General features: G+C 46.4%; 1 long non-coding RNA gene across 1 annotated transcript; it reads right to left on the bottom strand.

The window, feature by feature from the left end:
• Window positions 1-4504: 4504 nt before the first annotated feature.
• Window positions 4505-35901, bottom strand: LOC132208708 (uncharacterized). Its single transcript, XR_009444830.1, has 3 exons — window positions 35706-35901; window positions 21766-21946; window positions 4505-5785 (listed from the first exon to the last, which is right to left on the bottom strand). It is a non-coding gene; the product is annotated as an uncharacterized LOC132208708 (long non-coding RNA).
• Window positions 35902-56591: the final 20690 nt, after the last annotated feature.

Genomic DNA, 56591 nt, shown 5'->3' with positions numbered 1-56591 from the left:
CTGAGTGTCTGATTAGTGTAGTTTGACCCCAGAAGGCTCTCACATTACTCACTGAGCCTGTGTCCTCAGACACGAACAGCCACTTACTCTGCCCACTCCAAGTTTGGTAGAAACTGTTTCCTCAATTGCAGTTTGAGCCATATCTCAGCCCTTTAATCAAGATGATTCTCCCAAACCTTCATTCCATTTTGTTTCTTGTGATACTGTCGACCCTATCAGTTCTGAGCTTCCACACATTCCCACCCAGTTCTTTCTGTATGCTCCATATTGAAGTGGTGAACTGTTCTCTAAGTGAACCAGGGATGTGCCAGGAGATGATGGGAGGCTCGTGCATTTCCAATGTCAACCTCAGAAGAAGGAAGATGCAGGAAATCACTGCACATGGAGCATGAACCCTGAAATGTTGGGGAACGCTGCCGAGATGGAGGATGCAGAAGCAGGCAAGAGTGACTGATTACCTGGTCAGACTTCCATGCTGGAAATCATCAGCACCAAGTTTCTCACTGCCACACGGGAGAATATCAAATTGCAAATAAATCAGGTGGGAATAGATAATAATGAGGTGTAAGTGCATGCAAACAGGAGTCTCACTACTTACCACCAAGCTCTTTGTCTCTGTTAAAATCTTGGGTGGAAAATTTGACTTTTCAGTCTTTGACATTGAGAATTTCATTTTTGAAGTCGCACCATATTTTCCCAACAGCTTTACATAATGTTTGCTGAGGGACACATATTAGATCTTGATGCTGAAAGTGACAGAAAGATTGGGTTTTGTTTTTAAGTGATCACAGGACCTTTGCTGGATACCAAGATGAAGGGAGACACTCTCTTGTCCATAGGAGTAACCGAAGTTTGGGAACAGAAAGAATCCCGAGTTAGAAAAGAGAAGGGCCCTAAACATGCAGCAGTCATCAACAGGACATCACTTATTCTCATCGTATCTTCCAGAAACTGAGGATACACTGTTTCAAATTACATTCATACATTTTGATTCAATAGAGTACGTAAGTTCCAGTCCAGATTTGGGATTAACAACATCAACAGAAATAAAACACAACTTTCAGCATGAACTCTGTTGTAATTAACAGCAGCAACAACACAATCCATCCCCTAAGGTCGCTTGTGAACTCACTGATATGTCTATAAGTGACATGACTGAGTGAGTTGCTTCCCACTCATGAAGCAAATGAACACTCTCTTCCCCGATGTGTCTTCACTGGTGTCTCAGCAGTGTCCTCTGCTTTTACATTCAGAATATATTCAGAACATTCAAAATGGCTGTTAGCCATATGAACAGGCTGATAGGAATTTAGGTCAGATTGGCGAGTGAATGCTTTCGTACGCAGGGAGCATGGAAGCGGCCTCTCCCCGGTGTGAATCTAATGATATTTAATGAGGATCCATGAGTGTCTAAATGACCTTTAGCAGTGAGAGCATGAAGCTGTTCCTCAGTGTGAACAAGCTGGTGTTTGACCCAGCTTATCTTTTAAAGCTGTTCTCACAATCAGAGCAGTTAAACAGCCTCTCGTCTATGTGAGACCTAAACCCCATCTCTTCTTCCGCGACATTGATGACTGTAACGGCACTGCCTTGTGCTCCCACGAGGAGCTCAAACAGTTCATCCACTTCACCAGCACCTTACACCCCAAACTTAAGCTCATCTGGACCATCTCTGACACCTTTCTCTCCTTCCTGGACCTCTTTGTTTTCATCTCTGGCAACCACCTGGAAACTGATTTCCATTTCAAGCCCACTGACTCCCACAGCTACCTAGAATATTCCTCCTCCCACCCACCCTCCCACAAAAACACCATCCCTAATTCCCAATTCCTTCGGCTCCAATGCTTCTGCTCCCAGGATGAGGCATTCCAGTCCCATACATCTCAGATGTCCTTGTTTTTCAAAGACCTCAACTTCCATCCTTCAGGGGTGGAGAATGCCCTCGACCGTGTCGCCCTCATTTCCCACAACTCATTCCTCACATCCCCTCCTGGCAATAGCAATCAAAAAAGAATCCCCCTCGTCCTCATGTACCACCCCACCAACCTCCAATCCAACGCATTATCCTCCGACACTTCTGCCATCTGCAATCTAACCCCACCACCGAAGACATATTTCCCTCCTCACCCTAATCTGCTTTCCGGAGGCACCACTCACTCCAGGACCCCCCTGTCCACTCCACACTACCCTCCAGCCCCACCACACCCAGCACTTTTCCCTGCAACAGCAGGAAGTGCTACCCCTGTCCTTACACTTCCCCCATCACCTCCATCCCAGGCCCAAAGAAGACTTTCCACCTCAGTCAGATGTTCACCTGCACATCTGCTAATGTGGTATACTGTATTCGCTGTTCCCGTTGTGGCCTCCTCTGCATCGGGGAAACCAAGCGGAGGCTTGGGGACCGCTTTGCAGAACACCTATGCTCGGTTCACACTAAACAACTGCACCTCCCAGTCGCGAACCATTTCAACTCCCCCTCCCGTTCCTCAGATGACACGTCCATCCTGGGCCTCCTGCAGTGCCAGAACGATGCCACTTGAAGGTTGCAGGAACAGCACTTCATATTCTGCTTGGGAACCCAGCAACCCAATGGTATTAATTTGGATTTCACAAGCTTCAAAACCTCCCTTCCCCCTACTGCATCCCAAAACCAGCCCAGCTCTCTAACCTGTCCTTCCTCCCACCTGTCCCCTCCTCCCACCTCAAGCCGCACCTCCATTTCCTACCTACTAACCTCATCCTGCCCCCTTGACCTGTCTGTCCTCCCCGGACTGACCTATCTCCTCCCTACCTCCCCACCTACATTCACCGGCTCCATCCCGGCCTCTTTAACTATTTATTTCAGATCCCCCTTCCCCTCTTCCATTTCTGAAGAAGGGTCTAGGCCTGAAACATTAACCTTCCTGCTCCTCTGATGCTGCTTGGCCTGCTGTGTTCATCCAGCTCTTTGCCTTGTTATCTCTCATCAATGTGAACCAGCTCGTGCCCCAGCAGCTGAGACAGAGAATTAATCCCTTTCCCACTCACAGAGCAGGGTAATGGCATCACTCAGGGTTGAGGGAGGGCGAGTGGGGGCATTCGAATGGCAGCGGCAGAACTTCAGCCAGGACACATCCTTCAGGGTCTCACTGAGGGGGTCAGATGGCACCTTACTCTTTCACGTCTCTCTTCACTGACAGCCAAGCCACGGTATGGGTTAATCCTGCTGTGTCTAAGAAATGTGTCCCAGCTACTGTCTTCCATGGCTCACAGCTCCCAGACACGGAACAGAATTTCATTCGAACTGGGTTTAGAGTCAGAGGAAGAGTAAGGCCTTTGATGGGAATGTAACGTTGAATGTAATGTAAATCCCTTCCCAAACATGGGGCAGTGGAACAGCTTCTCCCTGGTGTGACTGAATGAGTGAATCTCCAATTGAGATGGGTAATTAAGTCCCTTCCCACATTTCCCACAATTCCAATGTTTCTCCAAGGTGACCATGTCCTTGTCTTTCTCCACGTTGAGCAATCACTTTACACCTTGTCTACACACAGAACACATCTGAGTTCACCGACTGCAGCACTGTCATTCAGGCACAGTGACTGCATAAAGCTCTTTTCATCATCAGTTTACTGTCTCCCATTCATGTTGCATCTGTCCTAGTGCTTTCTCAGTTATTTCGTTTTCCACATTCCACAGCTGATACGCAGGCCCTGATAAATTGAGAAATCCTTTCAGATTTTGAAGCGATGATTGGCTTGATTTGCCATTCAGAAATTTTCCTCAAAAAGTCTTCTTCAGAAAGAAAAGCCTTCCTGCAGCCAGCATAAACTCCTGTTACACCCCTTCCTGACCAATAAATGTTGCACATGGTTATTGAAAATGAAAATTAACATTTTTGAACCCTTCCTGTATACTCACTGTCGGTGAAGTATAATTTCTAACCCAGGCCCTTCTCTCACGTCACCCTGGCGCATTCTGTGTGGTTACAACAGAGGCAGTGACAGGCTGCTCATACCCCTGCTCCCATTGCTCATGTACTTTTGATCTCCATGTTATACATTTACCAAATACTGTTTTATCTTTACCAGTGCAGCAGAATTACAAACCTGCAGATTCACTTCCAGTCAGGAACAGGTCATTGATTTACGCTAACCTCTGATTTGAAGCACATTTCCAGCATTCACCGTTGTTCTTCCTCTGACTCTAAACCCAGTTGGAATGAAATTCTGTTCCGTGACTGGGAGCTGTGAGCCATGGAAGACAGTAGCTGGGACACATTTCTTAGACACAGCAGGATTAACCCATACCGTGGCTTGGCTGTCAGTGAATAGAGACGTGAAAGAGTAAAGTGCCATCTGACCCCCTCAGTGAGACCCTGAAGGATGTGTCCTGGCTGAAGTTCTGTCGCTGCCATTCGAATGCCCCCACTCGCCACCCACCTCCCCCCCAACCCTGAGATTGTCCTTTCTGAGCTCCGGGTGCTGTTCAACCCTCAGGACAAATACAACAAGCTACAGTGATGTGTTTGAAACAAAGCTGATTTATTTTACATTTCCCTAGAATGTTAAACTTTAGCCCAATTTGAGAGGTTATAAACATCGTCAGAAACAAACTCCAAATTTCAAAACAAAAGTATCAGAACATTCCAGCACAGACCAAGACCATTTTTAAAAATTTATTTGTGAGATGTGGGTGTCGCTGGCTGGCCAGTATTATTTGGCCCATCATGTTTGTGTTGGTTGAGATTGAAACACACAGGTTTGCAGCTTTCTGGATTCACCATTGAGAAGAGCAATTTCAGGCTGTGAACTCTGCCCCTATTTGTTTGCATTTCTCGTTTCAATTTGTTTCTGTGTCTTCTACACACCCAGCACAGGCACATCTTTTGTTGTTTTTTTTTGAGGCCTAACTCCAATCTTTGTGGCCATGAAAAACTAATAACATTTCTGCAATTTAATCTCTCCTGCCTTCCCCCGTGACAGACTGCCTTTTTGCCCCTCTCTCACCCCTACCTTGCTCAATACCTTTTACATTTCTGATGGGTGCCAGCCCTCTGTGACCTCACTGTGCCCCCGCGTCAGTGGCACGAGTTTTGAATTCTCTTCCTCCGGAGAAAATCTGAAATCTTTGTGGCGCAGCTTTCCCTAGATTTTATTTTTAAAACAAAAACTGTGAAATTGTTTCAACATTGAGTTTTTTTTATTCTTCATTCAAAAATTTGCGTCATTATAGCTAAGCTGTGATCCTTTCAGAGTCCAAAAATGTGCAGGTTAGGTGGACAAGCCATGCTAGGTTGCCCCCTAGTGTGCAGGTTAAGTGGTTGGGTTAACCCTGGTAAATGCTGAGTTATGGGAGTAGAGGGTCAGTATAGTGATGGGCCGAATGACCTCTTTCTGCACTGTAGGGATGTGATTCTAACCAGTTGTGCTCATGGTCATGTTTTCCTCATGACAGCTCACACATCACCAGGTTCATTCAGCTCAGGCTGTCATGCTGCCTTCGTGTTTTTGTGGGTTTGTGCTCAGACCTTTTATGGTTTACACAGTCTATTTGAGGATAAGAGTGAATTTGTAAATAGAGATTTCCCAACCAAAATCACTTGCAGATTAGGAAATATTTCTGCTGCTGGCATCACTCACAAGGATTGGGAAAATAAAGGGTCATTCACAAATCTTACACAATGCAGGTTGTAATTGCCAGTAAAGACTGAATAGCATCAAACTCTTTTCTAAAGAAAAGAGTAGGCCAGAGTTAACCTGGTACAAATTGGAAGCTTTGTCCCTGTGGAATGAAGTCATTGGATCTGAAACAAAAAATGGGAATCAGTCCTGAGGAAGAGCAACATGACCTGAAACATTAAACATTAATTAATGTGCTGAAATATCCCTTTACCCAAATTCAATCAAATTCACTCATTAATCAATCCATCCAGGATTTTCCCATTTCAGCAAATTTACAGAAATGTGAACCTTAGGTCAGTAGTTGGGAAATTATTGGAGAATGTTCTTTGGGACAGAATTTACTTATTTTTGGAAAACATATTCTGTAATTGTTGGACTAAAAAAGAACAAAACGTGAACAGTTTTTGGTATCACTTATGAATTACTTGACATTCATTTTACATATGTATAGAGCTAAAAAGTGTAATGTAATTACATCAGTGAAATTAATGTGATCATACAGTGAAAAAAAACATTAGAAACTAACTACAATTAATGAGCTGAATAATATGCGATTATTTGTACCAGTTTTTGCATTGACAATTCAATCTTAATTGATGCCTGTAATATTTTATGCTATTAAGCGTAACTCAACAACAAAGTAATGAAAGGATATCAGAAAAAGAGCTTTAGTTTCAGCTTTATGGACCTAAGGGATACTTGTACACAGAGTTGGATGATGGCACTGGAAACTGTTAAATACACAATGTCAGTGCGGACATGAAAAATAATTTCCTTTGCAAGGTGTTCCTCGCTCAGAATAATTAGAAATTTATTGTGATTATGAATCTACCATTTAAAAGATAGTTACTGTGATTGACTGAAAAAGGTTATATTTTACTTAGAAAATTAGACTAAGCAATATCCAGGTTGTAAATGTGTTTATTCAACAGAATATCTAGATTGTCCCAGGAGCTAATTATACATACACAACTCATAATAGCTTGAAAAATACATAGAAACAGTGATTATTGAATTGAGAAAGACATGACAGTTGTATTGGGCAGTTCAAATGTCTCACTACATTGGCAACATGTTTATGTTGTTCAAACAGGCAGCATGCTTGTCAAAGCAGCAGATTTTCATTTTGGTATGTACATCTGTTTAACTAGAATCCGTTCTGTTCTCAGTGTAAGAAACTCTTGTTGTTGTGTGCGATGGACTGTCACTAACAGTGTAATTTACCCGATCAGCTTTCCTTTGTCTGTCAATCAGGTGGCCAGTAAACTATACACCTGCTTTTCATAGATGATGCACAGAATCATTTCTGAGCAAATAAGTGGCAGATCACGAAGTTATTTCACTGAGAAAAATTTCTAGCACACATCGTCATCAGCATGTTCTGGTAAGATTTTCTGTACAATTCTGATCTCTACCTGTAAAGCTGATAATACCTGTGTTGCTTGTCAGTGAGGATTCAGTGCCTTTGTCATGAGCTGTTTTTATTCAGGCGGTTGTTTCAATATGAATCTGCCAAGTTCACAATCTCCTTTGACTGTAATTCTGTGAGATTACTGATTCACAGAATATTTTAATCTGCAGAAAGTAATGTTCAGTCACATGCCTCTCCATAATCCCGAAATGCAATTGTGAATCTTTCTCGATCTCACTTGAAATGTGTGATGATCTCTCTCTATTCTTGTCTATCTGTGACTCTGTCTCTGTCACTGTGTCTATCTGTCTCTCTTTGTCTGTCTGTCCCTGTGACGATCTGCATCTCTCTCTTTCTCTGTCACAGAGTCACAGATAGACAAGGACAGAGAGAGAGATCATCACATATGTAAAGTGAGATCGAGAAAGATTCACAACTGCATTTAGGGATTATGGAGACGCATACACAGGAACACACGGCGACAGAGAGCACGGGCGGGTGCACAGAGAATACAGAAGGACAGCGCAAGAACAAGAGATAGAGACAGTGTCACAAATGTAGGATGAACACAATGACAGCCTTAGACAGGGAGAAATGGAGAATAAGACTAACACTGTGTGTAACACCTTTATAACTCCACCCCTCCACCATCTGTTCAGAGGGACAGAGCCGTGCATTGTTTCCAATATTCCCATCAGAGATCACTCAGCACTGTTTTCATAGAATTCAGAGTATTCCTACAGTATGGAAACAGGGCCTTCGGCCCAAGAACGCCACTCCGACCCTCAGAGCACCTCACCCAGACACATCTCCCTGCAACCCACCTAATCTACACATCCCTGAACACTATGGGCAACTTATCTTGTCCCATCCACCCAGCCAGCACATGGGAGGAAACAAGAGCACCCGGAGGAAACCCACGCAGCCACAGGGAGAACATGCCAACTCCACACAGACAGTGTCTGTCTCTTTCTCTCTCTGTCTCTATGTGTATCTGTCTCTATCTTGATTGTTGTGTCCATCTGAGACTCTATCTCTCTCTGTTTCTGTACCTGTGTTTATCTGTCACTCTTTGCCTGTCTCCATGTGACGATATCTCCCCCCACACTCCCGGCCCTGTGTCTGTGTTGGTCCTGATGTTAATCTGTGACTGTCTGTCTCTGTCCCTGTGCCTATGTGTGTCTCTGTCTCTCTTTGTCTACTTGTGATTCTGCATGTGTCTGTCTGTCTGACTATCTGCCTCTCTCTCTCTCTGTGTTTCTCCCATTTGCTATGTGTGTATCTCTATCTCTATCCCTGGGTCTGAGTCTTCCTCTCACCCTGTGACTATCTGTGTGTGTCTCTCCCTCCGTCACTACATAAACGGCCTCATTGATGTGACATTTACAAGTGTAATCATCCTCTCTTTCTCTCTCTCTTCCTTCAGAGCAGAGGGTCAGACATGTGTCCCACAGCAACAACAATGGAAGCCACTCTACAAAACTCATTCCCAGCAACAATGTGACCCTGCCCTGCCCGCCCTACACACCCCGAGAATGACCAGGGCAACAGGAGCGCAGAGATCGGACCCACCTCACAACTAAATGTGCCCCGCAAGAGGCACAACATGCTACCTGTGAGCAAGATGGATCGCTCCTTTCCTGGCACTGTGACCCTTCCAGGAACTACCTCCTAAATCACACTGTGGCATTCCCTCAAATAGATGGACTGCACTGGCTCAGCAAAGCAGAGTGTCATCACCTTCTCGAGGGCAGGTGGGAAAGGGAAATGATAGCTGGCTCATCGAGTGTCTCTTAGATCCCATGGAGCAACTTCAGACCCATTCTGTCCTTCGCTCCCTCGCTCGCGCTCTCCGTCTCTGTGTGTATCTTTGAACCTCCCCTTGACTTTGTGTATTTGTCTCTCCCTCTCTATGTCTCTCTCCCCCTCTTCCAGTGTCTAATATTCTTCCAGTTCCTTCATGGGATGTGAGTGGCCATAAGCCAGTGATTGAACCCTTTGCAGCCCATGCAGTGTAGCTCACCCACAGCATTTAGAGGGTGGCACTTCCTGGACTCAGACAAGTGACAGTGTCAGAATGGGAATATTATTCGGGCCAGTGTGCACTGTGTCTGGGAGCAGAGATTGGAGATGGTCATGTTCCAGGCATGGACTGCTCTTGTCCACTCAGGAATAGTGGGTGCTGTTTTGGAGGACCATTTCTGGAAGGGGATGCTGAATAATCCAAAGTGATCTCTGTAGGTCCTTGGAAATGAAGCACAGCTCTGTCCCTCTGTATTGATGGTGAAGGGTATTGCTCTCATTCTCCATTTGTCCCTGTGTAAATCTGTCATTCTCTTCATCTTACATTTGTGACTCTTGCTTTCTACCTTGTGCTCTCTTTCTCTGTCCCTCTGTGTTCTCTGTGAATCTTTTTGGTCTCTCTCTGTCCCTGTGTGTTCCTGTACATTTCTCTCCATATCCCTGAATGCAGCTGTGAATCTGTCTCTGTCTCAGTTCATGTGTGATGATCTCTCTCTGTCACTGTGTCTATCAATATCTCTCTGTCTCTCACTCAATCGTTTTGCATATGTGTGTGTGTGTGTGTGTGTGTGTGTGTGTGTGTGTGTGTTTCTCTCTTTCTGTCCCTATCTCTCTCTCTCACCACACCCCCCCCCCCCAAACATCTACAACTATCTCTCCCTCCTTCACTACATAAACTCTCTAACTGATGTGACATTTACAAGTATATTCATCCTCTCTCTCTCTCCTTCAATGCAGAGGGTCAGGCATGTGTCCCACAGCAACAACAATGGAAGCAACATTCCAACACTCGTTCACAGCAACTATATGACCCCTCACCACTGAGAATGACCAGGGTGACAGAAGCACTTGGAGTTCATCTGCCACCCACCTGCATGTGTCCCTGCAAGAGGCACAATGTCCTGGCTGTGATCAAGATGGTTGCTCCTTCCCTGGCACTGTGTCTCACCCAGGAACTCCCTCCTAAATCACACTCTGGCCTTCCCTAAACCAGATGGATTGCTTTGGGTCAGCGAAACCAATCACCATCACCTTTGTGAGGGCAGGTAGTGAAGGGGAATTACAGCTGGCCCATCGAGTATCCCTCAGATCCCACAGAGCAACTTCAGACCAAATCTGTGCTAATTTCCCTGCTCTGTCTCTGGGTGTATCTTTGAGCCTCCCTTTGTTCCTGCATGCTTCTATTTCTCTCCTTCTTCCAGTTTCTTCATAGGATATGAGTGTCTATCGGTCGGTGAGTGATCCCTCTGCAATCCATGCGGTGTAGCTCACACACAGTGTTGTGAAGATGGGATTCGAGCCCAGTGACAGGGTCAGAATGGGGATATCATTTGAGTTCATTGCGCTCTGTGCCTGGAAGCAGAGATTGGACATGGGGATGTTCCAGGCATGGATTGCTGTTGTCCATTTGGGGATAGTGGTTGCTGTTTGGGGAGGTCATTTTTGGAAGGAGGTGCTGAATAACCCTGAATGATACTTGCAGAGGCTGTTGCAAATGATGCATAGGTCTGTCCGTCTGAACTGATGGTAAAGGGCTAGAGTAATTAAGGTTTTACATACTCTCTCTCTTATTCTCCATCTTCCCCTGAGTAGAGCTGTCATTGTCTTCATCTTACGTTTGTGAGCCCCTATTTGTTTCTTGTGCTCTCTCTCTCTGTCACTCCGTGTTCTTTGTGAATCTCTCCGTAACTCTCTGTCCCTGTGTATTCCTGTAAATCTCTCTCTGTGGCCCAGAATGTAGCTGTGTCTCATTTCATATCCGTAATAATTTCTCAGCCCCGTGTCTATCTGTCACACTCTGTCTCCCCCGTGTCTAAATGTGAGTCTCTCTCACTGTGCCAGTCTCTCTCTCCCTCTCTCTCCCTCTCTCTCTCTCTCGCTGTGTGTCATGGTGTCTATCTATGACTATCTCTGTCATCCCTGTGTTGATCTATTTGTGTCTCTTTCTCTCTGCCTGTGTCTACCTCTAGGTCTCTCTCATCCCTGTGTTGATCTCTGTGTGCCTTTCTATGTGTGCATGTCCATCTCTAGCTCTCTCTCTCTCTTCCTAAGTAGAGCTGTGTCTCTCTCTGTCCTTGTGTGCATTTGTGATCCTCAGTTTCTGACATGGCCTGTACTGTGTTTCTCTCTTTCTATCCCCATGTATATATTTCTCTTGTCTCTCTCACTACCGTGTCTCTGATTCTCTCTGCCCCGGTGTTTATTTATTTTAATCACATCTGGGATGGAAACATTTCTGGCCAGGCCTGCATTTCTTGCCCATCACTGACTGTGCAGAGAGCTGTGGGCCTGGACTCCATGACAGGCCAAACCAGACAACGAGCATTACTGAATCAAGTGTTTTCTTTTTCCCAAACAGTGACAATGGGTTCAACATCATTGTTGCATTCTCAGCTCTGAATTCTTTATTGAACTTAAATTCCACCCTCAGTCGTAGCTGGATTTGAACCTGGGTGCCCCTGGACTTGGGCTGAGTTTGTGTGTTAGTGGCATTGATAATACGATGAGGCCTATTTCTCTGTCCTTTCGGATTTCATGGTTTGCCTCTTATGTACCTGTGTGTTTCTGTGACTGTCTCTGTCCCTGTGATTATAATGTTGTGATTGTGTTGAAGGATCTGCTGGAGACTGGGTGCTGAGAGTTCCCCTACGATTATCCAGGATTGCAGTAAATGAGCTCTTTCACTGGAATGAGGCTGCACTTGCTATTCTGACTATTCCCCAGCATTCCTGAAAAGTGGGAACTGGGCACAGTGAGACTGTGGGGGAGATGCACTCAGATGGCGTAGCAGTGAGTCATTGGTAAGGTTTCGGCATCTGTGTCTCCTTGTCTTTGTGTCTAAATAAGGGGTCGGCCATTTAGAACAGAGTTGAGGAGAAACTTCTTCACCCAGAGAGTGGTGGATATATGGAATGGTCTGCCCCAGAAGGCAGTGGAGGCCAACTCTCTGGATACTTTCAAGAAAGAGATGCACAGAGCTCTTAAAGATAGTGGAATCAAAGGTTATGGGGAGAAGGCAGGAACAGGATACTGATTGTGGATGCTCAGCCATGATCATAATGAATGGTGGTGCTGGCTTGAAGGGCCGAATGGCCTACTCCAGCACCTGTTGTCAATTGTCTATTGTCTATTGTCCTTCTCCAGCTTCCAATGTTCTTCTACTTCCTTCATGGGATATGAGTGACAATCAGTCAGGGTGTGAATGCTTCACAGTCCATGAGATGTAGCTCACCCACAGTGTTGTGAGGGTGGCACTTCATGGATTCAGACCCACTGACAGCATTGCAATGGGAATATCGTTCGGAGTCAGTGTGCACTGTGTCTGGGAGCAGAGAATGGGGATGGGGATGTTCCCAAAAGGATGAAAGCAGTCAATCCTGGAATAGTGGGTGCTGTTGTGGAAGATCATTTTTGCTGAATAATCCTGAGTGATCCCTGCAGGGACCTTTAGATGATGTACAACTCTGTGCCACTGTACTCATAGTAAAGGGGAGAGAGTGTCTGTCTCATTCTCCATTTCTCCTTGTGATAACAGTGTCATCGTTTTCATCTTAGCTTTGTCTCTTTCTCTATCTGTCTCATGCCATTTCTTTGTGAATCTGTTTGTCTGTCTCTGTTTCTGTGAATCTCACTCCATGTTGCTGAATGTAGCTGCGATGTCTCTGTGATCAGTTCATAAGTGTGATAATCTCTCTCTGCTCCATGTGTCTATCTGTGGTTCTGTTTGTGTCCCTATATATATCAGCAATCTCTCTATGTCCCTGTGAATATCTGTTTCTTTCATTCATGGATTCCCTACAGTGTGGAAACAGGCCATTCGGCCCAATAAGGCTATACTATCCTTCAGAGCCTCCCACCACAACCCCATAACCCACTTGTTATACACATTGCTGAACAAGTTAGCATGGTCAATCCACTTAGCCTGTACACCTTTGGACCGTGGAAGGAAAACTGAGCACCCGGAGGAAAGTCACACAGACTTGGAGACCATGTGCAAACTTCACACAGTCACTCAAGGATGGGAGACAACTTGGGTCCCTGGTGCTGTGAGGCAGCAGTGCTAGCCACTGAGCCATGGTGCCTATCTATCTATCTCTCTGACCCTGTCTCTATCTGTTTCTCTCGCTCTTTCTGAGTCTGTGTCTGTCGATGGTTCTCCCCCCTCTCTCTCTTTCTCTTTCTGTCTTTCTTTCTCTCTCTCTCTCCCTCTCTCCATGCGTCTATCAGTTATTCTCTCTGCCCTGTCACTGTGTCTATTTGTGATTCTCTCTGTCATTGCACCTATCTGTGTCATCCTCTCTCTCTGTCTCCCTCAAAACCTGTGAAAATCTGTGTCTCTCCCAACCTCACTGTATAAATTGTCGAATTGCTGATACACTTACAAGTGTAATCATTCTCTCTCTCTCCATCTCTGTGTCTTTCTGTGTGTGTCTCTCTCTTTCTTTTTGTCCCTGTGAATAAATGTGAGTGTGTGTATGTACAAGACTGTATGTGAGAGCGTCTGCACACACGAGAGAGTGTGTGATTGAGAGTAAGGGACTGAGTATGTTTGAGACCCTTTACTGGGGCAGGGGAAGAAACACATGATTTATAGACAGCCACATAATGAAATTACAGGATGGAATCATTGACACAAACTTTGCAGTCCAATGGACACACTCACATGCATGGTCTTTCTTTCTGATGCACGCACACACACAGAGCCTCTCTTTGGGTCTCTCTCTCTCTCTCACATGCGCAAACACACGGAGACACGTGCGTGCAGACACACAGATGCACAGAGACACACACGCGCGCAGGTACACAGAGACACACACAGACACACACGCGCAGACACACGCGTGCGCATACACACGGAGACACACATGCACATGCACATGCTCTTTACCTGGATGTTGCTGATTATGGTCGATTTGAGATACAAAGAAAGGCCGGATATATTGGAATATTTTTCACTGAAGCGTAGGAGGTTTAAAGGTGACCTGATAAGGAGTTTATAAAATAATGAGGGGTATAGATAGAGGTAATGGTAGCTGTCATTTCCCTAGGATGGGACATTTCAAGACTAGGGTACACAATTTTAAAGGCGAAAGGAGAAAGATTCAGAGAAGGCATAAGGGGCAAAGTATTTACACAGAGGGTGGTAAGTGTGTGGAATAAATATCCTGAGTAAGAGGTGTGTGTGAGTACAATTACATCACTTAAAATACATTTGGGCCAGGAGCAGGCAGGTCAGACTAGTTTAGTTTGGGATTATGTTCGGCATGCACTAGTTGGACCGAAGAATCTGTTGTTGTGCTGTCGGACTGTATGACATGCAGATACGCACATGCACATGCACACACTCACACACACACACACACACACACACACACACACACACGCTCACACACACACACACGCTCACACACACACACTCACACACACACACACACACACACTCACACATACACACGCTGACACAAACGCACATGCTCACACATGCAAACACTCACACACATGCACATGCACATACTCACATACACACACACACATACATGCACTCACACACACACACATGCACGCGCACTCACACACATATGTGCGCTCACACACACACAAATGTGCATGCTCACACACACACTTACACACACACACACATGTGCTCATACACAAATGCGTGCGCTCTCAAACACATGCACACACACACGCACCCACATGCGCGCTCACACATGCACACAAACACACACATGCACATGCACACAGGTACATGCACATACGTGCACACTCACACAAACACACACTCACACGTACATGCACATACTTGCATGCTCACACACACATACACACACACACACACACACACACACACACACATACACACACACACACACACACGCTGACCCCTTGAGCTCAGAGCCTCACTGATTACAGCCCCTGATAAAACCTGTATAAAGTGCTCCCATGTTCTCCACAGTCCTGTGCTGGGAGCAAAGTGGGAGCGGAGATGGGGAAATGTGGGTGTTTGAGGGGCAGTGATATGATCAATGCTTTAAATTCTCAAACTCTACTGACATTTTCAGGAGGAGGAGAAGAAACAAAGTTTTGAATGTCAAGTTTGAAATGGCTGTATGTTGTGCAGACCAGGTAGAGACAGGGGCAGAAGAGAGAGAGAGAGAGAGTGAGAAAGAGATAACAAAGTGTGAAGCTGGATGAGCACAGCAGGCCAAGCAGCATCTCAGGAGTTTGATTCTGGGAGCCACACTGACAGCAGGAAAATCCCGACAGATCCTCAGCAAATATCCCCATTATCTTTCTATTCCTGTCTCTTGGGGCATCTGCAGTCCGGCTCTTAGGTGCTATTATGAGACCAATGTTAAATATTTTCAAGCTGCACTGACAGAGATAACATGGCTTTAAAAAGGTTTCAAAGAACAAGGAATGGTAAATCTTTGCTGCGAGAGAATTAACATTTCAATGGCCAGGAAAATCCAACAAAAGACTCCAATCCTGGGAATTACCATCTCTATCACACAGAGGCCTCCTTAATGAGCAGACTGAGGGACATTGCAATGTGTCAGAGGTGGAGTCTGCAAACCACTCACTGAGAAATGTGTCAGATTTATCCTGACATAATGCGTAGTGAGCAGCTCTCCCTGTTTGATTGAGATGGTGTGTGAGTATGTGTGTTTATTATTATTTTAAACCTCTGTTATATTGCCAGCTTATGATTTATTTGGTAGTTTGATGTTGCTATGATGTTTTGTAATGCTGTGGAGGTGGTGTAGTGCACATAAGACTGACCTCTTGTTGTGTAATTTTGCTGCAAAATGCTGTAGCTCCCCCTTTCAAGTAATCTTTTCTGTTTTATCCCCTGAAATTTCTGGTTTGGAAAGTGACAATGTGAAGATCCAAAATGTCTGGGGCCAGGAAAGCTTTGAAAAAAAAACTTCCAGAGGGGGACAATATTGGCCTGATGCCTGTTCCCACTGCATACCATGAGGGGCCCATATGAGTCCTCTCTCTTTCTGACCCTGAAGTTTATATGGGTTATGGAGGAGGGCAGTGTGATTAGATGTGACAGTGAGAGAAAGATTTGAAGAACTGAGAGAGCAGGACAAACAGGAGAGCCAGAGAGAGTATTTGAGATTGTGAATTAACTGTAATGTCAGATTCTGGGGTCACAGGAAATAATTAAACTGAGCCAGCATCACAGATGGGGAAAAAAATCAGATTATCTGGCTGCTGGGACACTGCTGCATGTGGGATCTTGCTGTGTATTAATTGTCCCAGTGCCATTGTTACAGGCTGTGACTGTTTTAATCAGCTCACCCATCATTTCAAAGCTTTACGAAGGGACTGGCATGGAAACTAAACGCACCACCCGATATGTTTGTGTTCAGATGTTGCCAAGAGATTGTCCATGTGACAGAGAGGAAATCCCAGGATCTTGCTGCACTGTCTCTGCTTTGCCTTTCAACTAATGCTGTCTCTTTTTTTTCTCCAAAGGGATCAGTTATTTTTTGAAGAACCAAAGGGGAGGTTTTTGGGGCCCACAACGCATAGAACAACGGCTTTCTCCGAAGGGGGATATCATCCTGAGACTTATTGGACAGGCTGCACCCCAGGGTTTGAAGCTTGGGGTTAAAGTAATCGGGGCCATGGGATTTGGCACAAACATGTGTCAGGACTCCCCAAGGAGGAAATCAAAATTGTAAATGTGAAATCTCACAAAAGACATGTTCTGAAGTCAGAGTAATAATGTGAGAATGTGAAGTCGACATTGGGATTGAGAGACAGACTTGCAACATGGAGAGAGGCAGAAGAAAATGGAGAGGGACGGAGTGAGAGGCATTTGAGATTCTTAAGTATCTGTCACGATAGTGCCTGGGGAATACAGAAAATATTTACCATTTAACCAACATTGGGTTTATCTTGTTCCTGACACATTGCTGGCAGTGGGATCTTGCTGTGCCTCATTGTCCTGCAGCAATGCGACTGTCTCGATAATCTCCTCCTTTTAACCTTGCCTGATGGGTCTGGGATTGAAATTTCCCAAAGTTTTCCCCAATTCAATCAGAGCCTGGCATTGATGAGGGATGGCTTGTGTGAAGGGGAGACATCAAACCCTAGCCTCTTGCTGGGCGATTTCTTTAACAATGTCCTTCCTTTCCAGTTCCAATAACTTTCCTCCCTTTCTCTGTCTATTTATTTTGAAACTACAAGGGGATAAGAAATCCTTCCCTTGGACACAAGTTTCCTTCAGAGCGAGGAGGGGTGGGGTTCAGGCATTGGCCTGAGGCCTGTTCAAAAGGCTGCAGACTGCGGGGCCCATGTCAGTTGTATTTGATTATTACCTCAAGATTTGAATTCCTCTGGTGTACCCTGGTTTTCTTTTAGGAGCCTCCAGGTAACTTTTAAGAACAGGTTTGAAGTCTGGGGTTAAAGTAACCAGGGCTTTGGGATTTGACACAAACATGTTAATTCTCCTCCCAGTGAGTGTCTGACAGACAGGACTCCCCACGGAGGAAATTAAAACCATAAATGTGAAACTCTCTTCAAAGACTCATTCTCACTTCAGTGTAATGTGTGACATGTGCAGGCCAGGATGAAAAAAAATTGATAATCACATAAATAAAATATTTTTTGGCCATTTTACTTCAATCCCCTGAGTAACTGCGAGGGCATCTCTGTCTTTCTCACTCTGTCTCCTCTCCTGAACCCTCTCCAGCTTCCTTTCACTTTTTTTTTCAAACAGAAACAGAGGGGGAGTTAGAAATAGTTTGCAATACAAAGTTTTTTTACCAAAAAAAATACAGATGTAGACAAAAAGTGTGAGTGGGAGGGTGTGAGGGATAAAGGGACAAGATATGTCTTTGTATCTGTGCTGGGAAAGGGAGACAGGATCTGGGGGAGGTGGCATATTGTTGGTGAGAGAACTGGGGTCTCCAATATCTCTTCACTGCCCAACTCCAATCACTTTGTTCTAGAAAGTGCCACCCACCAACTCAAATCCTGGGATGGAGGGGGTGTTTTTTGTCCCAAAGAAACTGATAGCCTCTTCCCTGAATGGAAATTGTGATTTCAACACATTTTGGAGCAGGAAGGGGCGACCTGTAGGATCGCAATGTGTATCAATGACCTGCAGCATTACTGGCACAGAATGCTGGGAAACAGTGCCCTGGCTTATCAAACAGAATATCCTCCAACATCAATGTCACAGTCTTTTTAAATGATAACGATTACAATGCACAGGATTTAATCTGGGAGAGAGAGAGAAAAAAAATCAGAAATGGGGAGGTGGGGAGGGAACAAGTGAGAGAGGAAGAAAGATCGAAAGATTAGAGATTTAGAAGGGAAAGAGAGAGAGCCTGGAAAAGAGAGAGTGACATATCAGAGGTGAAGGGGAGAGAAGGAAGTATTTTGAATTTCGCAAGCAGCAGGATTGGTCCCTCTCTGTCAGCCTGGAGCCAGAATTGAGCCCTTAACCAGCATCAGTGAAACCCACAATCTATCTGCAGTCACACTGTTGCTTGTGGGATCTTGCTGTGTGTCAAATTACCTGCAGTGTGGCCTACATTGCAACAAGATGCCCAGTGTCCAAATGTTGTTTACAGAGCCTTTGATATTACATTTTCTTTGTCTCTCTGTCTCACTCTGTCCATCTCCTTCTCCACGCACCTTCCTCAGACTGGGATCTTCCTCACTTTCTCTCTGACCATACTCTGGCTCTTTCTTTCTCTCTTACTTTATCTCTTCCCCATTTCCCTCTCTCCATTGCCATTCCTCAGTTTAGGCCTTCCCCACTCCCACCACTCTCTCCAGACCGTCCCACCGTTTTAGACAGTCAATGCCGCAGTGTGACAGGTCAGGGTTACTAAATGGCAGGGGTGACAACATTTCAGTCACAGAGGTATAATTCAGAGACAGTGTTGGGGGGAAAGGGAGATGGAGACAGAGAGGAAAAGCTTAGAAAGGCGGGGATGGGAGTGAGATCGGAGGGCTGTGGGAGTGGGGAGGTGGGGATGTATGGGAGGCGGGGAATAGATACAAGGGCTGTGGTGGGGGATCAGTAGTCATTGGGATCTTGCTGTGCAGTTGTTTGTTTATTCAAAATTTAGCCCCTTCTGGGTGTTGTATATGGGACGGGGAGAGGGGAGAGTTGGGGGAGATCAGGAATCCTAACCATATGTGAAGCTTTGGAAGTCATATCTGTGTTTCAGATGGGGCCACATGGCAGCAAGCAATCAATGGAAGATGCAGGTGTCAGGTTCGTTTTCGGAGACCCTCATGGACTTGCTGCAATAACAAGACACTGACCTGTTTAGAAAAACACAAATCCTTTTATAACCAAGCAAGTACAAGCTGTGGAGAATTATTGTACTCAACACGGCACAGAGCGCAGAGTCTCACAAGTAATTCTCCCCGAGCAGTGGACAGTCCCCGCTTTTTATACTTTACAAAGACATGATACATAAAACAGATGTAATGGGAGCTGCTTGGCCTGCTGTGTTCATCCAGCTTCACACTTTGTTACCCTGATACATAAAACAGTTTCACATTTTACAATGACATGATGCATGAAACAATTACTACAACAGACAAAAACAGGATACCAAACAATGATTACATCAACAACATAAAAGACCAGGATATAGTATCGATTGCCAGTGAAGTAGCTGCTAATGGCAGGAGGCGATTTCGAGTTGTTGTCCAGGACAGATTCTGATTTCAAGTTGCCAGTGTTTCTGGCTGGAACAAAGTCAGTGCCCTGGCCCCTTTGTCAGCGACAGAAGTTACATGCTTCAGAGGTCTCACACCTTTACAAATGTTCCTTACTTAACCTTATTTGAAACAGTTTGATTCTTGTTTTATTCAGTCAGGAAGCTGAAGACAGTGTTTGCATAATGATGAGTGGGAAGATAAGGAGTTACAAAAGTTTTACACTGAATTCCTAGCTGGGCAGGAAGCTTCAGGGTAGTGCCTGCATACCGATGTGTAGGTAAATAAAAGACTTTAATTTATAGAAGTATAGACATCAATGGGATGTTATCCCAATAACATCTCACAGGCACCACCCGAATGAAGTGTATTGGCGAGCTGAAGGCCATAGGAGATTGGAAGGGAGGGGTGAGCTGGATACTCCTGTCGATCCATCAAACTGTTTTCTCTCCTGCATTTCATCTTGGAATATCTGGGAGAAATTCCGCTGGGACTTATTGTCATTTTAATGGAGAGGTAGGTGGGTAGGATGGGTTGCCAGGATCTGGGAAAGGAAGACTACAATCCCTCCTCCTCCCCCCACCACCCCATGTCCCAATGCCACCTCTTGGCCCCTCTTGGCCTGTCTGTGAGGTTTTGGGGTGAATGGAGGGAATTGTTCCCATTGACTGGGACCTTATTCTGATCTCTGGGAGGGCTGTGGGTGAGGGAGTGGGGGTGTCAGTGCAGGATCTGGAACGGGGAGGGGCTCAGTATTACAAAGGGGCAGAAACTGCAGGGACTGACATCACACCCACCCCCCACTCCCTCTACGCCAGTGTTCAGGATGAGTTAAGATTCTCCATCAACGTGTGGCCATTTTCACATTTTGCTGTTTATGCAACCACACACAGCGCGGAGAGTGGAGGTGGGGTTGGGGTGAAGATGGGAGTGTTGGGGGGAAAAGGAATACAGCTGAAACAGGTAGAGGTGGACACGTTTAGCGAGGCTAGGTACAGAATCTTGGGAGGTGGTGGTGAGAGGCTAACTCACGTGTTCAGTCCGACTCTGCTCAAAAGTTGAAATGGGGGAGTGTAATATTTGCAGGCGGGTTCAGTGGGGGAGAGGCCTGTTTTCACATTGCAGCCTGTAGAGGGGGTGGGCCAGGCTCCGACAAGGTGTTGAGGGAATCCCTCAGCAGTACCGCACACAGCTGCCGGTGGGATCTTACTGTGCACCAATGCAGCCTGCAGGTCACCCTCACGTCGACATGAGGCTGTCTGCAGGGCCCTGGGCTGAGACTGCTGATGGCCTGATAGTGCGTGCACTGAGTTGTATGTCACCCCTTCTTTCCCCAACCCTACCGCAGCCCAGAACCACCCCACATTCCCTCACCCCTGCAACCTCCAAAATGCGACAATGATGTTGCAAATGTCCACGAGACACAGCGGGGAGATGGGAACACATGGCAAACGTGAGGCAGAAGAGGGCATTGCTATTGAAACTTGAAGGAAATGGAGAGAGTGAGGGACATTGATCGATTCTCGAGCAGGAGAAAGTCAACAGAGATCGATCCATGGATAGGGGCAGAGACAGAGATGGGGAGGGAGAGAGACAGGCGACTGGACACTTTGAAAGGTTCATCATTAATATTTCATGTAGAAACAGCACCAATCCCAGGTGGAGTGGGCAAGAGGTTTGTGCCTGGTGAATGGGAGTGGGCAGAGGGGAACATTGGTCATTTCTTTGTGTTTTTTTAACCGCATCGCCAGAGTGACAGAGAACAAGCTGTGGGGGGGACAGGTTAAACACTGAGTGGGGAGATGGAGAGGGACAGAGACACAGGCCCTGTTGGGTGACTCTCCACCACTGAGTCACTGCCCAGCCTCTCAGGAAATAAACCTTTTTTGAGTGCGAGCAGCAGCGGAGGCAAGACGGACCCGGAAGACCGCAGCTAAGGTAAAGCAGTTTATTTTTAAAATTACTTACCAGTAGCGGGCAGCGGTGTTTTTCCTCTTTCAGAGAAGGAGCGGGAGCAGCGGAGGAAGTGACGAGGACCAGAGGGGCAGCCGGGAAGGAAAGCAGTGAGTATAAATACTCACCCTTCGACGCCAACGGCCATTTTGAGTGCGAGCAGCAGCGGAGGCAAGACGGACCCGGAAGACTGCAGCTAAGGTAAAGCAGTTTATTTTTAAAATTACTTACCGGTAGCGGGCAGCAGTGTTTTTCCTCTTTCAGAGAAGGAGCGGGAGCAGCGGAGGAAGTGACGAGGACCAGAGGGGCAGCCGGGAAGGAAAGCAGTGACCATATATATCAGCAAGGCGGCTAAACCCGAGACTCTACAACTGTAGAGTCTCCCACCCGCCCTCCTCCTCTAACCTAGTTAGTAAGGTAAGGTTCATTCTAAACTTTCTCTATTGAATATAAGTTTGTTATTAATTTGTTATTATTATTTGACGTAAGCTTTCTACTTTAGTATTGAGTGGGTGTTCAGATAAGTGGGGTATGGACGCTAGGGCAGTTGCTTGTTCCTCCTGCAGAATGTGGCAGTTGGGAGATGTGGCACACGTCTCCACTGGCTACATCTGCGGGAAGTGCACCCAGCTACAGCTCCTTGAAAACCGTGTTAGGGAAATGGAGCTGGAGCTGGATGAACTACGGATCATTCGGGAGGCAGAGGGGGTAATTGAGAGGAGTTATCGGGAGTTGGTCACTCCTAAGGCTCAGGGCGAGGATAGATGGGTTACAGTTAGGGGGAGGAAAGGGGACAGACAGACAGTGCAGAGATCCCCTGTGGGCATTCCCCTCAGCAATAAGTATACCGTTTTGGATACTGCTGGGGGGGATGACCTACCAGAGGAAAGCCATAGTAGTCAGTTCTCTGGCACTGAGCCTGACACTGTGGCAAAGAAGGGAAGGGGGCAGAATAGAAAAGTACTCGTGGTAGGGGACTCGATAGTTAGGGGAATCGACAGGAGATTTTGTGGGCAAGATCGGGATTCCCGGAAGGTAAGTTGCCTCCCTGGTGCCAAGGTCCGGGACGTCTCCGATCGGGTGTATAAAGTGCTAAAAGGGGAGGGCGACCAGCCAGAAATCGTGTTACATATTGGCACAAATGATATAGCCAGAAATAGGTTTGAGGGTATAAAAAGTGATTTCAGGGAGTTAGGATGGAAGCTGCAGAGCAGGACGAACAGAGTAGTGTTCTCTGGTTTACTACCGGTGCCACGAGATAGCGAGGTGAGGAACAGGGAGCGGGCGCAGCTGAACACGTGGCTACGCAGCTGGTGTAGGAGGGAGGGCTTCAGATATGTTGATAATTGGGATGCCTTCTGGGGAAGGTGGGACCTGTACAAGAAGGACGGGTTGCATCTGAACTGGAAGGGGTCCAATGTCCTGGGTAGAAGGTTTGCTCGAGTAGTTCGAGAGGGTTTAAACTAGTATGGCAGGGGGGTGGGAACCTGAGCTGTATACCAGAGGTGAGCGTTGATGCAGGTGAGGCAGTAGCAAGAGGTAGACCAGCTAGTGGGAAGGATTTTCCTGGGAAGGAACCAAGGGATCGGTTAAAGTGTGTTTGCTTTAATGCAAGGAGTATCAGGAATAAAAGTGATGAACTTCGAGCATGGATCAGTACCTGGTGCTATGATGTTGTGGCCATAACAGAGACATGGGTTTCTCAGGGGCAGGAATGGTTGCTGGATGTTCCAGGGTTTAGAACATTTAAAAAGAATAGGGAAGGGGAAAAAGAGGAGGGGGTGTAGCACTACTAATCAGAGAGAGTATCACAGCTACAGAAGCTTCCATTGTCGAGGAAGATCCGCCTACCGAGTCAGTATGGGTGGGAATTGGGAACAGCAAGGGAGCAGTCACCTTGTTAGGGGTTTACTACAGGCCCCCCAATAGCAGCAGGGAGATTGAAGAAAGCATAGGTCGACAGATTTTGGAAAAGTGTGCACGCAGTAGGGTTGTTGTAATGGGTGACTTTAACTTTCCTAATATTGATTGGAACCTCCTTCGAGCAGAAGATTTGAATGCAGCTGTTTTTGTAAGGTGTGTTCAGGAGGGTTTCCTAACGCAGTACATTGACAGGCCGACGAAGGGAGAGGCCATTCTTGACTTGGTGCTCGGAAACGAGCCGGGGCAGGTATCAGATCTTGTGGTGGGAGAGCATTTTGGTGATAGTGACCATAACTGCCTCACATTCCACATAGCTATGGAGAAGGAGAGGATTAGGCAATATGGGAGGATATTTAATTGGGGAAGAGGAAACTATGATGCGATTAGACATGAGTTAGGAAGCATGGACTGGGAGCAGTTGTTCCATGGTAAGGGAACTATAGACATGTGGAGACGGTTTAAGGAACAGTTGTTGGGAGTGATGAGTAAATATGTCCCTCTGAGACAGGCAAGAAGGGATAAGATTAAGGAACCTTGGATGACGAGAGCGGTGGAGCTTCTTGTGAAAAGGAAGAAGGTAGCTTACATAAGGTGGAGGAAGCTAGGGTCAAGTTCAGCTAGAGAGGATTACATGCAGGCAAGGAAGGAGCTCAAAAATGGTCTGAGGAGAGCCAGGAGGGGGCACGAGAAAGGCTTGGCAGAAGGAAACGGGGAAAACGCAAAGGCATTTTACACTTACGTGAGGAATAAGAGAATGGTCAAAGAAAGAGTAGGGCCGATCAGGGATAGCATAGGGAACTTGTGTGTGGAGCCTGAGGAGGTAGGGGAAGCCCTAAATGAGTTTTTTGCTTCTGTCTTTACGAAAGAAACCAACTTTGTAGTGAATGAAACCTTTGAAGAGCAGGTGTGCATGCTGGAATGGATAGAGATAGACGAAGCTGATGTGCTGAAAATTTTGTCAAACATTAAGATTGACAAGTCGCCAGGCCCGGATCAGATTTGTCCTCGGCTGCTTTGGGAAGCGAGAAATGCAATTGCTTCGCCACTTGCGAAGATCTTTGCATCCTCGCTCTCCACTGGAGTCGTACTTGAGGACTGGAGAGAGGCAAATGTAATTCCTCTCTTCAAGAAAGGAAATAGGGAAATCCCTGGCAATTATAGACCGGTAAGTCTCACGTCTGTCGTCTGCAAGGTGTTAGAAAGGATTCTGAGGGATAAGATTTATGACCATCTGGAAGAGCATGGCTTGATCAAATACAGTCAACACGGCTTTGTGAGGGGTAGGTCATGCCTTACAAACCTTATCGAGTTTTTTGAGGATGTGACTAGAAAAGTTGATGAGGGTCGAGCTGTGGATGTGGTGTATATGGACTTCAGTAAGGCATTTGATAAGGTTCCCCATGGTAGGCTCATTCAGAAGGTCAGGAGGAATGGGATACAGGGGAACTTAGCTGCTTGGATACAGAATTGGCTGGCCAACAGAAGACAGCGAGTGGTAGTAGAAGGAAAATATTCTGCCTGGAAGTCAGTGGTGAGTGGAGTTCCACAGGGCTCTGTCCTTGGGCCTCCACTGTTTGTAATTTTTATTAATGACTTGGACGAGGGAATTGAAAGATGGGTCAGCAAGTTTGCAGACGACACAAAGGTCGGAGGTGTCGTTGACAGTGTAGAGGGCTGTTGTAGGCTGCAGCGGGACATTGACAGGATGCAGAGATGGGCTGAGAGGTGGCAGATGGAGTTCAACCTGGATAAATGCGAGGTGATGCATTTTGGAAGGTCGAATTTGAAAGCTGAGTACAGGATTAAGGATAAGATTCTTGGCAGCGTGGAGGAACAGAGGGATCTTGGTGTGCAGATACATAGATCCCTTAAAATGGCCACCCAAGTGGACAGGGTTGTTAAGAAAGCATATGGTGTTTTGGCTTTCATTAACAGGGGGATTGAGTTGAAGAGTTGTGAGATCTTGTTGCAGCTCTATAAAACTTTGGTTAGACCGCACTTGGAATACTGCGTCCAGTTCTGGGCGCCCTATTATAGGAAAGATGTGGATGCTTTGGAGAGAGTTCAGAGGAGGTTTACCAGGATGCTGCCTGGACTGGAGGGCTTATCTTATGAAGAGAGGTTGACTGAGCTTGGTCTCTTTTCATTGTAGAAAAGGAGGAGGAGAGGGGACCTAATTGAGGTATACAAGATAATGAGAGGCATAGATAGAGTTGATAGCCAGAGACTATTTCCCAGGGCAGAAATGGCTAGCACGAGGGGTCATAGTTTTAAGCTCGTTGGTGGAAAGTATAGAGGGGATGTCAGAGGCAGGTTCTTTACGCAGAGAGTTGTGAGAGCATGGAATGCATTGCCAGCAGCAGTTGTGGAAGCAAGGTCATTGGGGTCATTTAAGAGACTGCTGGACATGTATATGGTCACAGAAATTTGAGGGTGCATACATGAGGATCAATGGTCGGCACAACATTGTGCGCTGAAGGGCCTGTTCTGTGCTGTACTGTTCTATGTTCTATGTTCTAAACCCTGGGGACAGTCAGAAAGCATCTGCCCCTTGATCCCTGTTGAAATCTCTTCCATTTCTCTGGGTTCAAAACCAGGGGAAAGTGCTGATAAAATGGGGAAATGTTGGAGGTCAGTCAGTGGCAGGATTGCCTTTGTTTCTGTTTATTTTTTCTTCAAAATATCCTGGCTTTGATTTGGTCAATTTCTGTCTGTTTATTTTCTCTCTCTTTCTCTCTCTCTCTCTCTCTCTGTTTCCCCCGCTCACCCCTCACCCCACCATCTCATTCTCTGTCTCTCTCTCTCTGTGCTGGGGCAGGGGGGGAGATATCTGACACTGAAGCTTGTAGACAGTGAGACACACAGATTCTGGGAGTGGGGGTGTGGGATGTGTGAGGGGGGTGTGAATCCCAGCTCTGGAGTAAATATCTCTCCTGCCCTTCCCCTCAAACAGAAACACTGGGACAGTGAGGCAGTTTGAGATATCTTCCTGTTCCCCACTCTCTGTGTTTAAAATCAGGAGCTGTGCTGGTGTTTGGGTGGAGGGCGGGGTGGGGTGGGGTGAGGAGAGTGTGAGATTGTGGATACTCAGGCATGTTCAGCAGTGGGATCTTGCTGTGCTGGGTGGGGAATGTCTCAGATTGCTGAAGGCAGCAAGCGGTGAGATTTTGCTGAGCTTTCGGTGCTTTTTAAAAAAAAAATCCATTTTCATTTCTCTCTGTCTTACCTCCACCCCCAAGGAGATTTTATTCGGGAGCTGAAACTCGGGATGATGCAGAGTCAGAGAGAATCAAATCATTCTGCAGTGAGGAATCGTCAGACAGGAGCTGGGACCAGAGAGAGCGAGACAGAGAGAATCACAATAAACCATCCAGTGTCCTTGTCGTTCAATTCCACACTCACATGCTCACAGGAAAAATGAATTATGGGGCTCAGGCAGTCTCTGGAGTTTGGACCACAAGGGCGTGAGACCTGGGCTGGGGCTTGGGGGAGACGAAGGGGAAAAATGGGGCTGCTGCACAGTCTGATCCCACAGATTTCACTGCCTTCCTCTGACTCCATATTCCCAGCTTCTTGTCTCTCTCACAGCTTTCCATAAGTCTCCATCTCCCCCACATCCCCAAATCTCCCCCATCCACTCTCCCCTGATCCTCTGATATCCTTCCTTCGAATCACTTGGCTCCCTTCCTGGGATTTTCAGGAACTGTTCCAGCGTACAATCTTTCTGAAATCTGGCCTTCCCCATTCACCTCTCTCTGCACTTTCACTCTCTCACTGTCCTGTGGGATCTTGCTGTTCCTGCCTGACAGTCATTCTATCTGCATGCTCCCTCACTGTCTCCCTATTCCCTACTCTCGATGGTATCTCTCTGTCTGCTCTTCTTTCACTCGATTTCTCTCTGTCTCTCTCTCTCTCTATCCTTTCCTATTTTCTCCCTGGGATTTCTCTCTCTCTCTCTCTCTGTCCTTTCGTGTTCTCTCCCTCGGATTTCTCCCTCTCTACCTGTCCTTTTCCATTCTATCCCTGGGTTTGCTCTCACTCTAAGTTGCTTTCTGTTTCTCTACCTGAGTTTATAGCGGGTTTTGAGAAAATTTGTAGCTCAGGTTGAGTTTCTGGATGTAAGTTTGCTCGCTGAGCTGGAAGGTTCATTTTCAGACGTTTCATCACCATTCTAGGTAACACCATCAGTGAGCCTCCGACGAAGCGCTGGTGTTATGTCCTGCTGAGTTTACATTAACCTCAGTTTATTTTCCCCCTCTTTCCCACTCTTTCTATCTGCCCTTTTTCTTGTTCTCAATGGGATTTCTCTCTGCCCTGTCTGTCTGCCCTTCTGACTCTCCCAGTGGTACTCTTTTGCTCCGCCTCTGCCCCTGGGTTTCCTCATTATGTCTCTCTTGCTGAGATCATTCTCTCTCCCCTCCCTCTGCCTCTCTCCCTTTCTGTTTCTCTGTCTCTCTCCTCAATCTTTCTCTGTCTATCGTCTGTTTTCCAGCCTCAAGTTTCACACTCTCTCGGTCCGTGTGTCTCTCTCGCTTGTCTATCCTTCTATCGCTCTCTGGGGTCTTTCTGTCCCTTTCTATCTGACCCTCTGTTTCTCTCTCCCTATCTTTTCATCTCCCTCTGTCTCTGTCCTACACCTTTTCACTCCCTGGGATCTTTCTCTGTCTCTCTCTCCTTCCCCCTCTCCCCCCTCTCACTTTCCCTCCCTCCCTGGGATTATCTGCCTGCCTGCCCATTGCTCTCTCTCCCTCCCTGGGGCTGTGTCACTCTGTCTGCCTGTATCTCTCTGTCTCTCTCCCTAGAGTGGGTTTGGGCTTTGTGCCAGAGTGGAGAGGGGTGTATATTTATTGGAGTGAGATCGCCCCTGTTTTCTTCTCTCCCTCTCTTTCTTTGTCTGTCCCTCTCTCTTTATCTGTTCCCCTCTCCACATCACTTCACTATTCTTCTGTCTCTCTATACCTCTTTTCTCCTGTTGGATTTTCTTTCTCTCTCTCTCTCACCCCTCTCCCTCCTTCTGTGTGTTTCCACTTCTTACTCCCCATAGCTTGTCTATCCCTTGGCATGTCTGTGCCTCTTTTCTCCTCGTGGGTTCTCTCCCTCCCTCTCTGTCTATGACTCTCTCTCCCCATTGCTTGCCTCACCCTCCCTGAGCCCCTGCCCCACCTGAGTTTCACCCTTGCCTGCTCTCTCTAAACTGAAAGGGGGGTGGGGGGTTACCTGTCTCATTGAGGGGGGCAGGGTCTGCCTGGGGACCAGGGTCTTGCTGTTATGTCAGGCAGTCAGTGAAAAGGCCTCTGAGTCTCTCGCCCTATGCCCTGTGACCTCTGCCCCCAGGGTGAGGCAATGACTTGGTGAGGTGGAGGGGGGATTGTCCACAGAAGGAAATGCAGAGGGCCATTTATATACAGTGGAGTTGCGGTCACGGAGGAACTGGGAGGGGAGAGGAGCTCTATGTGGGGGGGGTGGTAATTATAAACTGAGAGTTGAAACTTTTTGTGAGGGACAAAATATTTGTGTGGTAAAACTCAAGTTGGGGAATTTTGAAAGGTGTTGCAAACATTTATTGAGGGGGCAATATCAGGGGAAATGCAAAGTGGGGGAGTCCCAAAATGGGGAAGGAGGGCAAGCTTTGGGGGCAATATTGTGGAGAGTAACTGAAATTGGGGAAGCAGCAATATAAGGGAAAAATATTTGACAGGGAGGGTCAAATTACTTATGGGGGGGTGCAATATTGTTTTGGGGAGGCACAGGATTTGGAGATGGGGTACAATATTGTGATGGTCGGGAAAAAGTGGAGGACACATTTCTGGGGAGGTAAAAAGGGGCAAAACGTGGAGACAGTGAAACATGCTGGACAGAAGATTTGGGCAGGAGGCAGAAAATGGCTCAAAATTGCATGCCACAAAATTCTAGGGCTCATTTTGGCAGGGGTCATTTCAGGGGAGCACATTGGGAAGCATACATTTAAGGAAGGCATTTGATAAGGTTCCCCATGGTAGTCTCATGCCGAAAGTAAGGGGACATGGGATGGGGGGAAATGTTGCAGATTGGATTCAGAATTGGCTGACTCTTAGAAGACAAAGGGTGGTAGTGGATGGAAAATATTCAACATGGTGCTCAGTTACAAGTGGTGTACCTCAAGGATCTGTTCTGGGTCCTCTTCTATTTGTGATTGTTGTGAATGGTTTGGATGAAGGAGTGGAAGGGTGGATTATTAAGTTCGCAGGCGATATGAAGGTGGGTCGAGTTGTGGATAGTGTGGAGGGCTGTTCTAGGTTACAAAGGGATGCAGAGCTGGGCAGAGAAATGGCAGATGGAGTATAATCCTGAAAAGTGTGAGGTGATTTATTTTGGAAGGACAAATTTGAAAGCAGAGTACAGGGTTAACGGAAAGATACTTGGCAGTGTGGAGGAGCAGAGGGATCTTGGGGTGCATGTCCACAGTTCCCTGAGAGCTGCCACCCAGGTGGATAGAGTTGTTAAGAAGGCACTTGGTGTGTTAGCTTTCATTAATAGAGGGATTGCGTTCAAGAGCTGTGAATTTATGCTCCAGCTGTACAAAAGCATGGTTCGGCCACATCTGGAGTATTGTGTCCAGTTTTGCTTGCCTCATTACAGGAAAGATGTGGAATCATTGGAAAAGATTTAGAGGAGATTTACCAGGATGTTGCCTGGAACAGAAGGAAGGTCTTGCGAGCAAAGGTTGAGAGAGCCAGGGCTTTTCTCTTTAGAACGAAGGAGAATGAGAGGTGACTTGATAGAGGTGTACAAAATGATGAGCGATATAGATAGAGTGGACAGCCAGAGACTTGTTCCTAGGGAGGAGGTAGCTATTATGACGGGGCATAGTTTTAAAGTGAGTGGCAGTAGATATAGGGGAGACGTCAGAGGTAGGTTCTTTACTCAGAGAGTGGTTGGGGAGTGGAATGCATTGCTGGAGCAGATAGTGGAGTCGGCCTCATTAGGGGCATTTGAGTGGCTATTAGATCGGCATGTGGATGACAATCTCAGGTGGGGGTGGAGGTTAGATAGGCCTTGGATTTAGGGTAAACGTTTGGCACAACATCATGGGCCGAAGGGCCTGGACTGTGCTATGTTCTATGTATATGTGATGGGAGCTACTTGTGGGATCTCACCGAGCTGAGTAGGGTAAGGGGTGGATGGTGATGCAGGAGGGAAAAAGGGAGACAGCTGAAAGAGGGAGAGGTGGGTGTGGTGGGGGGGGGGTGATAGGTACAGGATCTGGGGTGGGGGGGATAGGGGAGAGGAGGTTACTCCAGTGTTCAGGCCGAGCCCAGCTCCAAGTTGAAATGGGAGAGTTCAGTGTTTGCTGGTGGGGAGGCCCCTTTTTGCAATTTGCAGCCTGTGGGATCTTGCTGTGTGGGGACAGCCTGTAGCCGTTCCCTTTACAGTAGCGAGGCTACACTTTCCAAATTCAGATGTGGTGGGGCGGGTGAGGAGGGAGGGCTTCCGAAAGTGGGTGGAAATGATGCAGAAACGTTCAGGCTTCTTCAGTGTGGGGTAAGGGCATTGCAGGGGACAGCAGGTGGGATCCTGCTGTGCAGAATGTCCTTCATTCCTATGTCAGCTCCTCTCCTTGTGGGGGCGCTGTGGGGGTGGGAGGATGGGCTCCAACAGGTCGTTAAGGGAATCCATTGGAGGTCCTGCATACTGTAGTCTGTGGGATCTCGCTGTGTATCCCCTTTGGCAGCATGTCACCCTCAGGCTGTCTGAAGGGACCCAGGCTGAGTTTTCTGACAGTCTGATAGTGGGTGGGGTGTAAAATCCCTCCCTTTTGCTGTGCGCCCCCCCACCCCAGTCAGACACGCCCCTCTCCACCACCTCTCGTCACCCCCTCACCCACCAAAATGTGACAGTGTCATGCCTCCCAGACACAGTGGGGAGAAGGGAACACGTGGCAAATGTGAGGCAGGAGAGGGCACTGCTGTCAAATGGAGAGGGAAGAGAGAGAGAGAGTGAGGCATTGAGCCATTATCGGGCAAGAGAAAGCTCAACAGAGATGAAGACATTGATAGGGACAGAGAGAGAGGGAGAAAGGGGAAGGGGTGGAAAGGAAAGAAAGAGAGAGAGAGGTGACTGCACCAGTGGAAGATCCACGTCTAATATTTAATGTAGAATCAGAACCAATCCCAGACAGAATGGACACGGGGGCTGAGCCCGGTGAATGGGAGTGGACCGGGGGGAGGAGGGCACTGGTTTTGTTTTTCAACATCCCCCACCCCATAATGTCAGAGAACCAGCTTGAGGGGGCAGGTTAAACACGGAGGGAGGGAGAGACACAGGCCCTGTGGTGTCACTCCTACCACTGAGTCATTGCCCAGCCTCTCAGAAAATAAACCCTGGGGGCAGTCAGAAAGCATTTGCCCCTCGAATCCAGATGAAATCTGTTCCCATTCTCTGGATTTAAAAGTCAGGGGAAAGTGCTGAGAAATTGGGTTGATTTTGGAAGTCAGTCAGTGATGGGACCTCGTTTTGATCCTCGTTATTTTGTTTCAAAATATATTGGCTTTGATGTGATCAATTTCCATCTCTCTCTCTCCCTGGGGGATTTCTGAGAGACTGAAACTTGGGCACAGACAGAGGGAGACAAACAGAGTCTGGGAGTGGGGATGGGTGTGTGAATCCCAGCCTCTGGAGTAAACATTTCTCCTGCCCCCCTCCCCTCAAACAGAAACACTGGGACAGGCCTGAGACAGGTTGAGACACCTTCCTGTTTGGCGTTCTCTCAGTTTAACATCAGGGGCTCTGCTGGGGGAATGGGAAGCTGTCAGGTTGTGAAGTCCAAGCAGCAATGGGATCTTGCTGTGCTTTAGGTGCTATAATTTATTTATTCAATTTTCATTTCTCTGTCTTTCCACACCTGCCCCCGAGGAGATTTGACTTGGGAGCTGAAACCCCAGATGATGTGGGGCTGCTGCACAGTCTGATCCCACAGATTTCACTGCCTCCCTCTCTCTCTGCCTCCAAATCTCAGCTTCCTGTACCTCCCACTGCTTTCTATAAATCTCTGTCTCCCCCACATCCTTCACATCTCCCCGTTCACCAATACCCCACCTCAAGTCTCTCCCGCAACTCTCTCACCCCTTTCCCCAGATTTTGCAGGAACTGTTTTAACGTCCAGCTTTTCCCATTTCTGAACTTCCCAGTCCACCTCTCTCGACACCTTTCTCTCCGCCTGATGGTCATCCTATCTGTGACCACCCCACTCTGTATCTCCATCACTCACTCTCCATGGTATCTATTTGCTCTCCTCTCCTTTGATTTCTCTCTGTACCTGTCCTTTCTCGTTCTCTCCCTGGGATTTCTCTCCCTCTCTCTGTCAGTCCTTCTCTCTGTATGCTGGATTTATTCCCCACTCCCACCTCTCTGCCCTTTTCCTTGCTCTGAATGGCATTTCTCTCTCTTCTCTCTCTCACCCCGTGGCTTTATTGTTCTCTCTCTGCTCCTTTCCTTGGGTTTTGTCTTGTCTCTCTCGCTGGTTTCTTTTGCTCTCTACTCCCTCTCTGTCTCTGTCCCAGGCCCGTGCCTCAATCCCTTCTGTCCTCCCAGATCCCAGTTCTTCCAGTCAGTTCCCAGCTCTCCCTACCTGACATACACCTCCCTCAGGTACAGAGCAGAGTAAGAGGCTTCTTTGTGAGATTAAAGCAGGATGTGAGGTGGTGTGAGAAAAAGCAACAACTCAAAAGTTCTGTCCAGTGGCTCCTGTCTGTCTCTCCCTTCTCCCCCTTAAACAGTCACTCCCTTTCTCTCACACTCCTTCACACTCTCTCTCTCTCTCTCTCTCTTTCTCTCTCACACACACACACACACACACACACACACACACACACACACACCAGGCCTGAAATCCACACAGATACAAAACTGCAGTTTAAAACTAGCTACAACACCCTTTCATTCTGAAAAGGGAACAGAGTTTTCTGCAGCCAGGGAACCCACATTTATCCCACAGGGGAACACAATACTTTCACTCAAACACAAGATGTGAGTGGGATTGAACTGAACCAGTACAGTTGGCGAGTTTACTTTTAATGATTTTCTGAGAATGAACATCAATCAGTTTCACAGATGGACATCAAGTGATGCCATGGATCTGTTGCACCATTGGGCGTATGTACATTGCACAAATGATCATGTGTTTCTTAAACACATTCACCTTCTCCCTGACAGTAGCCAAGGGGCATCACAGCACTGTCCCACTTTCTCATCGGCATTTCATTTGTAAAAGCTGGGAATTACCTGATTGACAAGAACTGTCTTAAAGCTGGTTAATGTCAGGGCTGTGCCTGCGACTGCACATGGAATCTGTATGTGTCATTTTGTTTCTTTGTGTCTGTGTTTCTGTGTGTTTGTGGTGTGTGCTTCTGCGTTTGTGTGTGGCTGTGTCTATCTGTGTGCTTCTGTCTTTGCATGACTGGGTCTGCATGTACATATGTGTGTAAAAATGTATCTGTGTGTCTCCATGTCTGTGCCTATATGTGTGTGTGTTTGTGTCTCTGTGTGTGTGTGTGTGTGTGTGTGTGTGTGTGTGTGCCTGTGTGTATTGACGCTGCTGTGTGCTGCTCTCTCTCTCTTTGACTGAGCCCCTGCTGGCTTTCACCATCGATCATCCTTGTGCAGTGGCGTGAGGAGGCCAGCAGAGGGGGATATTGTTTCACTTTAAACACAAGGGAGCAATCGGGATCGGAGATAACAAAGTGTGGAGCTGGATGGACACAGCAGGACAAGCAGCATCTCAGGAGCACAAAAGCTGACGTTTCGGGCCTAGACCCTTCATCAGAAAAGTGGGATGGGGAGAGGGTTCTGGAATAAATAGGGAGAGGGGGGAGGCGGACCGAAGATGGTTTGCAGTGGGAGAGAGATCACCTGAGGTTGGTCCGGAGGGAGGAGGGTAACTTCTTCAGGTTAGAAAAGGCTTCACAGTGAGGTTAACATTGTATCAGAGATCATGGGAACTGCAGATTCTGGAGCAATCGGGAGTGAGACATAGATCCCTCTCTCTCTCTCTCTCTCTCTCTCTATATATATATATATATATATCCCCCACCTCATTCTGTCTTTGCCCCCCCTCTCTCTGCCTCTCCTGCTCTCTCACTCCATCTCTCTCCTCCCTCCCTTTCTCTCTGCCTCTCTCTCTCTCTGTCTGATCCTTCGAGTTTGGCCCACCATGAGGAAAGCTCATGTTTGATGTGATGGTGAGTGAACGGAAGGAAGGTGATAAATCTCATGTGAGAAGCAAAATGGGACGATGGACAAACTAAGACAGCGAACATTAGAAGATATTGAGTGTCTGTGAGCAGCTTATTGTTGAGAATGTGATGCCTGAGAGCCCTGTCCGCTTCCCTTCCATCACTTCACTGAACATTGAAGATAACTCACTCAGAGGCAGTAGGAACTGCTGATGCTGGAGTCTGAGATAACACAGTGTGGAGCAAGAGGGACACAGCTGGCCGGCAGCATCAGAGGAGCAGGAAAGCTGATGCTTCGGGTCAGGAGCCTTCTCCAGAAATGGGGGAGGGGGAATTAGGCTGAAAAATAAATAGAGGGGCGGCGGTGATAGAAGGTACATAGTGGAGGGATACGGTGGGAGAGAAGACGGACAGGTCAAAGAGGCGTGGATGAAGCCGGGGAGGTGAGTGTGGTTGGTGGGGATGGTCAGTGAGGTGGAGGGAGTGGATAGCTGTGAGGAGCGGGTAGGTGGGAGGAGCGGATATGTGGGAGGGAAGATGGACCGGTCAAGGAGACAGGGATTGGGGGTTGATGCTGGTCTTGGGATGAGATCTGGTGAGGAGTGTGGAGGATATGAGGGTTATACTTCCCTCTCCACCCCATCTGCCTTTTGAGGAACTGCTGTCTCCGCGATTCCTTCGTGCGCTCCACACCCCCCATTAACCCCACCAACTCCGGCATCTTTCCCTGCAACCGCAGGAGGTGCTAAATCTGCCCCTGCACCTCCCTCCTCACCCCCATCCCAGGCCCCAAAATACCGTCCACGTTAAACAGATGTTCACCTGCACATCCCCAAATGTGGTCGATTTTATCCGCTGTTCCCAATGTTTGCTCCTCAATGTCAGGGAAACCAAACGGAGGCCCAGAGACCGCTTTTTGTGGAACACCCACGCTCGGTTTGTGACAAACGACTGCACGTCCCAGTAGCGAACGAGTTCAACATTCCCTCCCACTCCTCGGACGACATGCCCATCCTGGGCCTCCTCCAGTGTCACATTGATGACACCCGGAAACTGGAGGAACAGCAACAATAATACAGTTCACTCTGCTGCTTGGCTCTCTTTAATATACATATTTATCAATTACAAATTGAAGTGATAGGTACAGTCAGTGGGATGGTGCCTTTTCTCACTGGCCCACTGAATTGAGACAATCATCGAAATGTTTCCCTGTAACCCCCTGCAAGATGAGTTTGGACCAGCGCTACCCTCAGTCTGTTACCATAGCGACAGGCTGCTTCATTGCTGAAACATTGAACTGAAATGAGAAAATCCTGGATGGATTGATTAATGAGTGAATTTGATTGATTGATGAATTTGGGTAAAGGGATATTTCAGCACATTCTTCAGCTGCTGCCTGAACTTAGTCTGGGTCACAGCATAAATCGCGGTGTTTGTGCAGCAACTGAGAAGCTGCAGCATGAAGCCCAATTCCTGCACAAAGCGATCTAGATACACAGAGTCATACCCAATCATCCACATCCGGGACCATATAGAAAACACCATTAACATTGACCATAACAGGATGAAATTGGCCGAGATCACAAACAGTAAAATGATGGATTTTTTTCGATTTCTCATTTCTGTGTCACACTGACCGTCCCCATCGGTGTGAGCCCGGAGTCTCCTGCAGGCTCTGCTGGTCACTAAAATGTGTCTGACGGTGAAAACATTGAGCAGCAGAATCAGGAGAAATGGGAGAGTCGGGGTTAGAATGTGGTGGAGGAACTCGATTGTGACCCAGGCACGAGAGTCATAAACACCGTCTGTTACATCACAAAACCAGGGGACGTTCACCAGCCAATAGCGAGCTGAGAGCATAAAATACCAGAAAATGTTCTTTAAACAGCTCAGCACAGTCACTGTTCCCAGAACCACAGCCGCCGTTTTCTCACTGCAATATTTACTTTTCAGCTTCTGGCAACAATTGGCCACAAATCGATCAAAGGTGAAAGTGACGGTGAACCAGACAGAACAGTCAGTGGCTGCATAAAGCAGGACGGCGTGGATATTACACACAGGGATGGCCCACAGGAAATCAAACTGTTCCTCATAAACAATGGGAATGTGTCTCAATATCAGGTTGAGGATAATGACCAGTAGATCCGCCACTGCCATGGCTCCCAGATAATGTCTGACACATGGAGACAATCCACAATCTTTATAAAGCAGGACATAGATCGTCACTACATTAACTGTGAGGAAGGAAAACAAATAAATTATACATCAGTCTGAAGGCAAAGTTACCAGTTTGATTGAGGAACCAGGGACATTGTAAAATATATCACTGGTTTATTGGGGGAAAAAAAGCTCAAATAACAAATAGTAATTTCTCAATTTTGTTTGCGAGAAACACAACATGAAACACAAGAAGCACTCCCACTCAAAACACACAGACACACATCCATAAGAGCGGATGTTTTCTGGAACATTCCCACCTGCGCAGTCACAGGTCACTTCTTCACAGTTCCTGATACAGAGGGTGAAGACGTTGCATTCCTGAAGGATTCTTTCCCAGTTCCTTGAAGACAACAGAGTATAAAAATTTCTGTCTGTTCGTCTAAATTGTGGTCAATTTTCAGTTGTGAAGAAACATGAACACAGGGAAAATGTATTCACCCCTTTAACTCCCTGAGGGGATTTTGAAACAGTATCTCCTTCTCCCTGGAATGGGATCATTTCCCTCAGGATCTCATCTTTTGTTCAATTAACTGACATCCAACCATTCACCAATAATTTCGGTTACAGGATATTCCGGGGAATGTCGGTTACAGAATGTTCCGGTGAATGTCGGTTACAGAATGTGATGGAATCATAAAGATCCACATCGCGAAGGCCCTTCTGTCTATCAGTTTTGGTGAGGCCCACTCAGCCTCGCGGTGGAAATCTCTCCCCAAACTCAACCCAACTGGCAAACACAAATTAAAGGAAGTGCCAGATCAGCTGAAGTGGTCAGTTATCTCACATTCTCAATCCACCTCACAGAACCAGCCCAGACACAACAAAGCCAGATGGAATATCTGTTCAGCATGGAGCACTGTGCAGACCAGGCTAGTGTCCTGCTCAATACAACCCGGCAATCTGTCCAGAGTGGGACACTGTGCAGGCCTCACCAGTCAAATAGATACCAATCCAGCACGGGGAGCTGTGCCGGCCACACCAGTGCATTGATCTATAAACCCGGACCAGGTATCTCTCCAGCATGGGGGGCTGTGAAGTGAACACCACTAAACTGATCTGTAAAGCCGGAGCAGTTACCCTCCCAGCGTGTAGATCTGTACAGACCACCCCAGTGCAGTGTTCGGTAACGCTGTGTTAAATTGCTGCCCAGCCTGGGGAAACTTGCAGCCCATGCTGGAAGTGACAGGATGTGGGGCTCCCATCCATTTACAGCTCCATAACTCCAATGTGCCATGACAAGGGGTGCCATGTGTGTGACAATCACTGCCAGAGAGAGATGGTGGGGAATCAGTTGAAATACGAACAAATGGGATGGGTTGGATAAACAGACAGAGAGGGGGAGATTGAGAGACTGTGTCATGGAAGGATGTGTTCACAAGTTTTATAATGCTGACATGTAGACATTTTGATAGCATCTTGTAGCATGGGTCAGTTTTTCAGGAATGATGTGTGAGTAGGATATTGCTGTGAGTTCAGATGATGGAGAGTTTTGAATGAACATTTGTTCTGCATTTGTGACTGAGAGTGTGGTGAGCACAGTCTTTGACTCATTGGGCTGAATCTAACAATAATTTGTCTCAGTGACATTTCAATTGAGTGTGACAGAGGGATAGTCTGCAGGAGGCCGAGCTAGTTTCTGATGCTATATTATCAAACTCCCCTCATTTTCTCCCTCACCCAGCACATGCCATTCCTCTCATTCAATGCCAGCCTGACTCTCCCACCCATCATGGCCTGTAATAGTTCCCATCGCCTGGATGGCCCGCATATTCCATCCCTGGCGCAGGTGCCATCTTTAAAAGGCCGATGGGCACACATTTGAACTTTCTTAGTTTGGAGCCAGCCTGCACAGTTTACCCCGAGCCTGGCAGATACGGGGCAATTGCACTGAGATTTATCGAAAGGGACACGGAGATGCTGGTGCATGGGCGAGTACAAAGGAGGACCATTCTTTTAGCAGAGGAAACCACACCACCAGACCCACCGAGCATGGCCTGAGCTCACCACCCAGCTCAGTGCAGTGCCTGCAGTCTGAAGAAATGTCCAGCAACACAGGACAAGCAACAATAACCTTCCCCGCTCTGTCAGGGTAAGTATCACCGTATTCTCTCTGCTCCATCTCTCTCTCTCTCTCTCACTCCCTCTCTGCCTCTGTCTCTCTCTCACTCTCTCTCTCTCTCTCTCTCTCTCTCCCTCACACACACCACCTCCGCTACTCCCCGACACTGAAAACACTGCATGGATCCAACATTGTCGACTGATTCAATCCGGACACTCACCACTTACCCCTCACCTACACCATCACTAACGGGAGGGCCACGCACATTCACCTTCATTCCCTCCCTCCCTTTCCCTCATTCCAGGAGAAACAGCCTGGAATAGGACAGAAAAGGCCAAGCAGGACGGTGGTGTTCCCCACATCAGTTCCCTCACCCACCTTCCCCCACCGCATGGGGTGGACCCTGGAATGAGCCAGAGAGAACCAGGACGACCCGTGTGGAGATTTCAAAATATACACGTCCCACCGACTGAGTAAGGAGTAATGTTCAGTGAAGGGTAATTCTCACTTTAACCCCACTGTCAGTTCCATTCCCACCTGGCACAGCTTAGAAACTGTGCCCCGATGCCATTTCCCTTTTATATCGAGCCGGTACAAATGGAATCCCCACGGTCTCGGTGGGCAGGAGGGTGGGCTCACAAAACATCGTCTCCACCAGCTCCCAGGAAGGGAGCACAGAGTCTCGCTCCTGCACCTCCTCCTTCAGACAGCTCAGATACTGAAACTAACCTGTAATATTTACTAGTCTCCCAACTTGTACTTATATCTTCAATAATCAAGCATTGAAAATCTCACAGAGTCACAGACCCCATGGAACAACCGAAATACTGTCACACTCACTTGAGTGAGCAAATACTGATGTACTCTCATGGAGTGACTCAATAATGAAATGCTGTCCACGGAATAACAGAAATCCTGACACACACCAGATGGAATGAATGAAATATTGACAAACCACAGAGCCAGGGAAATTCTGATAGGCTCCCCTTATTTGTGTAAGTATCGGTGTATTTGTGTGTGTGTCTGTGTGTTTCTGTGTGGGGCAGGTCTGACAGTCTCTGTGCTGTTTGATGTGATGCAATGCCACCCTCTGCTGGTCTCCACACGCCACTGCACAGGCAGCAGAAGAGGATGGGAACCATCAGGGATTTTATTCAGAGAGGGCCTGGGAGGGAAGCGGCTCACAACACCATCCAAACTGATTTCTTCTTCACGTACTTATTGAAATGTTTTTTAAACTTTGTTACTATACTTACTTTCACCATTTTGTCGGAAGTTCATTGAGTACACGATCAATTCTCTGTAAAGTAATTGCCCCTCTTTTATTTAAAAGATGCTCCTAAAATTTTGAAATATCCCCATTGTCTTGAAATTCTCCCCCTTTGGAAAAATGTACCTAATATTCAAGTTATCTGTACCATTCATGATTAATAAGCCTCGATCAGGTCATCCCTCAAACTCCTTCGCAAAGTGGGGAAAGGCCCACCTTATCCAGCCTCTCCTTATAACTCAAACCATCCATTCCCACCGACATCCTGGTAAATCTCTGCTGATCCCTCTCCAGATTAATATTATCCTTCCTATAACAGTGCGACCAGAACTGGACACAGTATTTCAGAAAATGCCTCACCAACGTCCTGTACAATTTGAAAATGACATCCCAACTCCTGAACTCACAGGCCTGAGCGATGAAGGCCGTGAACTAAACACCTTCTAAACCACCCTGTCCATATGTGGCACAGACTTCACAGAACTGTACCTGACAGTCTAGTCTCTGTTCTGCAACACTACTAATTTAAATTGTATAAGTCCTGCTTTGTTTGGTTTTCCAAAAACAGTGTTTCACATTCATGCAAATTAAACACAATCTGCCCCACCACAGCCCAGTGAGTGATATTCCCACCCCCCACACAACCCTGACATGTTTTGAAAGACCCTTCCATCCCCAGAAGGCCTACAAACTCTGGCCTTTACTTTCCCAAAGACCCCGTGCTTGCTTTGCCTTGTGTGGGCAGGAGGAGGGGTGGGGGTAGATTGCAGACCAGCCAGTGGTCAGGAGATGCTGGAATATGATTTGTTGCTTTGTAACAGTTAATTGTTTTAGGAGGAGGGCAGTCGCACGTTTGAGGTGGGAAATAGTGACCTTCAGTACGGTCTTTCGGGGCCTGAACTTATGGTCTTTTGTCATCTCTGGTGTTCAGTAATAATATCTATTTGAGACTTTTCATAGTGCAGAGTATGCCTGCAGGATTTATTTCCATAATGATGCAGTCTACAGATAATCGTCACTTAAGCTGAAAATCATGGCCAAGCTATTAAAGATGTTAATAGTTTATCTCAATGGCAGAGCACATTCCCTCAACATCCTGTAGTTGAGGCAAGTACCTTGCATTTGCTCAACACTGAAAAATCTTCCCTGTGTAATTCAGTAAATTTAACCAGAATTTGATAAATCCAAACTCAGTTGATAGCTGGAGCGCAAAATGTGACTCAGAATCTGGGCATGATTTGGGTCTTGTGTAATGGTAACGCTAATGCCTCTGTGCCAGAGCTCTGGATTTCCATTCCCATCGCTGAAACTGTGGTAATGTCACTAGCTCTGGACCAGAAGTTCTGGATTCAAGTCCTGCCAGTCGCAGAGGTGTGTCACAGTCTGTCAGAACAGGTTGATGAGCAAATTTACAGAAGAATAATGTTGCAGAATCAGGGACTATTGCAGTGCAGTGGTAATATCCTTACCTCTGGGCATGAAGGTCGAGATTCAAATTCATAATATGTTTGAACAAGTTGGTTGAAATTTTTCCAAAATTGTGACTTGATTGAGAAGGAAGCGGTATTAATGTTGAATTTCAGAATTTAGGCCCGGGATAACAGAAAGCACAGCCATTTGTGTTGATTGGAGTCAAATTTGCACTTTGTATATGTTTATAAAATCATGAAGAGCATGGATAGTGTGAATAGTCAGGGTCTTTTTCCCAGTGTATGGGGAGTCAAAGGTTAGACGGCACAGGTTTAAGGTGTGAGGGAAAAGATTTAAAAAGAATCATATGGAATGAACTGCCAGACGAAGTGCTGGAAGCTTGTGAAAACAACATTTTAAAGGTAACTGGACGGGTATATGAATTGGAAGGGTCCAGAGGAATATAGGCCAAATGCTAGTAAATGGGATGAGATTAATTTCGGATACCTGGTCAGCATGGACATGATGCACCAAAGGTTTTGTTCCCAGACTGTACAGCTTTATGATTCATTCATTCATTCAATTGTTCAAAACCACTTTGTAATCTAAGATACGTTTCCTTGTCTATGTTCAAATAATCTGTGTCCTCTGTAAACTTGCTAACTATGCCTTCTATAATTTTCATTAAATCATTTATTAAATGACAAACAAAAGTAAATCCAGCACCGATCCCTGTGGATCACCACTGGTCACAGACTTCCAGTCTGATGGACAATCCTCCAACACACACACACACACACACACACACATACACACACACACACACACACACACAAGCATATAGAGACACAGACATAGTCATGTCTTTAAGACAGAGATAGATACGTTTTGATTAATAAGCAGATGGCGGGTAACGGTGAGAAGACAAGAGAATTGTTTTGAGAAACATGTCAAGCATCATCGAACAGTAGACCAGACTTGATGGGCCAAATAGTTAATTCTGCTCCAATTTCTTAAACTGTCTGGCCTGAAGTTGTCAGGAATATATTTCCAAGAGGGCAGTGATGACAGAGATTGACTGATACTTTACTGAACAGAGTCTACTGGAATATGGAATAGGTTTGAGGGAATGAATGGCCTACATCTGCTCCTATTTGTTGTGCTCTTTAAAGAGGAGGTAACTTGCTGTGAGGTTAACACACTTTAACGAGTCTCGCAATTAAGATTGTGATAAGAATATTTCTTTCTCTTTAATATTATGCTGTCTGTGGTGTTCTCATCCCCAGGGAACAGTGAAGACTGGGTCAGTGAAGATATTCAAGGCAGGGCTCAACTGACCTTTAATGGACAGGAGAGTCCATTATTGGGAATAAACAGGAAAGGGGTGTTCAGCCACAAACAGATCAGCCACGATCTTTCTAAATTAAGCAGCAGGCTCGAGGGTGTGAATGGCCAACTGCAGCTCGTATCCTGTGTGTTGTTCTCTCACTCCAACCCTCAAAGCTACTACAGAGGGAAACGAAATCACCATTCAACTAGCTGTGGTTTTTACATTGAGATAGGAGATCATTCTTCCTCTCTCAGGAGTCACACAGGACGAGAATGAAGTACTCAGACATAGAGTCAAAGAGACACAGAGATATACAGCATGCAAACAGACCCTTCATTTCATCTCGTCCATGCCGCCCAGATATCCTAAATAAATCTAAGCCCATTTGCCAGCATTTGGTCCATTCCTCTCTAAACACTTCTGAAACATATACCCATCCTGATGCCTTTTAAATGCTGTAATTGTACCAGCCTCCACCACTTCCTCTGGCAGCTCATTCCATAAACACATCACCCTCTGCATGAAAATGTTGCCCTTTAAGTCCCTTTTAAATCTTTCCCCTCTCTCCTTAAAGCTGTGCCCTCTCGTTTTGGACTCCCCCAACCCGGGGAAAAGACCTTGGCTGTTTACACTCCCGTGTCCCTTATGACTTTGCAAACGTCTGTAAGGTCACTTGTCAAAGACATTTTATTTTATTTTATTGTGTACCAATTGTGGCATTTTTCCACACAGCACCCACAGCCAACAATGAAATGAATCATTAAGATTATCTGTACACGTAGTGTTGTTAAAGGGACAAATGTTAACTAAGCTGAAAGGAAATCTCCCCTGCTGCTCTATATTTGTCCGGGAAAAAATTGGGCACCTGATTGAGAGGGCAGACTAGATTTATTGCTGCATCTAAAAGACAGCATTTTTGACTGTACAGCATTCTACCCACATGTCAGTCTATATTCTGTGCTTGTTTTTTAAACACTCAAGGATCAGAATCATTGATAGTACAACCTCTACCTGATGATCTGACAACAACTAGCCCTAATGGTATGTTGCTGAGCTCAGAAACACCTGTACAACCAGCGACACACCACAGGAGAGGCCCTGCAACCTTTCTGGGCTGCTACACAGCGAGACTTAGTTAGCTAACACGAAATGCAGAGTAGAGATTTTTATTTATTTTCAGTTTGGAAAGCTGGAATTCATGGAATTCCTCAGGGATCAGTGTGAGGTCATCAACAGTTTACAAACTAGATTACCAGTTTGGATCAAGGGCTGATAGGATTGAAGCTCCAATTGCTAGTATGCCAGTATAATGATCCAATAAGATGTCAAGTGAAGGCAGAGCATCTACAACGGGCTGTAGACAGGGGATGAGAATGAGCAAACTTCCGGCATTGCAAATAAAACAGTACAGTGTGGGTTATGGGAAGTTTGTGTTTTGGGGAAAGGATAAAACAACAATGAATTTTACGACTGGAGAAGGAACACAGAGGTTGGTGCTCCAGAGTGATTTGTGTGTCCTGGTACATAAATCACGTAATATTATTCTGAAGATGTTGCAAGTGATTTGGAAAGTGAATTGAATGATGTTGTTTCTTGCAAAGGGTGCCGGGTATGATCTTAGGCATGTTTCTCTGAATCTCTACAGGGCATTGCTGAGAGCACATTTGATGCTCTGTGTGTAGTGATGATGCCCTAAACGGGAAAAAAAAACTGTGCTTGAAAATTTTCAAAGATGGTTCTCTATACACTGCCCTGGGATGAAGGCATTATGTTATGGAAGATTCACAGCTCAGACCTGAGAACAAGAAATGTTCTTCTTAGACATTATAAGACATTGAAGGGAGTGTACCTGGTGAATGCCTGATGAATATTTCCTCGTGTATGGGAGAATAAAACTGAGGAAGTAATTTAAAAAAAACAGGTTCCGAGGAAGGTTCACTGGGCCTGAAACATTAACTCTAATTTCTCTTCATAGCTGCTCTCGGCCTGGTGAGCTTTTCTAGTAATTTCTGTGTTAATTTCGGAATAAGACACATTCATCTTAACAAAGATACTGTGAAGACAGTAAACATTTTTTTTTAATTACGCAGGCACATATAAACATATATTTAAATCAAATAGGCCCACTTGTTGCTGAGGAAATGGCTGTGTACGGCAGCAGCAATGATGCACCGACATGGAGCAGGGAATGTGGCGGAAACATATAGTTCGGACAAAGTTCAAGGAGACCTCACATGCTCCAGTTTGGGGGTCGAATAACATTACTGTGCGATTCAACTCAGAGCGGGATACATATTGCAGTGTCTCTGTTTTGCAACAGGCTATTGCTCCCACTGTCTTTTCTTCCTCCTCATGACAGCAAAGTGAAAACTAAACACCGGCCAGTCATCTTTACCGCTTGTGGAGGATTCATGACTCGGATTCACTGGAATCTCCCACTGTGTGAAGCAAAGGGAATTCAGCCAAATCTAACTGTTCCAGGAAGTAATCCCATTGCCAACAACATGTGCGAACAGAACACATTTGGAAGCAGAATAACATCTGGGGAAATCTCACATTTTTCCTTTTATCATGAGTTCAACTATTATGTGAACAAAGTTATATCAAATTAACATTTGTATGTTAATGTGTGTGTGTGCGTGTGTGTGTGATATACCTACTTGCAGATCCAGACTGTTTTACTTTCTTCGTTCCATCATAGCGTGAGTAACTTTATGTTGGTCATAAACGTGCTTTTTAGCAGATCAAAGTAAACTGCCTGACTTGCTCCTTACACTGACGCTGACACAGCCTGATACATATATCATCGGCCACATCACCAACCCGGTTACATTTAAAATTTGCTGTGACCAGTGGAGGAGTGGGACTGGAAAAGGAAACAATGAGCAGCCAAGCCAGGGAACCATAGGCCAGTGAGCCTGACATGAGAGCTGGGTAAGTTGTTGGAGGGGATTCTGAGGGATAGGATTTCCATGCAATTGGAAAGGCAAGCATTTATTAGCGATAGTAAACATGGCTTTGTGTGGTGGAAAACATGTCTCACTGGCTCGATTATTTTGAAGAGGTGATAAAGAAAGTTGATGAAGGCAGTGTGGCAGACGTCGATATGGACTTTAAAATGATGTTTGGTAATTTTCCAAATGGTTGACAGGTTAATAATGGTGGGACACATGGGATCCAGGGGAGATAGCCAATTGAATTCAAATCTGGCTTGAAGGCAGATGATTGTTTTTCAGACTGGAGACCATTGACCAGCGGTGTGCCGCAAGTATCAGTGCTGAGTTCACTGCTTTCCATCATTAATATAAAGTGTTTTGATGTGAATATCAGAGGCATGGTTAGTAGGTTTCCAGATGACATCAAAAAGTGGTGCCGTGGACAGTGGTGAAGATTATCTCAGAGTGCAATGGGACATTGATCAGATGGGCCAATGGGCCAAGGTGTGGCTGATGGAGTTTAATTTAGATAAATGAGAGGTTTTGCATTTGGTAAGGTGAAGCTGGGCAGGACTTACACAGCCCTGGGGACTGTTGCTGAATAAAGAGACATTGGGGGCACGCACATAGTTCCTTGAAAGTGGAGTAGCATGTGAAACAGGGTAGGGAAGGACACATTTGTCACGGTTACCCTAATCAGTCAGAGCATTGGGTATAGGGGCTGGGATGGCATGTTGCTCCTGTACAGGACATTGATGAGGCCACTTTAATAATACTGCACACATTTCGGTTGGCTCTGCTAAAGGAAGGATGTTGTTAACCTTGAGAGGAGCAGAAAAGATTGACAAGCATGCTCCTGGATTGGAGGGTTTGAGCAAGAGGGAGATGCTGAATAGGTTGAAGTTTTTTCCTCTGCAGTGATGGAGATTGAGGGGTGACATTACAGAGGTTTATAAAATCACGAGGAGCATGAATAGTCTGAATAGCCCGGATCTGTTTCCCAGGAGTGAAAAAGTAAAGTGCCTATGTTGGAGGTGAGAGGGGAAAGATATAGAAGGGAACGTGGGGCAACATTTTCATGCAGAGAGTGGTGTGTGTACAGAAAGTGCAGCCAGAAGTGGTGGGGATGGGTGCATTTACACAGTTAAAGGGAACCTGGATTGGTAAATGCATAGGAAGGGTTTAGATGGATATCGGCCAAATACTGGAAAATGGGAATAGATCGTATTACATATCTGGTCAGTGTGGACAGGTTGGACCAAAGTGTTTGTTTCTGCGCTGTGTGAGTTTCCGATTCTATAAGATGGATGAGAAGAAATTCGAAAAGGGCATTTTGACTGGGAATTCTCTTCCCCAGAAATCTGTGGTGCCTTTCTGTTTACATTTATTCAGAGCTACATTAGTAAAATAGTTGACAGATTTTGCAAAAAAAAAACTGAAGCCTCTCAAGCTGTTTCCTCAAGTTTTATTAAGTAGTCAGCTTTGTGCATCTCGTTGGATCTCGCTCTTGAAAGAAACCAGGACAAAACAATTTCTTACAGTTCCGGCATTGCCACAATAGTTCTCACATCGAGCTGTTACACAGGATCCCGGGGAAGCCCAGTTAGGCACTTGGCCCTGCTGTACACTCCCTTGAGTCACTGACATATGAACAGGAGGAGGCCATTCAGCCCCTACAGTCACTTACATGGAAACAGAGTGAGGTAACTGATGCTGCAACATGACAAGCAAATGGGGCAGGGGCTGCACAGACAGTCTGCTTCACGCTGTTCCTCATGTGTCCATTGCTCGTGGTACATATGTAATACTTTAAAACGGTTTTCCAGCAGTGAGGTGGAAGCTTAATGTTTTGTGCAAAATCTCAAGGTGGCATCCTCCAACACGACAGACTTGTGTTCTCTATGGACCCCAGAATCTGGTTGGAATGGCTTCTGTTTCAGAAGTAGGGTAATACGGAAAATGTCGGGATTGTGAACAACATGACATTAAGTGGAGAGTCACACATCAATGTGGCAAGATTTCATTAAGAGTCTGCATTTCTGCCACAATTGACATGGGGCTCTATATAATTCTACATGTAAAATCTACGTGTATTGAAATAGGCAAATTATGGAATTTCTCATCTTATCAGTGCGTTTTTTTTGGACATAAGCATTCAACACGAACTCCAAGTTCTAATGGAATTATCTGTTACTCTTTCACGGCTTTACAGATTAAACAGTCAGTTTCCTCATGGGACCATCATCTCAGTGATGAGACTGGTGATACTCGTTTGCACTGAGCCTGTGGCAAGAAGATCTTTCCTTCCAAAAGAGACCAAATGTGTACACGATGCCCCTAAATACTCTCTGATCAAGGCTCTACAAGTGCAGAGAGATGGCTTTATTTATGTACTTGAATCATTTACAATGAAGGACAACATACCATTTACTTCCCTTGTTCCTGATACTCTGATATGTACTATTTTTGGCAACTTATGATGAAGGACAGGCAGGTCTTTTGGGACAACAACACTTCCCAACCTTGCACCATTTAATCAACACAAAATGAGATGTACGCTATTGCTGGCCACATCCAAGTTGTTTGAATGCCTTTCAAATTCCTGTGATCCAAACACTGGTACATGTTATATACCAAAAGTAGCAGCGTTCAGTCTGGAAACGGGCTTGACTCTCTGTATGGTCTCAACGAAACAATTCTCAATCCATGTAGTGTATTTCCACCTACCCCTCGACTCCAACTTTTGTCACACACCTATGTGCAACCATGTCAAAAGTGTTCTGTAAATTCAAATACTCCACTCCCACTGGTTCTCATGTGTGGATGCTTCAACTGTTATATACATATTACTCAGTCGTACATGTACTTGGCAAAGGATCAGAACACACAGGAATTGCCAAAACAAATAGGAAAGTACATTTACTTCTGTTGATAATATTGTTTTCTCTACTTTTACATCTCATCATCCATGTGCTCTCTCACTTTTTCCCTTGCTCATAAATGTATTACAGATATTGAGTTAGTAAATACTCCAATCTTTCTCCATATATTAGCTCTTAAACCTCCATCTTTCAGTTTAAATATATTGCTCACGTTTGGATGTGACACAATTATAATTGAGAACTAAAACTACAAAGACATGAGGGAGGAACTAACCAAAGTTAACAGGAATACAATCTTAGCAGGGAACACTGTGAAGCAGCAATGGAAGATATTTCTGCGGATAATTTGGACGCAGATCCAAAATTTGTGGATACTTTAATTAACACAGGTTTACCAAAGATGATTTCCTTTTTCTGAATCTAAGTTGATTCTGCCAAGTCATCTTATGATTCCCCAAGTGTCTAGTTTTCACAATCCCCATAAAAGATTCCGATATTTTCCTAATAACTGGCATCAAGTCGTCCAAATTTTAGTTTTGTTTTGTTTCCCTCCCATTCCAGATTTTATCTGGGTGACAAGAGCTATTTTCCATTCTGCAGGAAACAGAAAATCCACAATCTTAAGAATTGTGAATGGTTGCCAATAATTCTTTCTCGTAGTTACAAGTTTTAAATGACATTTGGACAAGGAAATGAACAGGAGACAGTTGGAGAGATATGGGCCAAACCCAGGCAGGTGGGACTAGGATAGTTTGGGATTATGTTTGACATGGACTGGTTGGACTGAAGAGCATTATGACCCGGTAGCTCTTTCACTAGCTCTATTGCCACCTCCATGTATATTCTGGAACATAGCAGAGAAACGTACCAAGCTTCAGTTCAATTCGCTTTATGTAATTCCACTTTATTTATTTAAATCTCCCACAGTTTCTCATTTTCACATTCACTCTGCCCTGTGGAATTTCTGGAAGATTTTCTGCATCTTCCTCAGTGGAGACAGAGTACTGTATCCCACCCAGCAGGAGGTCAGTGGGGTTGAGATGGAGAGACATGGCCTCTGTCACCAAGTGAATACATCGGAGCACTGCACTTAGGAGATGATGGACATGACACCCACTCCTACAAGGAGAGTTCTAGAATCTAAACAGTTCAATGTAACTGTCATTTTACAGCCAACGATGGATTATGCTGTAACCAGTGGCACAAAGCTGTGGCCACCTCATTTTAGAATCAAACTGGCTTCACACTTTGCAACTGGCTTAGGCCCATGTAGAGATAAGAATAAGTATACAATCAAAATATTAGTAACTGCAAGTGTGGCCAGAAGCGAACTGCAACTGGAAAGGAGAATGTTATGGTTTATTCAGAAAGAGCACTGAGGCAGAAGTGAAAACTGGGAATATTATTGTTGATGAAGGGAATATTGTGATATAAATCAGCTCAGGACAAAATGGGCCAATTTGTTTGTTTTCCCTCCCACTCCAGCTTTTATTTGGGTCATAACAGTTATTTTCCACTGTTTAGGAAAGTTATGAACACTTTTATTCCTCCTCAGATGTTTGTTAATTGAAGGTGAAAAAAAGCCACAGAATAAGAATTGAGTTTGTACTGAAAGTGAATACAATAGTTTCCTTCTTTGCCAAATACAGAACTTAGAAATTGAGATGCTGTTCACAAGGGCTTACAGAATTAATAAATGGACAGAGATAGAGAGACTTACCAGGAACACCAACAATCCCAAGGATGGGATAGTAACCCGCTTGAATAACTATCAGTACAGCTTCTATCCGCCATGTTAATGGTAACCAATCGATCGAAAGCCAGTAAAGGCCTAAGGATGAACTCCTGTCCATTGTTGGAACATTCCAATCTATTCCTGTCAGATTCTGGTACATTGTCGTAACATTCCCGTCTATGGTTCTGAGATTCTGATCCATAATTGGAACATTTCTGCCTGCTCTTCACAGATTCTGATCTCTCCCTCTCTCTGGAGCTGTTGATCCCAATCGTGTTGAGGATGACACAGCCACTGATACCACGGGATAACGCATTGGAAGAAACCCCTTATTAACAGAAGAGGGAAACCCTCCAGCGACACAGTTCGGATCTATGGAGACTGACATTAATTTGAGTCACAGAACAAACAGTTCCAGTTAACCCCCTTCACTCTGACACTTTTAATGGAACAACAATACCTGGTCTGGGTGGGATGCTGACATTGCCTGCTATTGGTCTTAGTGTCCATCTCCAATTACTCTCACAGTGAGAGAAGTAAAGGAGAAAGGTGATGCTTTCTCTACACAAGCTCGATGATGCTGCCGTGTCATCCACATGCGATATCACACGTAACTGCTTTCCTAAGAGCCCATCGAGAGGTTGTTACTGCACTGAAGTCTCCTCCACCACAACAACTGCCAAACTAAACACTGTCTCTGGCCACAACTGCCTGGAGAAGGACAGGATTTTGCTGAACTTTGCTCTCACAGCTCTGAGAAGGCAACATTTTATCTTTAACACAATACTTTCAACAATTTGCTTCTAACGTTACAAAGAACTTTTTTTTGCAGTTTATGCAGCTTTACTTTACCGATTTTTTGGCTTTCGCCCAAAAGTAAACATTACATTTCCAATTGCTTTGCTTATTGGGAGTAAAGGGTCAGAGACAATATCCTTGTGAGTGATTAAGGAACAGTAAGGAAGAGGAGACAGTGTGTGTGCAGACTAGACAGGACTAACGTGATATCGCCCAGTAGCCAATTTCTTCTTCATAGACGGAATAAAATAAAACACAGTGAAAGAAACAGAATAAATTTGGCTGAAGGAATGGTGAGTGGCAATGTAAACAAAACACGGTAGGTTGAAATGGAATGGAGGAGAAGTGATTTTATATACACTGTTTAATCAGTGTGCGTGTGTGCAGATAGATAACATGCATAGATAAATGTTCACATTTGTGCATGAAATTCAGAGTTATTCATGGAGACGTGGTTAATACAATATGATGTAGATAAGATAACAAGGTGTAGAGCTGGATGAACACAGCAGGCCAAACAGCATCAGAGTTGCAGGGAAGCTGATGTTTTGGGCCGAGACATTTAATCAGAAATGGGGGAGGGGAAGGTGTCTCTGAAATAATTAGGGAGAGGGGGGAGGCTGATCAAAGATGGATAGAGGAGAAGATAGGTGGAGAGGAGACAGACAGGTCAAAGAGGTGGGGATGGGGCTAGTAAAGATGAATGTAGATAGGGGGGTAGGGAGGAGATAGGTCCGCCCAGGTCGGACAGACAGGACAAGGGGGCGGGATGAGGTTAGTAGGGAGGGAATGGGGGTGCGGCTTGAGGTGGGAGGAGGGGATAGGAGAGAGGAAGAACAGGTTAGGGAGGCGGGGATGAGCTGGGCTGGTTTTGGGATGCAGTGGGGGGAGGGGAGATTTTGAAGCTTGTGAAGTCCACATTGATATCATTGGGCTGCAGCGTTCCCAAGCGGAATATGAGTTGCTGTTCCTGCAACCTTCAGGTGGCATCATTGTGGCACTGCAGGAGGACCAGGATGGACATGTCATCTGTGGAATGCGGCGGGGGGTGGGGGGGGGGGGAGTGGTGAAATGGTTCACGACTGGGAGGTGCAGTTGTTTATTGTGAACCAAGTGTAGGTGTTCTGCAAAGCGGTCCCCAAGCCTCCGCTTGATTTCCCTGATGTCAAGGAGGCCACAACAGCTGCAGGGGATGCAGTATACCACATTAGCAGATGTGCAGGTGAACATCTCTTGATGCGGAAAGTCTTCTTGAGCCCTGGTGTGGGGGTGAGGGAGAAGGTTTGGGAGCAGTTGTAGCACTTCCTGCGGTTACAGGGAAAAGTGCCGGGTGTGATTGTGCCGGAGGGGAATATGGAGCGGGAAAGGGAGTGGCAGAGAGAGTGGTCCCTACAAAAGCATACAAAGGTGGGGAGGGAAAATTGTCTTTGGTGGTGGGGTCGTATGGCAGATGACAGAAGTGTAAGAAGATGATGCATTGGATCCAGAGATTGGCGGGGTGGTACGTGAGGATGAGGGGGATTCTTTTTTGTTGCTATTGTTGGGACGGGGTGTGAGGGATGAGTTGCAGGAAATGCGGGCGGCGTGGTTGAGGGTGTTCCCGACCACTGCAGGGGGATGTTGCGGTTCTTGAAAAACGAGGGGCATCTGAGATGTGCAGGAGTGGAATGCATCATCCTGGGAGCAGATGAGGCAGAGGCGAAGGAATTGGGAAAAGGGGATGGAATTTTTGCAGAAGGTGGGTGAGAGGAGGTGTATTCTAACTAGCTGTGGGAGTCAGCGGGCTTGAGATGGATATTGATTTCTAGGTGGTTGCTGGAGATGGAGACAGAGAGGTGCAGGAGGGTGAGCGAGGTGTTAGAAATGGTCCAGGTTAACTTAAGGTTGGGGTGGAAGGTGTTGGTGAAGTGGATGAGCTGTTCGAGCTCCTCTTGGGAGCATGAAGCAGCTCTGATGCAGGCATCAATGTAACAGAGGAAGACGTGGGGTTGAGGGCCAGTGTAGGTGTGGAAGAGGGATTGTTCCACGTAGCCTACAAAGGGGCAGGCATAGTTTGGGCTCGTGCGGGTACTCATGGCCACCCCCTTTGTAGGAAGTGGGAGGAATTGAAAGAGAAGTTGTTGAGGGTGAGGACGAATTTGGCTGGGCAGATGAGGGTGTTGGTGGAGGGGGACTGGTCAGGCCTGTGGGACAGGAAGAAGTGGAGGGTCTTTAGGCCATTTGCATGGGGAATGCAGGTGTATGGGGACTGGATGTCCATCGTGAAAATGAGGTATTGGGGACCAGGGAATTGGAAGTTCTGGAGGAGGTGGAGTGTGTGTGTGGTGCCATGGACGTAGGTGGGGAGTTCCTGGACCAAAGGGGAGAAATTGGAGTCCAGGTAGGTGGTGATACGTTTGGTGGGGCAGGGGCAATTGGAGACAATAGGTCCACCAGGGCAGTCAGGTTTGTGGATTTGGGAAGGAGATAGAAGCAGGCAGCGCAGGGTTGGGGAACAATAAGGTTGAATGTTGTGTGTGTGAGGTCACCTAAGGTGATGCAGTTGTGCATGGTTTTGGAGATGATGTTTTGGTGCTCTGGGGTGGGATCATGATGCAGGGAGCGGTAGGAGGAGGTGTCAGGGAGTCGGTGTCTGGCCTCTGTGATGTTGAGGTCAGTGAGCCATACTAAAACCGCACCTCCTTTGTCCGCAGGTTTGATGGTGAGGTTGGGGTTGGAGCGGAGGGAGCGGAGGGCTGCCTGTTCTGCAGGGAAGAGGTTGGAGTGGGTGAGAGGGGTGGAGAGGTTGAAGCAACTGATATCTTGATGGCAACTGGAGATGAAGAGGTCAAGGGAGGGGAGGAAACCTTGGAGTGATGCCCAGGATAGGGGCTTGTGTTGGAGGTGGGAGAAGGGGTCAGTCGAGGGAGGGTTAGGTTCACAGTTAAAGAAGTAAGTGTGGAGGTGGAGGCGGCGGAAAATCTGCTCAATCCCCAAACGTAACCGGTATCCATTGATGTGCGGGTGGAGGGAGACATAGTTGAGCCCTGTACTGAGGATTGAACGTTCATCCTCCGTACGGGGAAGGTCTGCAGGGATGGTGAAGACTCAACAGGGCTTTGGGTTGTTATCTCCTCTGGAGCTGCTGTCTGTCGAGGTTGTGGGCGGAGCGATGCTGGCTTCGGCTGTGGGCGGATTTGCGTCGGTGGTGGTGGGCGAAGTTGCGTCGGCGTCAGCTGTGGGCGGAGTTGCCTCCACGCCACCGCCCTCACTGCCATCCCAGGCCCCGAGAGGACTTTCCACATCAAGCAGATGTTCACCTGCACATCTGTCAATGTGGTATACTACATCCGCTGGACCCATTGTGGCTTCCTCTACATTGGGGAAACCAAGCAGAGGCTTGGGGGCTGCTTTGCAGAACACCTCCGCTCAGTGCGCAATAAACAACTGCACCTCCCAGTTGCAAATCATTTCAACACCCCCCCCTCCCATTCCGCAGACGACATGTCCATCCTGGGCCTCATGCAGTGCCACAACAATGCTACCCAAAGGCTGCAGGAACAGCATCTCATATTCCGCTTGGGAACACTGCAGCCCAATAGTATCAATGTGGATTTCACAAGCTTCAAAATCGACCCCCCCCCACCGCATCGCAAAAGCAGCCCAGCTCATACCCGCCTCTCTAAGCTGCTCCTCTCTCACCTATACCGTCCTCCCACCTCTAGCCACACCCCCATTTCCTACCTCCTAATCTCATCCCGCCTCCCTGACCTGTCCGTTGTCCCTGGAATAAACTATCTCCTCCCTGCCTCCCCACCTACACTGGCTTCTTCCCCACCTCTTTGACCTGTCTGTCTCCACTCCACCTATCTTCTCCTCGATCCATCTTCAATCCACCTCTCCCTCTCTCCCCATCTATTTCAGAACTCCCTTCCACTCCCCCATTTCTGATGAAGAGTCAAAGCCCGAAACATCAGCCTTCCTGCTCCTCTGATGCTGCTTGGCCTGCTGTGTTCATGCAGCTCTACACCTTGTTATCTCAGATTCTCCAGCATCTGCAGTTCCTGTTGTCTGTGATGCAGACGATGTGACTTTGTCTTGTTCGTGTCTTGTTAACATTGCACTCAATAGAGAGAGCCCATCTCCCCCACTCACACCTTTATTTATTCCCACTGTACACCTGCTTCTCTTCCACCGGAATTAAAAGCCCATTTGTATTTTGCACTGCTCCCCCACACCCTCTGTTTTCTATCACCCCTCCTCCACCTCTGTCAAGTTATAAAAAGTTTGTTTTCAAACCCTTTTCAGTCTGAAGAAGGGTCTCGCTGGACTTGAAACTTTAACCCTGTTTCTCCATCTCCACAGATGCTCTAGGCCTGCTGAATTTCTCCAGAAATGAATTAGCACTCACTGAATTTTCAACAAAACAAAGAACCGTGCATGCTGGAAATCTGAAACAAGCAAAATTGCTGGAGAAACTGGGAGCCTTGAAAAGACATCACTGGATCCAACAGCTTAACCTTGCTTTCACTCTGCAGATGCTGACAGACCTGCTGAGTTTCTTCAGCAATTTGTGTTTTTGAATAAATTCCAAAACATACGTCAAATTTTCTCAAAAACCCTGCCCAACATGGATCACCAGAAACTGAGAAGTGAATGACAGCACAAGGTGAACAAATTAATTGGTACTGAAACTACATAACTCTTGCATCACTGACATTGCAGAGCTCTTAATCATGGTCAGGGAGAGAAACATTCACTTTAAAAAAAACCTTCCTATGGTTTGGTAACAAGCCCTCCAGCCTAACAAGCCCACACCGACCCTCAGGGCATCCCATCCAGACCCACTCCCCTATTACCTACCTAATCTACACATCGCTCAACACAATGGGCAATTTATCAAGGCCGATTCAACTCGTCTGCACATCTTAGGACTGTGGGTGGAAACCGGGCCACCTGGAGGAAACCCACACACAGACACTGGGAGAATATGCAAACTCCACACAGACAGACACCTGCAGGTGGAATTCAGCCTGCATCCTGGGTGCTGTGAAGCAGCAGTGCGAACCACTGAGCCACCGTGCCACCC

The sequence above is a fragment of the Stegostoma tigrinum genome, unplaced genomic scaffold, assembly GCF_030684315.1.
Source record: "Stegostoma tigrinum isolate sSteTig4 unplaced genomic scaffold, sSteTig4.hap1 scaffold_506, whole genome shotgun sequence".
NCBI lineage: Eukaryota > Metazoa > Chordata > Chondrichthyes > Orectolobiformes > Stegostomatidae > Stegostoma > Stegostoma tigrinum.
Note: the sequence above shows the minus strand (reverse complement) of the source record. Positions and strands in the feature narration are given on the sequence as shown.